The sequence below is a fragment of the Hibiscus syriacus genome, unplaced genomic scaffold (assembly GCF_006381635.1).
Source record: "Hibiscus syriacus cultivar Baekdansim isolate YM2019G1 unplaced genomic scaffold, ASM638163v2 tig00111402_pilon, whole genome shotgun sequence".
In the NCBI taxonomy this organism is placed as follows: domain Eukaryota; kingdom Viridiplantae; phylum Streptophyta; class Magnoliopsida; order Malvales; family Malvaceae; genus Hibiscus; species Hibiscus syriacus.
This window is the reverse complement of record NW_024063082.1, coordinates 2940793-3011421: the sequence shown is the minus strand read 5'-3', so window position 1 is coordinate 3011421 and position 70629 is coordinate 2940793. Positions and strand designations below refer to the sequence as shown.

Sequence of the window (70629 nt, the reverse complement as noted above, 5' to 3'; positions counted from 1 at the left end):
AGAGCGACTCTCCTAACCCAATTTGCTCCATTCGCAAACGCCAAAATTCGAACATCTACCTTTTCTTAAGGATATAGTGTCTCGTCACACTAGATCAATTGGAATTCAAACCCATGACTCTGCTTAAAGGATTCGAACCAATTTTTTCTCTTTGAAATTTAATATCTTAACTTTGCATGATTTTTTTAGTTCTTAAGTTTATTTTTAACTAAATTTAAATCATGTAATCCCCCAACACTATAAAATAATTATACAATTTCAATTAATATTATTAACAACAAATTTATACTTTTTGTAATTTAGTCATATTTAATTTAATTTGGTACTTTTATTGACTTGTTCTGTAATGTTTTATTCCCTCAATTCATTTTACTCCTTGTACTCCCATAAATAATTTGTCCTAAAAATATATCTTATTTAAAAATAACATTATAAATATATTTCATAATTTTAGATGTATTTGATTTATTAAATAACATTTCACATTATACTTACACGAGAAAAAGAATATAAAAAATTTATACATACATCTTATACGATTAGAGAAAATTTGTAACAACCCGGAATAAAATTTAGAGAAAAAAAAATTTTAATTAAGTAATTTGGCAAAAATTTGAGGATTAAATCGAAAGTTTTCAAAATTGTAGGCCATTTTAGAAGTTAAAGGAAATTCAGGGACCAAGCCCTGCATTACTCCTTTTAGTGTCGGCAGAAAATTTCATATAAACGTATGAATGGTTTTCTGTTTTCAAAACAGAAAACAATTGTGAAATTCTTCCTCACGCACACAACTTCCAAACTCGATTCCGACGCCGTCCGAATTCCGATCGTTGTTTTGAAACCACCGTTGTGTTCATCATCGAGCGAGGAGCAAAACCTTCAAATTAATTGAAGCGAAACGCGGCCAAACGTTGGGAATTTCCAGTCAAAGTAGCGACGGTTTTGTTAGCTCTATCGCCGAGAAAATCTTAAATTCACCGCTGATCGTTGCTCTGTTTACGACACCTCCCGCACCATCGTGTTCCTTGTGCCGTTCCGAGTTCACCGGTGTCAATCTTGTCCGCCGTAGACGGCGACGCGTGAGGAGGTGGTGCAGTCAAAGATTCGGCCGATTTGAAATCGAGCTCTCCGCCGTTCAAAAATTTGAACCGATCGTTGTAAGTATCTCGAAATCGCTCAAAATAATTTTTAGAAATTTTTTCGGGATTTTTAGGGCCCCGGAGGACGCCTCACGCGCCACACGCGCCGCCGCAGGGCGAGTGGCTGCTGGAAACCGGTTTAACCGGTTTTCAACCGGTTCTGACCGGTTTGACCGGTTTCAACCGGTTCGAACCGGTTTGACCGGTCTGACTCGGTTTGACCGGTCTGACCCGACCCGACCGTTGACCCGACCCGACCCGACCGTTGACCGTTGACCATTGACCGTTGACTTTCTTTGACCAAAACTTAAAATGGCTTTGACCGAGCATTAAACAACCGTTAATCTTTTCCGAGTATACCTATCCTGATAGTTTTCGACGTGCCGAATTCGTTTCCGTGGTCTGTTTTGTCAAATTCGAATCCGAATGTCTCCAAATCTACGGTCAAAGTGGTTGACTTTGACTTTGACCAAGAATCTGAATTTTCAAAAAGTCATACTTTATATTTTTCGACGTCCTGATTCCGATTCCGCAATTCGTTTGGCCAAATTCAGACTCGAAATACCCCAAAATGATAGTCAAACCCGAAAATGCTATACTTAAGAATTCTAGCTTTGAACAATTAAGTAAGATTTGGGCTGATTAATTATTATTGTTTGAAGGTACAAGAGACTCTCCGGATCGTTCGATAGCTCGACCTAACTCTTCTAGATCAGTTAAACCACGTATACCAGTATTCACTCGTAAGACTCGTAAATTTTATGATTTTAGAGATTTATTTATGTTACCCATTAGTAATATAGTGATATTATAAATTAGGTTCGAAAACTGTAGCAGAGCGTGGTGAAACCAGCAATCAGTAGATCCACGATTTGAACCTATTATCGAGGTGTGTTCCCTATTTATTACTGAACTGTTTATTTGTTTTAATATGTGGTACACTGAATTCTTTGGTTTCCGTATTGTTGATGCACCGATTTAATGTGAGATTATGGATTATGACTGTTATCTGATATTTGTTTTGAAATGGTATATGATTACCATGTTTATGGATTTATGGAATTTATAACACGGTGCAATTGAATTTTTGGAATACGAATTTATAAAGTACAGCTCTGATCAAGCTGGAAAATTTACAGACCTAATGTGACTCTTAGGTAGGCTCTGCGGCCCTGAGATCATTCTCGGGTAGGCCCTGCGGCCCTAAGATGTGTTCTTAGGTAGGCCCCACGGCCCCGAAATCTATCTTGGGTAGGCTCTCAGGCCCTAAGATGTTCCCTTAGGGTAACGCTTTGTAAGAGATTTACTGCAGTTAATTTTATGAGACTTAATGGACTATGATTTGTTTAGTGTACCTATTGAAATTTTATGGTAATGTTGGGACACACTGAGCCTAGCTCACTTTTCGAAAATGTTTTCCCCCTTTCAGATACTGTTGGTTATTTACCCTGATTGAGCACTTGGAGGATAACATTATCTCTTGAAGTATATTTGATTGTAATGTTTTTACCTTGCAAGTGTCTTTATTTTGTTAACATGGACCTTATTTTAAGTATGGGATTTTAATATGATGACATTTTTACTATTACTATTCGGTTTATCGTGATTGATTTTAAGATATGTTTAAATTAAATTATTACTTTTGGTATTATTTACAAGTTAGGTTTTGATAGTATGATTTATTATAACTTCATGTCATTTATAATGTGATTTACATTGATTGAATAACGGTTTCGGAAAAATGTCTTAAAGAATCATAATGTGAGCCACTAGACTTAGTCGAAACGCATAGGCTGAGTCTAGGGGGTTACATTTATTGGTATCAGAGCTTTTGGTTTTTAAACCTCGGACTGTGTATGAGTCCAAATTGAAAATACGATTTTGAAATATTACAAAAACGATTACTAAGGTCATGTCACAAAGTTATTAAATTTTAACTGTGTTCGAGACTCCAAGTGCTTATCTAACCCTAAGTTTTATCTTCTGTAGTAAACTTGAGATCCATCAAAATGAGTGCTAGACGTGGTCGTCGAACTAGCCGTGGACGAGGTCGAGTGGCTAGATTTGCAGATCCGATCGATGAGATACGAGTAGATCCCCACCTCCGATAGGTGATCCTGCTCCTACGACCCCAACGAATCTGCCTCCTACCGATGGTATTGGCATGACTACACCGATCATAGGAGCGACAGATATTGAGTCAGAATCTACCGGAGTTGCTTTGGATGAGACTTTTGGTAGACAATTTCTGCAGTTGATACAGGGAGTCAGAGCTATGGTGTTGTATCTGAGGTTCCTTTTCGCAGACTCTAATGCTAATGGGGTCAGGACTTTTGGAGGACAGCTTGGAGGAATTCCTACTGAAGCAGAAGATTGGCTACAGGATACAGAAAGACGCATGGATCAGTTGGGTTTGGACTCAGCAAAGAGATATTTGGGGGCAGTAGCGATGTTAGATGGAAATGCCCACACATGGTGGGAGTCAGTGACCAGTAGTGTTTCTACTGATCGTTTGACATGGGATTTCTTCAAGGAGCGCTTTCGGAGCCGATTCTTGGGTGAGCGCTACTTAGTCCAGAGACGACAGCAGTTTCAGGACTGGTTCAGGGTGACATGACTGTTTCAGAGTAGATATAGAGTTCTGAAATTGTTAAAGTATGGAATCAGTCTGGTGCCTACCGAAGAGATCGATGTCGTAAATTTGCCTTTGGACTCAGATACGAGCTACGTAGGCAGGTGGTAGCCCTTCAAGATAGATTTTTGATGTGCTGGTAAGCAAGCCAAGGATGCTGAGGAGATGGAGGCGTTAGCTTCTGTAGAGAGTGTGTGATCAGGAACGATCTAGGAAATCTTTGGCCCTACTGAATCATCCGCACATTCCGGTAAGGAGACTCGTACTTCAGCCCCTCAGAGGAGCAATACACGCTTCAGGTCTACTGTATCATCACTTCAGCTGTAGTAGAGGTGGTTCTTCGGTTCCGGTTCTAATGCCTCAGTGTGACTTTTGTGGGAAACGCACACGGAGAGAGAGTGTTATAGGAAGACCGGAGCATGTTTTCATTGTGGATAGTGGACATTTTCGGAGGGATTGTCCTCAGCTAGCTTCGTCTGAGCGGATCACTACCCAGACTCCTGTGCGTTCTCACTACAGTACATACTCCAATTAGAGATCGTAGCCAAGTAAAGGCTCGTGGTTCAGCGTCCAGGACAGACAGCAGAGCTCGACCTCAGCAAAATAGAGGGCCAACAGTTTCTGAGGCTAGACACCCAGCCTTGGTTATGCCACTAGACGTCGGGATGACAGAGATGAGCCTGAGGTTATTGCAGGTACATTTACTATTTATTCTATCCCATACTTTGCATTACTGGACATGGCTCCACTCAATCCTATGTATCGAGCTCAGTATCTCGAAACCTTCAGATTCCGATAGAGAACACTGAAAATACTGTTACAGTTACCGAGTCCAATAGGACAAGCGGTATTAGTGAAAGTATTTCGGCGTTGCCCTCTCGAGGTTCAGGGAGAATTTTTCTCGCTGATCTTATGGAGCTTCCTCTAGAGGAGTTCGATCTAATTCTTGGAATGGATTGGTTGAATAAACACAAGGTAAAGCTGGATTGCGATACAAGCGGCTACTCTGAAGACTTCAGATGGTCGGACTGTTGTGTTAATTGGTGAACGGCGTGGCTATCTCTCCAATATAGTTTCAGCGATGGAAATTGATCGTATGATCCGAAAGGGATATGAGACCTTCATTGCTTGTATTTGAACACCAAAGGTGCATTGTCCATGATCGAGGAGATTCGTACAGTTAGCGAGTTTCCTGAGTTTTTCCGGGGAGTTGCCTGGGTTACTCCTGATAGAGAGGTGAGTTCGAGATTGAGACTTATCCGGGATCTTCACCTATTTCTATGGCACCTTATCGTATGGCTCCAAAGGAACTTAAGAGTTGAAAGTCCATTGCAAGAATTATTCGATCGAGGATTTATCCGACATAGTACTTCACCATGGGGAGCTCCAGTTCTATTCGTGAAAAAGAAGGATGGTCGCTAAGATTATGTATTGACTATCGGAAATTGAACAAGATGACGGTCAAGAATAATACCCATTACCCGGATTGATGACTTATTTGATCAATTGCGAGGAGCTACTGTATTCTCTAAGATTGATCTTCGTTCGGGGTATTATCAATTGAAAGTTAAAGGATCTAATGTTGCAAAAACGGCCATTCGCACTAGATATGGTCATTATGTTTTTAGTGATGCCTTTTGGTTTGACGAACGCTCCGGCAGCTTTTATGGATTTGATGAATCGGTGTTCCGACCATATTTTATCAATTTGTGGTGGTCTTCATTGACGATATTCTGATTTATTCTCGTACTGAGGCAGAGCATGACGCATTTGAAGATCGTTCTGCGGACTTTGAGAGAGCATCGTCTATATGCCAAACTAAGGAAGTGTGTTTTGGCTTCAAGAAGTGTCATTTCTGGGGCATATTATTTCTGCGCGAGGTGTTCAGGTTGATCCCAGCAGATAGAGGCTATTATGAATTGGAAACGACCTAAGAACGTATCTGAATCCGCAGTTTCTTGGGCTTGGCTGGTTATTATCGACGTTTTGTTGAGGCTTCTCGTCATTGCTTCTCATTTGACAAAGTTGTTAAGGAAGAATGTGTTGTTTGACTGGGGCAGGCACAACAGGAGAGCTTTGAGAAATTAAAGGCGTTTTGACTCAAGCACCGGTGTTGATTCAACCGGAGTCCGGGAAGGATTTTACAGTGTATAGTGATGCTTCACATTCAGGACTTGGTTGTGTTTTAATGCAGGAAAGTAAGGTGGTGGCTTATGCATCCCGTCAGCTGCGGCCGCATGAGAGTAATTATCCTACTCACGATTTAGAGTTGGCAGCAGTAATTTTTTGCCTTGAAGATTTGGAGACACTATCTTTATGGAGAGAAGTGTTACATTTTCACAGATCATAAGAGCTTAAAGTATCTTCTGACCCAGAAGGAACTTAATTTGAGACAGCGTCGCTGGTTAGAGCTTCTAAAGATTATGATTGCGTGATTGATTACACCCTGGTAAAGCTAACATTGTAGCAGATGCTTTGAGTCGAAAGACGGTATCGAGTTGAGGTCTTTAATGGCCAAGATATTTATGACGATGTCACTTTGTTAGCAGAATTGCAGTTAAGCCGACCTTGGTTGATGAGATCAAAGCTAAGCAGCCCCTTGATAGCTCATTGCTTTCCATCTTTGAGCAAGTAGAGCAGGGACAAACACAGATTACGCAATTGATCAGGATGAGTTTTATGCTTTAAAGGTAGATATTGTGTGCCTGACGCTGAATTGAGGCAGACTATCCTTACTGAGGCTCATAGTAGTCCATATGCTATGCACCCCGGAGGAGAAGATGTATCGGAATTTGAGAGAGAGGTTGGACTGGTATGAAGAAAGACATATATGACTTTGTGGCTAGGTGTTTGACTGTCAGCAATTAAGGCAGAACATCAACATCCATCAGGTTTATTACAGCCTATCAAGATTCCTGAATGGAAATGGGAGCGTATTACTATGGATTTTGTTACTGGCTTGCCTATGACTCCTTGAAAAAAGATTCAGTTGGGTGATTGTTGACAGACTTACAAAGTCAGCTCACTTCATTCCTGTGCGAGTAAATTATACTTTGGATAAGCTGGCAAGATTGTATATTTCAGAGATTGTCAGATTGCATGGTGTTCCATTGTCTATTATTTCTGATCGAGATCCGAGATTACTTCGAGATTTTGGAAGGCGTTACATACGGCTTTGGGAACAAGATTGGATTATAGTACTCCTTTCATCCACAACTGATGGTCAATCTGAGAGTATTCAGATTCTGGAGGATATGTTGCGGGTTGCGTAATCGATTTTCATGGTAGTTGGGAGAACTTTTTGCCGTTGGCTGAATTTGCTTACATAACAGTTATCAGACCAGTATTCGTATGGCACCCTATGAAGCACCTATGGGCGAAAATGTCGCACTCCGATCTGTTGGACTGAGTTGCGTGATAGGAAAACGTTGGGACCTGAGTTAGTCCGAGAGACGGAGGACACAGTAATCCGTGACCGTCTGAAAGAGGCATTTGATAGGCAGAAATCTTATGCAGATCAAAGAAGGAAGGATATACAGTTTGAAGTGGGAGATCGGTCTTTTTGAAAGTTTCACCCTGGAAGAAAGTATTAAGATTCGGGCGTAAGGGTAAATTAAGTCCAAGATTTATTGGACCATTTCGTATCTTGAAGAGGGTAGGACCTATTGCATATCAGCTTGAGTTGCCTTCTGAGCTAAGTCGTATTCATGATGTCTTTCATGTATCAATGTTGAGGAGATACCGTCCAGATCCAGGTCACATTATTCAGGTTGAAGAAGTAGAGCTGAGACCTGATTTGTCATATGAAGAGGAGCCCATTCAGATCTTGGAGAGAGATGACGAGTTCTTCGGAATAGGCGAATTCCAATGGTCAAAGTTCATGGAGTAATCGAGGCCCTCAGAAGCTACTTGGGAGACATTGGAGTCAATGGAGGCTCAGTTTCCTCAACTATTCTCATAAGGTAAATTTCGAGGACAAATTCTTGTAGAGGGGAGAATTGTAACAACCCGGAATAAAATTTAGAGAAAAAAAAATTTTAATTAAGTAATTTGGCAAAATTTGAGGATTAAATCGAAAGTTTTCAAAATTGTAGGCCATTTTAGAAGTTAAAGGAAATTCAGGGACCAAGCCCTGCATTACTCCTTTTAGTGTCGGCAGAAAATTTCATATAAACGTATGAATGGTTTTCTGTTTTCAAAACAGAAAACAATTGTGAAATTCTTCCTCACGCACACAACTTCCAAACTCGATTCCGACGCCGTCCGAATTCCGATCGTTGTTTTGAAACCACCGTTGTGTTCATCATCGAGCGAGGAGCAAAACCTTCAAATTAATTGAAGCGAAACGCGGCCAAACGTCGGGAATTTCCAGTCAAAGTAGCGACGGTTTTGTTAGCTCTATCGCCGAGAAAATCTTAAATTCACCGCTGATCGTTGCTCTGTTTACGACACCTCCCGCACCATCGTGTTCCTTGTGCCGTTCCGAGTTCACCGGTGTCAATCTTGTCCGCCGTAGACGGCGGCGCGTGAGGAGGTGGTGCAGTCAAAGATTCGGCCGATTTGAAATCGAGCTCTCCGCCGTTCAAAAATTTGAACCGATCGTTGTAAGTATCTCAAAATCGCTCAAAATAATTTTTAGAAATTTTTTCGGGATTTTTAGGGCCCCGGAGGACGCCTCACGCGCCACACGCGCCGCCGCAGGGCGAGTGGCTGCTGGAAACCGGTTTAACCGGTTTTCAACCGGTTCTGACCGGTTTGACCGGTTTCAACCGGTTCGAACCGGTTTGACCGGTCTGACTCGGTTTGACCGGTCTGACCCGACCCGACCGTTGACCCGACCCGACCCGACCGTTGACCGACCCGACCCGACCGTTGACCGTTGACTGTTGACCGTTGACCGTTGACCGTTGACTTTCTTTGACCAAAACTTAAAATGGCTTTGACCGAGCATTAAACGACCGTTAATCTTTTCCGAGTATACCTATCCTGATAGTTTTCGACGTGCCGAATTCGTTTCCGTGGTCTGTTTTGTGAAATTCGAATCCGAAGGTCTCCAAATCTACGGTCAAAGTGGTTGACTTTGACTTTGACCAAGAATCTGAATTTTCAAAAAGTCATACTTTATATTTTTCGACGTCCTGATTCCGATTCCGCAATCCGTTTGGCCAAATTCAGACTCGAAATACCCCAAAATGATAGTCAAACCCGAAAAATGCTTATATACTTAAGAATTCTAGCTTTGAACAATTAAGTAAGATTTGGGGCTGATTAATTATTATTGTTTGAAGGTACAAGAGACTCTCCGGATCGTTCGATAGCTCGACCTAACTCTTCTAGATCAGTTAAACCACGTATACCAGTATTCACTCGTAAGACTCGTAAATTTTATGATTTTAGAGATTTATTTATGTTACCCATTAGTAATATAGTGATATTATAAATTAGGTTCGAAAACTGTAGCAGAGCGTGGTGAAACCAGCAATCAGTAGATCCACGATTTAAACCTATTATCGAGGTGTGTTCCCTATTTATTACTGAACTGTTTTATTTGTTTTAATATGTGGTACACTGAATTCTTTGGTTTCCGTATTGTTGATGCACCAATTTAATGTGATGATTTATGGATTATGACTGTTATCTGATATTTGTTTTGAAATGGTATATGATTACCATGTTTATGGATTTATGGAATTTATAACACGGTGCAATTGAATTTTTGGAATACGAATTTATAAAGTACAGCTCTGATCAAGCTGGAAAATTTTACAGACCTAATGTGACTCTTAGGTAGGCTCTGCGGCCCTGAGATCATTCTCGGGTAGGCCCTGCGGCCCTAAGATGTGTTCTTAGGTAGGCCCCACGGTCCCGAAATCTATCTTGGGTAGGCTCTCAGGCCCTAAGATGTTCCCTTAGGGTAACGCTTTGTAAAGAGATTTACTGCAGTATAATTTTATGAGACTTAATGGAATATGATTTGTTTAGTGTACCTATTGAATTTTTATGGTAATGTTGGGACACACTGAGACTAGCTCACTTTTCGAAAATGTTTTCCCCCTTTCAGATACTGTTGGTTAGTTACCCTGGATTGAGCACTTGGAGGATCAACATATCTCTTGAAGTATATTTGATTGTAATGTTTTTACCTTGCAAGTTGTCTTTATTTTGTTAACATGGACCTTATTTTAAAGTATGGGATTTTAATATGATGACATTTTTACTATTACTATTCGGTTTATCGTGATTTGATTTTTAAGATATGTTTTAAATTAAATTATTACTTATTGGTATTATATTTACAAGTTAGGTTTTGATAGTATGATTTATTATAACTTCATGTCATTTATAATGTGATTTTACATTGATTGAATAACGGTTTCGGAAAAATGTCTTAAAGAATCATAATGTGAGCCACTAGACTTAGTCGAAACGCATAGGCTGGGTCTAGGGGGTTACAAAATTGTTTAAATTAAAACCAATATGTATCATAATATTATTTAAAAATTTACAATTAAATTTAAATAACTTGAAATACTCGACTCAATTTTCATAAACGCGATTCGATCGGAAAAAAAAAATCAAATAAAGTTTAAATCATAAAATTTTCAAAGATTGTTGGATTTAGTAACTAGCTAAGTATAACTATTTGTAACTAGCAGTTGGACAAGAATAGAAATGCCATCAATCAAAAATGCTTCTGCACCTATAGCAGTAGAGAACTATAATCCCACATAGAAATGCAATCAAATCCAACTTAATTTGATCATAAAATATTGACAACCGCCCAATGACTGTAAATATCCAGAATACATGAATGAATCAATGAACAATGAGTCAGAGCTGAACTAAACAAACATGTGGTGAAATACATACATGTTATGTACTGGGAAAAAATAATATGAATTCCGTTGAAAGAAGGTAAATAGGGAGTAAAGCAACAGTTAAAGATCTTTCCACACATTAAAATCAGTATTCGAGCTATTAGTGTTCACCATACCATCTTGGCAACCCAAAAAGAATGTGCTGCGCAAAGCATCGACGTTTACAAGAGCATGGGCAGTTCCACTGGGGCTAGCTGCAACAACAACTTCGTCTTCCTCGATTGTCACTTCGGCATAACCTCTATCAACCATCTTATTTTCCGACTGCAATAGGTACAAGACAAAAATACACATCTGAATACATTACAACTATATAAGACATCTTTCTTTTTTCTTTTTTCTTTTTGAAGATGCATAAGGCATCTTTCAAATACTTGAATATGTGCAACTGCAAGAGAAAATAGAAAAAGATTCGGGTGAATTAAGAAATTGGTGATACTATGTAAAAAACAAAGTCTAGTAATAATAATGACAGCTAAAAGACCCGGAAGTCTATGCTACAACATAACATCAAAGACAGCAAAAAAGACAATTCTAGTATGAGCCTGAAGTGTGACACCAAAGAATTGAGAGCAAGAAAAGAAATAGAAAAACAAAAAAACACTGTCAAGGATTTCATATAATGATGTTGGATGAGAGATCTAGGGCAAAAGTTGAATGGTGAAGACAACAAATTCGCGGATAAAAGAAATTTCATAAACGCAACTTCACCAATAAAGAGAAACATAAGAAAAAATCTCATATATTGATAATGGAGAAACAAGCAAATGGAAAGTAGAAAGAAGCTTTTGTTACACTGAAATGTCAGAAAACAACAAAAGGGGTTACATTGGCATTGCAGCATTGGTAGTCATTGTCTAACTTGATGACTTGCAGTTGGATGAAACTAAAGCAATTAGATCCAAAGAAAACCTCTCCACAAATTAAACATAAAACGACTCTAAGAAAAAGGAATTTAAACAAATATACTGTGAAGCAGAGGCGGTATATATAAAAACACGAAATAGATAGAAGAGACGGGAGAAAAAAAGATAACAGGACGTAAAATGCTACATCAAAAACAGAAGATTCTAGTTAACACAGCAATTGATTCTTCAATTAGCGTCTTTTGCCTTTCCGATACATGAAGAAGAATCATAATACCATTTCATGAGAAAAGAGCATACCCTGAATTTTGTCCTTGCCCCCCAAATGACAAATGTTTCGTTACAAGCATAGTGTCGGTGATTTCCCCTCATACCACCATGTCCAATTTCACCAACGTGTACTTGTGAGCAAGACACTGCCCCCCCTGCAAGAAAATATGCTACGAAAAGATTAAATAAAAATGAAAGAGAGAATTATGAAACAATGAGGAAATAAAGAAGCTTAAAGCTCGTCTAGACATTACTCACATTAGTAATACAAAAGCAAAACCTTTTCTTTTACTAAATGGACATTGCTTTTTGCTCACACACAAACAAACGATTTCACACAGTTAAACCAAATATCACATTTTCTAGGAGTTAAAAAACAGGGTATGGTTAAACCATAACACATAAAAAGAATCCCTGCAGTCATTTCCAACAAATTTGTGTTTATGATTTGATTTTCAGTTGAACAATTGGGCAAACAAAGCCACCTAAAATTTTCATTTGATATACAGTCTAGATAAACTGATAGGTCAAGACATTGCTAAAAAAACATAGGATAGTCAATAGTTGATAAGTAAATAGACCTTTGACGCCAGACTGAAGCGCAAGGGGGAGACGGGATCGAGCAGCCAGCCGCGTTTGTCCTTGACAATAGGTGAGGGTAACCCAGATTTGAATCGGACAAGATTGGCCTTAGAATCCTCATCGCCAGGACCATCTAGGCCCAATTGGTCGCGCCGAACACCAGAAGAAGAAGAATACTGCAATCTGAGAGAGACCCATGTCAGGAAGAGCAGAAACAATAGAAGAAATGGGATTGCATGGGGCTTTTTCAACAAGTGTTTCAAAGATGAGAGTGAAGACGAGCTTTGGGTCTGAAACTGGAATGAATTGATGTCCGAGCTTTGGCTGGTTGAGTACGAATTTCGCCTAGGGTTTGCCATTCTTTACTTCCCTTTCTTTATACGCTCCGCACTGTCTCTGGTTCGAAATTTCAAATATATGATTTAGTTTAAAATTCAAATATGAAATGTGTTTTTTAATCCTAAAGCGTAATAAATTTGATAATTATTATTAGTTTTTGGGCTCATATCACTAATAAATTTGATAGTTATTATTATTAATTTTGGCGCTAATAAATTCGATAGATGTTATTATTAATTTTAGCTCATGTCGTAACGAAATTTAATTATAACATGAGCGCATGTTTAACATTTAATTTATTTTTTTTACATTGTTAGTTATCGTATTGTCACGTAAATTAACATTAGGGTATTAATAAAAAAACATTAAGGTCAATTATACGGGTGGTTTTTTTAATGATTTCGGTCTATTTAATAAAAAATATTTTTTGATTCTTACGTTATCGTTATCAGTAGGTTTGACTTTAGTTCCTCGATCGTTAATTCCTGTCATTTTATTAACAGAAGTTGGAAATAAAAAACTATCGGTGGGTTTGGCTTTAATTCCTGTCGCTAAAAAAATTATTGTTAGTTCCTTGATCGTTAATTCCTGTCGAAGTTGGCAATAAAAATAAAACAACAGCCATGTGTTTACTTCTTTTAATAATGGGTGCATGATGGGGAATTTCAAGCCGGCCGAGATGTGTAATACCCAAAAAGTTTGACAAGTATTTAAAATATAAATTTTGAAAGTTTAGTGGCCAAAGTAGAAACTTAGAAAAGTTAATGGACCAAAGAAGTAATTTTCCTAAAAAGAAATTTTATTCTACAAATAAATAGTTTATATTTAAGAGTAGATTCTTTATGGAATTCAAATTTCAATTTGGAATTGATGCAAAGAGCTATTAAGCGATAAAGTTTAGTAAAGTATTCGAATAATCGGATCGAATCAGAAATTTACAAAAAATTGAAGGATGGTAGCCTGGGGTTAGAAATATTATATTTATATTTTTAATCAATAGAAATCAACATGTAATAGTAGAATTAAGTGATTTTTTCATGTTAAAGTTGAATAGTAAAAAGTAAGTGACTAAATTAAATTTTTGGAAAAGTGCAAAGGCAAGATGGAAATCAATAAATATGATTTTTATATTGACATGATGATGTACATATGGTGATGAAAGCATGGCAAAATGGTAGATATTTTGATTCATTAAGGGTAGAAATGATTTTTGGACTAAAATGAATTTTAAATTTATTTTTAATAGAATTTATACAGGTGTACATGAGATATTTCTCATGAAAAATCTAGAAAAGATGTCTTTTTCCCTTTTTTTCTCTATATATTGCCGTGAGTTCACCCATTAAAAGGAGACAAGGTATTTTTTCTTTATTTTTCTTCATTTTAGTCTTTTTTCCCCTTTGATTCTTGGATTAAGTTATGAAATAGAAAAATGATCCATATTAAAGTCTCTATCATTTGATGATAATATTTCATTACTTCCATGCTTGAATTATTGGATTGTTGTTGATATGAAAATGATGTATTGGTGATGAATTTATTATTTGAACCAATTCAAAAAATTGTGAAAGTATAGGGACTTAATTGTATAAATTAAGGAATATGGAGATTAGTGTGAAATTTTCTAGTAACTGATGTATTAAATTGAAATTGAATGTTGGAGTGCTAAAATTGATATTTGGATCATGATTTGGGTCAAATTGAAAACTTGAGAAATTATAAGGACCTATTCAAAATTTATGGAAAATTTGGGGATTAAAGAGCAATTATTTAATAGATGATGTATTATGCTGGAACTAAAGAAGTTGGAATGTTGAATTTGATGTTAGAATGAGAAATTAGAATAATTTGGGAATTAAATCGTAAATTATGAAAAATATGGGGACTTTAGTGAAAATTTTGTAATTATTGAGGTGTTATATTTAATGCTGGAATTTTTAGTTGTGTTAATTGAACATGTTGGATTGTTCGAATTTGTTTTTTGATATTTGCATTTGGGATTAAATTGCTAAAGGACTATATTGAATAAACTATAGAATGGAAGAAAGTAGACGATTTAACTGATAATTGGGTAGTTATAAAATCTTTAATTACTATATTAGAATTGAATATTAAAATAACGATTTCATGTTAGAATGTTGATTTTGGGCTAGTTTGTAAATTTGTTAAAGTTTGGGAACCAAAATGTAAATTGCACAAATGGTGAATTTAAAAGTTATTGAATAAATATGAGCAGTAACGTGTTTGGACAATAAATAATAGAATGGTGATTTTGAGGTTAAATATTAAATTGGAATTGAATTAGAAATATGTATAAAATCAGTAACTAAATTGTAAATATAGGGAAACTTATGGGTTAAAATTGAAATTGTATATAAAAATAATATGTGAAGTATAAGTTAATTATAATAATAATTGATTATTAGAAGGGCTTGGGAGAATAAATTGTAATTTTGTAAAAGTTGTTAAGAACCTTTTATATTTCATGAGAATTTGAGGATTAATATGTAAAAGTTAGAAAGTTAGTGTGCTATGCTGAAATTTTATAATTAAATGATGAAATATTAAAATTGGATTAATATGAGAAGTTGACAAAGTTCGAAGTTAAATTCATGAGTTTTGGGAATGATGGTGATAAAATGGTAATTATTTAAAGTTAATGTATTAGATTGGAATTAATGTGAAAGTGATTAAATATGACGAATGCTATGGATTTAATTTGAATATTAAATAATTATTTTGGACATTTTTGAAATGTTAGGTTATATATATATTTTTTAAAAGTTTATTCGTAGTTAAATGTGAAACGTTGAAAAGATAAGTAAATTGTTGTGAGAACTAATTATTTAAGGGACTTGGATGGTTAAATTAATAAAACTTAAATTTGTTATAAATTTGGTGAAAGAAATCAATATTGAATATACCTTAATGATATTGTAAATATATTTATATGAATATTAACTTATTATGATAGTTAAATATACTAACATATGAATGAAACAATATATGAATGTGATAATTTTTCTATAAATATTATTATATATAAAAAAATATAAGATTTAAATAAAGCCCAGTGTATAATATTTTAGTGTCATGGGTACATGAGGTGAAGTGATTATGTATATGTTTTTGTTCTTTCGTGTACATTTGTCATGCACTATATGTGCATTCTGGCACTTTATGTGCAATATGTCACTATGTGTGCATTATTCGACACTATGCATTATGGGTTAACGATGTTTTAACGTTGTGAGATGTCATATCTGATTCTGATTTAGTATAGTGATGTTGTGTTATATAGTACATGTACTTATGTTTAGCACTAAAAGTGTTATCTCTTACCGTCTGTGTTTATATTGCATACAAGGCACAAAATGTGGCATACCATTACTGGGAGTGTTATACCATTACTGGCATTGTTATGTTGCATATAGGGCACCTATGGTATATACAAGACACTAAATGTGTTATACTAATCTGACAATTATATTACATACCATGCAGAACACTCGTTTTTTGATTCGTGTACCATGTATTCTCATGATATAGTATAGTAAAAGATACAATACAATGAAAAAAACAATACAGGAAAAGAGATAGTATATAAAAAGGGAGCAATACAATAAGAAAACACAACACAAGTTTAATTATTGTATTATAGTAAAGCTTTGTATGTAAAGTTTAATTTATACAAAATAATTTATAGATGAAAAGTTAAATTTTAAGTTACTCCTATATGAAATGATCTGATTAAATCTTATTGAATTGATTAAATGGTTTTATACCATATTTTGTACAAAAATGTATATATTAAATAATATTGTTATGAGATTTGAAAAGTATAAATTACATGGATTAAATCTGAAAATGTATATTTGTGTGAATAGATTAAGGGCAAACTATATGTACTTAACTTAAGAAAATTTATGTGCCTAATGTGGAACTATAATAATAGTCATTGTCAGTGGGTGGTTGTGTGTCGGTAGATAATAACTATAAAGTAGATATTTTAATAAATTTAATTGTAGATATTATAAATATTATATATATATATATGGTGATATAAAAGTATATGATAAGAGTTGTGTTTCAAATCGTAGAGTAATATAATAAGAGAAACCGTAGTAAAGAAAAGTGAAAATATGATAATTAACTAAGTATATATAAATATGAATCGTAATAAATTATATTATAAGGATTAATCGAAATTATTTTTGGCACTGTTAAATTATGATATGGAACAATATAGACCTGTCTAATCGTCACAACAAATCAAATGCGAATTGGAAATTAAATATTTCATTATGATTTTTTGTGTTTAAATAATTTAATAATAATTGGTAAATTTGGAAGTTTTGAAAGAAACAAAAATTTTCGTTGGCTTGAAGTATGAAATGTAGTATGAAATCAATGTGACATCCTTAACTTGTATTCGGATTTGAATGCAGGTTAAGGGTGTTACATGGTGAACAAGACTCGGAAGTTGGCGGTCGATTTCAAAGAAGCGACTAAGTTTACTAAACAGCGGAATCTGAACCTATGCAATTCTGACAGAGCATGGTGTAAATGATCGCCTGTTGGAGGGGTTAAGATTAATGTTGACGGTGCTCTCATTGAAAGCACGAACGAGGCAGTCTTGGGGATAGTCGTTCATGATTACCATGGAATGGTGCTTGGTGGCCACGCTCGCAAACTCGAAGCTCCTTAATCGCCTGAATCGATAGAAGCGTTAGCCTTTATTCACGGTATTAGATTTGCAATTGAGAAAAGGTGGGATCAAGCCACAATTGAAGGTGATGCAATTGGAATTGTTAATCGTTTAAACAAACGTCAAGAAGATATTTCAGTGGTTGGATTGCTACTTAACGGGGCTCATGAAGAATTGACTTCCCACCCGAAAATCAAAGTATTTTACACACCAATAGGGTGGCTCATTCTTTAGCATTGGGCCTTTTTTAAGACCAATCTCTTTTGTTTTATTTTGACGAACCTAATTATATTAAAAACAATGTATTCCTCGATGTTATTGACGCTTAAATGAATTTCAAGCTTTTCTAAAAAAATACTTCTTGTTGTTGTTGAACAAAAAGTTCTAAGTTCATTAGAAGTTGGTAAGTAAAAATAAATGAAAAGGATTGTTGTTGGTATCATTCTTATGGTCTAGACAACAAAGTTTCAACATGATGCTTTAATGTAGGTCACTTGATGTTCCGATATCAGAGGCAGAACAAAGATACTAAAGGTGCGGATTTTTTGGGGAATATGCAAAGAACAGATGAGCAGCTATCTTTAGGATCTCATTCATTTTCCAGAAGTTTAGAATAGGCTGAGCTTACCTCAAATTGAAGTGTCTTGCTCCACGGCCAGCTGGGTTGATCAGCATCATTATTGCTGTTAGGGGGCAGAATATTGACAATATGAGCAATTGCATTTTGATGAACACAAAGCGATAAAGCTGAGGTGTCCCAATGCCCATTGCTCTCCAGGAAATTCCGGAAAGAAAGGTGACCATCCATAATATGGGGATCTAGAACATAATCACGTAGGGGTCCAAGAGTTGGGGCCCAAACGTTATCCCAAAAGCGAATGTTAACGCCATTGCCTATCGACCATGCTATAAGGGAGAGTTCATCTCAAATTTCTGAGATCCCCCGCCAGAGAAGGGAGCTGTTTTGGCGCACTATATTACGCGGACAAGGTTCCGTGAATCTGTACTTTTATTTTAAAAGAGTAGTCCAGTAGGCTTCAGACGGTTTAAGGAGGGAGAAGCCCAATTTCATCATGAAAGCTTTATTTTACACCTGTGGACGGATGATACCAAGGCCTCCTCTGTCAGTTGGTTGGCACACGACATTCCAGCGAACAAGAGAGACTTTATTTGTGCCCGAGGAAGAACCCCAAATGAAACGTCTAACATGGCGTTCAATGTCCATGTAAGTTTCCTTGGGAAGAGGCATAACCTGCATAAAATAGACTGGGATGACTGATAACAGTGATTTGGCCAGAGTAACAAGACCTGCTAAGGAAAGGCATTTAGCAGCCCAACCACTAAGTTTTGCCTGGATTTTATCCAGGATAAAATTGTAGTTGCTTGATCTCATACGCCCCGAAAGTACAGGTACTCCAAGGTAATTACCAACTGCATCAACCACCTGGAAGCCTAGGGAAGAAGATATGGCACTCATCGTATCTGCATGTGTTTGGGGAGAAAAAGATTTGAGACTTTCTCTTGTTAACCTTGTGCCCAGAGTAGTAGCCGAATAAGTGAGTGTATTTTCAATGATTTTGGTATGAACATTGTCTGCTTTCGCATATAACATTAGGTCATCAGTGAAGAAGAGATGAGAAATTTTGGAACCTCTGCGGGCTAAAGTGAAACCTTTCCACAAGCCGTAATCAACATGGTGACGAATGTTGTGACCCAGTCGTTCCATAGCTAAAACAAAGAGATATGGGGATAAAAGATCCCCTTGGCGAACCCCTTTCAGGAAAGAAAGTGACCGAATTTTACCATTCCACTGAACTTGTAAGGATGAAGAAGTGAGGCAATGCATGATGATTGAGATGATGCTAGGGGAAAATCTGGCTTCCGTGAGAGTATCACAAATAAAGTCCCACCTTAGCCTATCAAACGCCTTTTCAAGGTCGATTTTAATCGACATCCAACCTTGCTTGCTTTTCAATTGACGCATAGAGTGAGTGACTTCTTGACTGATTAATCAATGAAGGATATGTTTCCCTCGCATGATTTTTAAAAATATTTTTAAATAAAAAGTTCTTTTTATGAAAATTAGAATTTTTCTGATGTTTTGTTGACTCTTACTGTATGAAAAATATATTAAATTATCAATACAATTTTATTATTTCAATTATTAATATTTTAAATAAACTTTTATACTATTTTTTAACATTAAATTCAAAATAAAATGGCAAATGCGTAACTCATGGCCCTATAGTAAACCCAATTTATCATTTTCACTGTTATTGTATTTTCGCATCAATTTAGCCTTCGAAATTGTCAAATTATATCATTCTATACCCTACCCCCAACTTAAAACACTCAATTTAGGATTTTAAGTTACGGTATAAGTTTTGAGGTTCATGGTTTAAAAGTTATGAGATTAGGGTTTAAGATGCAAAAATACGATAGAAACGAAAATAATAAACTAAGTCAACTATAAGGACAAAGATAATCTTTAAACCAAATAAAATTATTTACTACTGAGGAATTGTTAAATATTATTTTTATTAATTCCTAAAGCTATTAGAGTATTAATATCTTTATATTATAAAACATTTATTGCTAAATATTAATAAAATATAATATATACATTTATCTTTAAAATATTAATATGAAGCATTTGTCAACAAAATCTTAAGACCACTATTTAAAAATATTAGTAATGATAAATTCTATTATATTAAACATAATAATGTATATTAAAAACAAAATTTATTAAAATAATAAATTTATTGATAATAGTAATAATTTATCATTTGTCATTAAAATAAATTTGTAAAATCTTGGAATTCTTGCTTGAATCACTATTCTCTTATCGTTGGAGTATTGGTGAGATTTATAGTATACCAAGGAAATGAAATCTACAATAACAAACCTAAGATTTTATATTAGGAGTGAAATTTTAAAATATTAAGATATGATAAATTTATAAAATCCTAAGAAAAGTGAAAATAATTATCAATAAAAAGTACAAAGGAACTATTATGATAATTTGAAATTTTCGGGTAGTCATGGATCAAATATACCACAAGGAATGAATCATAACTGGTGCTAAATGAAAGATTCAGGACTCCAATCAATTGGATAATCAATGTTCACAAATGTAATGATTAAAATAATTATATTCCTCTACGAATAAGGATTCTGAAATTCAGTATAATTTTTTTAATAAAAACTTTTCTTCTATAGCAGATGCAGATTTCTTACTCACTGGCAGCCCACTGGTTTCGTAAACGATGCATCAAGTTATGAACTGTGAAGAACCATTTAGATGGCGTTTATTCTGTCCAGTAGCAAAAACTTGTATTTTTCTTTTTGTCCCACCTAAAAGAATGTATTTCCCCAACTGTTCCTGAAATCAAACCATTTACAAGAATTATTTAACAGATATATTGGTATTTTTCAATAGCGCAAAAAGAAATTATAAGTTTTTATTTTTAATAAATTTGGAGATGATACAAGATAGTATCTGTTCAAAGACTCTCTATCCTTTATCAATAAAGGCTCATACCCCTTGCACAGGCGACACTCGAACCCAGGACCTCAATAGATGGGAAAAATTCATTAACCACAAAGGTCGCTTGGTTCATGCAAGAAATGATAAGTTTTAGCGGTGAAAAAAAGCACAGAAAATTTAAACATTCTATTTATTGCAAGATCATTATCCATACCAATTATGTGGAACTTAAATGGGAAGAAGCGGTCTTTTTTCTTCCTCGTGAACACGATGACTAGCCTGGAGAAAATTAAAAATAAAAAAGCTTTAGATATAGTAAATGCGGGTAAAAGTTAAAGAGAAAAAAAGTCGGAATATTTTAATAGAAAACTGCCAGTGAAAGCTCTCACATCTTCATTTGCTCCAGCAGTCATATTTAGCAACGATGCATCCTTAGACCTGATAAGATAACGGGAAGCATCTTTTGTTTACAGTGGAGCAGAGAACTACAATATTGGGAAAACTGAGGGTAACAACAAGATGATGTCGAGTAATGAGAAGTACGAAAAGCGATATGCTTTCACTAAAAAATATAAAGGCAATGATCTTAAACTGGGGATGTCTCTTGTATTCTTTTTCTTTTCCCTCCTTATCTGGATATGTCCAAGCCCCCAACCCGGTATCTATAGATCATCATAATCATTCACAAACTTCTAAATAGTTGTTCCAACAATTGAACAGAAACACAGGACACTCCCAAAATAAGTTCTCTCAGAACAGAATCGTTAGATCCAATTATGATGATAACTTTGTTGACCCAATAGAAACCATGTTTTAGACACACAACGAAAGTTTATGTGATATGCTAACATCTCATTATTCCAAGACCTCTTAGATTCATCAGTATCTGCTTATTTACCCCCCCCCCCCTTCAACTAGTTAATGGTCAGGAACTAAAATAAACCACAGTCCTCACTTTTGAACAATAAAGGGGGGGGAAATGAACCTTTGGAGATAATAGATCCAGTTATAGCCATAATCAACAGCCAAGTATAGAACAGTTTCCTCGTGGTCCACAAAAATAGCATACAAGAAAAAGAGGTATACCTCTTGCTGTCTTCGCTATCCAACATCTCCAAACTACCACTTTGCTTTTCATTTTTAACCTTTGAAAGTGACGAAAAAAACTGAAACGAAGAAAATTTACATCGCAATTATAAGCAGTCACTCTCTATCATCACAATAATAGAGAAAAGCACAACAGGGTAGGAGTATCGAAAAATAAACAGGTGTAGGTTTCTGTGTGCCTCAGTGGCCAGCATAAGCATATAAGAACACCTATATATGCTAAAATTACCTGATGCATGGAGATAATCACAACTGATATTCCTAAAACAAAGTTTATGGTCAGTGTGTGACCAAACAAAATAGCAGATGCTATGCCAGTAAAAATTGTGGCAATAGTTGAGGAGTATTTTTTCAAGATTGTATCTGCAAGAAAAAGAAGCCATACTTGAGAAGACAAAATACAAACAATATGAGAAGCCTATAGACAGTGAAAGATAAATAAAATAAAATATAGTTCCACTAATAATGCGAGGGTCTAAAAAAGAAGTGACCAGTCAGCCAAACAAAAGAGAATTTTACTGCAATATACTGAAATATGGAAACTGGTATGACAAATTTTAGAAGGGTAGCTAGAGGCATTATGTTGTATCATAATGCTATGGGTATTAATTATACAGTTAGCGTAACATCATTCTCACATTAACTGATACTAGGGGAACTCGTGAGTGCAGTCATAAAAAGTGGTCCGGATGTTATACTTGACTGAACAAAAAACTTAATCTTTTACCATGAACATAAAAAATGATTCACCTAGTATTGTCTAAAGTTCCTTTTCATATACCAACGATTCTTTACAATCATGATCAGGATCAACTAAATCTTAATCAAACCATCATATGAAAGGCGGTATCATGCTTAATTTGCATAGTAGCTGAAATGTTTCCAGTTAAACTATATATTTTGCTACAGAATAGTTTAATATCTACCCAAAAATGTTTTTTTTCTTTGGCTTTTAGAAGATAAATTGCATAACAACAATTTCCAGGTGTTTTCTTTAGCCAGGAAAAATATGGATTTCCTTGTGGAGTTTAAAAAGATCTAGGTTCCCCAACGTCAACAGCTGGCTTTTGGAGTGTGGTTCTCCAAAGGTCCACATCAGGAACACCTCTCCATTCCTTCAACCCACAATATCTGGATGACCAAAGGAATCACTAACTTCCCTAAGAATTGTTTTGGTTGAAAGATTCATTTAGGAGATTAGCACCAGCTGTTCATATCCCTTTACACATTTCCATGGCATCTATGACAGACATAATTGATAGTAGTAGAATTTCCCACAGAATTCTCAAGCAATTATGACAGCAATTTAGGTCAAACTCCTTGCCGAGTGATTCCATAACCAGCTGCTGTAAGTACCTACTAAAAGGTAATAAGCTGTCCTTGTAAGGAAGGACAACCATATCCTAAGAGAATCCCACAAGAGAAAAATAGAAAACGAACCACTACAAAAAAAAAACGAGTGAGAAAACTAGTGAGAGAGCGATCGTGGAGCTTGGTTTGGGTTCTTCTGACAGAGGCGGAGCACTGCCTGGAGAAGGAGCATGGGTAGCTTTCATAGATAATCTTAGTAGGAGAGTGCATAGAAGCGTTTTATGGGAACGTTTTAGCTATTTTGGCAAGGTGATCAAAGTGTTTATTCCGTTCGTTAATAGGAGACCAAAGTACAAGGATTATACATTCTCTTTTGTGCATTTTGCTTGTAAGGAGGATCTGTTCAATGCAAAGGATAGGATGAATAATGTTGTGGTAGATGGAAGGAGGATATCGGTGTCGATTGCGAAATACCAGAAGAGAAGTTATCCGCGTGGCCGAGAGCGAGCTAAAGGAGTGGGGTGCGGAGTTGCCAGCGAAGTGGAGCCAAGAGGGAAGAGATCAATAGTCCAAGTTGAGGCGAGGAGGAGGGAGTTGCTAAGTAAATATCATGATGGAAGATCTTACAAGGATGCGGTAGTGGGAAGGGATAATACTGAGGGTCAGCAGAGGAATAGATGTGGAGATACGAGGGAGGTTAAGAAGCCTTTGGAAGTTCATATTCCAATGGAAGAAAGGACTGGGTTAAGATCATCTCTAACTGGTATATGCAAGCAGATTTTCGAAGTTGAGCTTGTGCAAAGAGGTTTAAGGACTGAGGGTTTTAATGTCAAGGTGATAAGGTGGGGTTTTGCGAGAAATGCATGTCTGATTGTATTTAAGTCTGTGGAGGAGAAAATTGCAGCGGTGGAGGACAAATGGGAGGCATTGTCTTCCTGGTTTGAAAGGCTGGAGCCTGTCATGGAGGAGAAGGGCGTTCCATTACCTTTCTGTGCAGTATCCTTGATGGGTGTTCCTTTAAATTGCTGGTCAGTTTCATTCTTTTCTAGTTTGGCTGCGAGATGGGGCAAGTTAGTAAAGATTCAGGATCAAACGGCTCAAAGAGTGGACTGCAGGGTGGCTCATTTGCTGTTAAGAGTGGAAAGCCCGTTCGATATTCCGCCCCAGGAAATCATTAATACTTATGGTAGATCTTTTATTATTAAGATTAAAGTGGAAGGCTGTGATGAGTTCTTTCCTGAGCTTGATGAGGGGGAGGTAGAAGAAGGCTCTGTGGAAGAACGAGTTGACCAGGGAGAGAAGACTTCATCGGAAGGGAGCAAAGGGGATGATAGAGAAGGTCAGCAAGGGCAGTTGAATTTCCAGAAGGTGTCAGATGCTCAGAATAGACAAGAAGCACGGGCTAAAGGTGCTTCTCATGGGGATGACACAATGACCGATGATAATTTGAATTTTAATGTGGAAGCCAATAATATTACAGGGGCTGACCATGGGGATGAGAGGACAGTAGTAGGTGAGGCGAAAAGTATGCAGAAAGTGTCAGGTGTTCCAGCTGTTGGAAGGAAAAAGGTGTTCAGTGTGGAAGGTGGCTCCTCGGGACAAGATAAAGTTGTCAAAGAATGTGGGATTAAGTATAAAACGGGTAGATCTGAGGTGTTTGGGCCTGAGCAGTATGGGTGTGTTTCACTAGCCCAGCGGTGTCCTGCGGACAATGAAAGCCATTTACAGGACCAAACACATTCTGAAACATATGAGGAGAACAGTACTATCATGGTAGAGGAAGAGAATGAAGGCATTCAGGAAGTTGAGGTTTTTGATATGGGTGACAAAGGAAGTAAGTCTAATAAGGTCAACAGAAATGCAAAGGTGAAGAGTTGTAGGAGATGGAGATTAGGATATCAGGTATCTAAAGGCCTGTCAATAAGTAAGACTTCCGAAGGATTGAGGGGTGGCGGACGTTTTGCGAAGGTCTACAGAAGGTCAAAAACAAGACGAGTTTGGTTATGTTCAGCAAATATTCATAAGCACAATCAGAACAGGCTGGTACTTCATAATTCTAAGCAATTTTCATCAGCTTCAGGGGTTAGGGGTCAGGATAAGGATACTACTGTTTCTGCCCATGGTCATAACAAGCCTATGGGCCCTATGAGTAGCAGCATTTCTCCAGTAAGTGGGATGGCAGATCAGGTTATTGCTTCTAGGAATCGGAGAAAATACAGAAAGAAGAGAAGAGGTTTAATCTCAGAAGCTCTGGCTAATGCAGATGTATCTACAGTCTACTCTTGTTCCTTCTCTAAAGTTCTTGAGGAAGCATTGAATACTTGGGAAATCTGTCAGAGTTTAGGCATTTCTTTCAAGGAAGGGAGGGAGGCTTTTATTGATAAAATTAGGAAGATGGAGGAAGGGGTAGGGGTGGCAAATGAAGCTGCTAAGTGAGTCAGTTACTTGCTTCCTCGAAGGTTTGGGCTTGAAGTGTATATGTTGGAATGTAATATTATTTCGTGGAATGTTAGGGACTTAGGAAGAAAGGAAAAAATTAAAGGGGTGTCGAGACTTGTAAATAAGAACAAACCGGTCATATTGCTTTTACATGAAACAAAACTGAGTAAAAACAAGAAGGGGCTTAGAAGGAAATTAGGATGAAAGCTGCTGATGGGAGAAAGTTTCCAGCCAGCGGATGGGTCAGCCGGTGGATTGTTGTGTTTGTGGAATGAAAATGCTTATGAGGTAAGCAAGGTGTATAATCAAAGTAGATTTCAGGTGTTAACAGGGAAGTTCAAGGTGTCTAAAGTAGAATGTGTTATTATTAATGTGTACGGTCCTTCTGTAGAGGAAGAAAAGGAGTTTTTCAGGCAACTGTTGAGTTATGTTCACTCTGTTAATATGCCAATTTGCATCGGGGGAGATTTTAATGCTTATCTCGACCAAGAGGAGAAGATTGGTGCCTCACAAAATTGGCATTCAATGGGTCTGCTAAGGAATTTCTTGCAACAATCAAATTTAATAGATCTTCCTTTGGCAGGTGGCACTTTCACTTGGGGTAATAATAGAGAAAGCACTACTTGGGTAAGGCTTGATCGGTTCTTATTGAGTAGCAGTTTCTTAAGCTGCTTCCCCAAGTCTGTTCAGAAATTACTTCCTAGATCTCTCTCTGATCACAATCCGATACTATTGGTTGAAGATGTGAAAAATTAGGGCCCTAAACCTTTTCGGTTCTTTAATTATATGCTGGAGGAAGATGGTTTTGTAGATATGGTTCAGAATGCAATGTCAGATCAGGTTGAAGATAGAGGAGGAAGAGGAATTTACAGTGTATTAAAAGGAACTAAGAAGCGTATCAAGGAATGGCCATTCAGAAATAAACAGGGGATATCTGAAGCTATTACAGGGTTGGAGAGCAAAATAAATGATTTGGAAATTAAGGCGCAAGGCAGTGGGCTTTCTACTTTTGACTGGGAACAACTTCTGTCATCCAGAAAAGAGCTCTGGAAATTGCATAGAATTGAAGAAAGTATTTGGTTTCAAATGTCGAGGGCGAAATGGATAAATGATGGGGATAGAAACACTAGGTTCTTCCACCTATGTGTTGTAAACAGAAACAGATTCAACACCATTTCGACATTGAAAGTGGATGGGGAGGTGATGATAGATCCAGTGTTGATCAAAGATTATGTCTCCCAGTTCTTTAAGAAAGCCTATAACTCTAAAGATTTTTTAGAGGTGGAGAACTTGAATTTAAAATTTGCTAAATTGAGAGGAGATCAAAGGAATAGCCTGGAGGTTATGTTTTCAGAGGAGGAAGTAAGGGAGGCTATTTTCTCTTCGGACAGTTCTAAAGCACCAGGTCCCGATGGGTTTACGATGGGTTTTTTCAAGAAATTCTGGCCAACTATGAAGGGGCAACTCATGAAGTTTATGGAGGATTTTTATTGCGGGAGAAAATGGGATCATGGGGTCAATCATGCGTTCATTTCTCTGATCCCAAAGAAAAACAATCCGGAAGTAATTGAAGATTATAGATCTATAAGTCTCGTTGGCAGTCTCTATAAAATCATTTCCAAAGTTTTAGCAAGGAGACTAGTTTCAGTGATTCAAGATATTGTGAGCCCTTCACAATTTGCATTTATTCCGGGGAGACAGCTTTTAGATTGTGCTTTTCTTGCAAACGAAGGCATAGACTATTGGAGGAAGCAAGGGCTGAAAGGGGTAGTTTTCAAAGCTGATTTTCAGAGGGTGTATGACACGGTTAAATGGCCAATTATCTTTAGGTTATTGAGAGTCATGGGCTTTGGGGAGAGATGGGTTTCTTGGATAAAATGTTGCCTCTCCACGGCGTCAATTTCGGTGTTAGTGAATGGCTCTCCTACAGAGGAGTTCTCGATGGGCAAAGGGTTGAGACAAGGATGCAGTTTGTCTCCTCTCTTGTTTAATTTAGTGGGGGAACTGTTAAATCGTATGTTAGTGAAAGCAGCGGATGTGGGACTTTTTCAGGGTTTTGCTTTTGGAAGATCGGTTTCCTTTAATTTAACCCATTTACAATTTGCTGACGACCTGATTTTGTTTTGCCGAGATTCACCTACCTATATTCTCAATATTAAGAGTCTTGAGGATTTTTAGCCTAATGACTGGACTCCGTTTGAATTTGTCGAAGAGTAATTTGTATGGAATTAATGTGGATGACGATGTATTAAATGAATGGGCTAAGGAGGCTGGTTGCGCAGTAGGTGTTCTGCCCACAGTATATTTAGGTTTACCATTAGGTGCAAAGAGAAATTCAGAGGCTGTTTGGGAGCCAGTCTTTCAGAGTTTCATCAAAAAGTTATCCGGATGGAAAGCTTCCACACTATCTATGGCGGGCAGATTGGTGTTGATAAAATCAGTTCTGTCCTCCTTGCCGATTTTCTACCTCTCTGTTTTCAGAATCTCGAGTAAGGTTTATAGGAAGTTAAATTCTCTTATGGCCAACTTTTTGTGGGGGGAAGGTTCTTCAAAAAGTCGAATTCACTGGGTGAATTGGAAAAGGGTTTGTCAACCCTTCGAGGAGGGAGGTTTGGGAATCTTGGATCTGAATTTCGCTAACAGAGTGCTGGGTAAATGGGTATGGAAGTTCGCAAATGAAAAAGACACTCTTTGGAAGAACATGATTTGCAGTAAACATAATGTGAGTAATCTGTCTTTAGACCTCAAAAAGGTAGTCTCTCCTTCGGATTCTTGGATATGGAAGGGTATTACAAGAAACTATTTGGCAGAGGATGCAATTGGTCATGGTTTGCAATCTCACTCGAAGATTCAAGTAGGCAATGGCAAGTCTATTGTATTCTGGCACGATGTTTGGCTAAATGAGGATTCTTTCAAGAATCAATTTCCAAGGATCTATGTTCTTTCCAATAACAAGTGGGGAAAAGTTTCTGAGTTTGGCAGTTTCTTGAGCAATAGATGGATTTGGAATATTCAAACGAGAAGGAATCTATGTGATTGGGAGCTGGATTACTGGATTCAATTGATGTCATTATTGGAAAATGTTGGTCAGTCTGAATCGGTGGATGATTTTCTGGCGTGGTCGGGGAAAGGAGATGGACTGTTCACCGCTAAAGCATGTAGGTTGACTCTTTCTACAAATTCAGGGGGTAGTTTCAAGTGGAAAAGGTTCTTTTGGTCAGGTTTGGCTCCCCCAAGAGTCGAAACTTTTCTGTGGCAGGTCTCTCATCAAAGATTGGCAGTTAGAACGGAGTTGACAAGGAGAGGTGTTTCATTGGAGGAGGTCTCTTGTCCGTTTTGTGCTCAACAGGAAGAAACAATTCAGCACTTGTTCATATCGTGTTTGGTAGCATGGGACCTATGGAGCAGTTTTTGGAGGTTATGGGAAGTCTCGTCAGTCTTACCTAAAGACCCAGTCTCTTTGCTGTGCTCTTGGTCGGACATGAGGCCAAATTCTCTAATATGGAGCTTTATACCGAGTGTAGTTCTATGGTCATTATGGAAGGCTAGAAACTCGGTGGTTTTCGATGATTGGAAACTGGACAGCCATACTCTTTTCTTCATTTGCAGATTTAGATTGGCTAAATGGTTCCTGGCTAAGCACCCGGACGTCTTTATTCAGGTAGACTCCCTTGTTGGGGACCCTACACTTGCAGACAAGCACCATACTAGGAACAGTAAAAGGATGAAGGTTCAGGGTTGGCTTCCTCCTCCACTTCATTTTTTCAAAGTTAACGTTGATGGGGCAGTCAGTGGGGACGGGCTGCTAGGGGGAATGAGGGGCATTTTAAGAGATTCAGAAACTAAAATTCTTGGGTCCTTCTTGCACGTTGTTGGACCAGGTCCTCCCCCACTTGCTGAGCTGAAAGCCATTGAGAAAGGCATTGACTTTTTTCTCTCGTCGGAATGGGCGAGGAAGGGAAGGTTAATTATAGAGAGTGGTTGTAAATCAGTAGTGGATTGGATTTTGCTGCCGACATCATCTCCTCATTTTTTTAGTTCGTTGGTTCAGAAAATTGCTTCCCTAATCTTGGAGAGGGAGATCATTGTTAGACATATCCCGAGGAGCTGCAATTGTGAGGCTGATACTTTAGCTAAACAGGGGATTGGATGATGAATGAAGGTTGCCTTAGAGGTTTTGCAGTAGGGTTGGTGGTCTATTGAGGTTGTTGGGGTTGAGTCAGTTTTGGTGTTGTTTAAGGGAGTTATGGTCGCATTGGGGTTTTGCTTTCTACGTTCTGTAATTTTTTAGGTTTTGTTATTTTGTCTTATGGCTGTATTTTATGTACTTTGTTTTTGATGAATAAAATCCTAAGGCACTCTTTTCCACCTTCCGCTGATTAAGGAGCTTTCCTAAAAGATCCATTAATCAAGGAGGTTTTTAATGAGGCCTGAAAATTTTATAAAAAAAAAAGTAGGAATTACTTTCTCTACAAACAAGCAGGAAACAAAAAGCAGTTCAAACTAGAGTACGATTTAGTTTGCTGCATGTGATCATAAAGGCATGAAGGATAGCGAAGCCTCAAACTTAATGTTGGTACCGCTTTTTTTTTTTTTTATAAAGATGTTGGTACCTCTTTTTCAACCTTTTAAAACCATTCAACTCATATAGATATGCACTAAGTCGAGTATTTTTTCCAAGGTCTTATCAACTTCAGTGTTTTCCGGTAATCCCTTCATTTTCTTTGCCTTTTTTTTTGCATCACTTTATAGTAATATACATTCGTACTCACTTCCGTATTAAATTTACCTGCATATTTGAAGAAGAAAGATGATAAGATCCCTTGGGCTGCATTGTTGCATATTAGAAGCATTGTAGCCTTTGAATGTCCCTGCAGGATATCCAAGCTACTGGGACCTAAAAGAAAAGGGCACTTAAAGCAATTTATATGCCTTCTAAACAACAAAAATATCAGTATAAATATACGTACTGAGAAAGAGCAAGCGAAGAGCGATCCAATTACAAAAGTGTATAACTAAATTAGACTACACTTGATATTTTAACAAAGCAACCACTTAATTTAGCAATATTATTCTACTTGACATTAACATAAAGTTCTGAATCAATCCAATATCAATATCTATTTAACAGTAGACAGTTTTGCACACTGAACAAATATTTTTCTCAATATGCATGATTTATGTGGATAGAACATGGAATACAACAGTTAGATTAAACAAATAAAAATCGAATGAAAAGTTACAAAAGTAAGTAAAGGTAATTGAATCTTACACTAATGCAAGTGAATCCAGAATCCCTCATATGTGTGTGCATAAATGCCTAAAGGAATTTGAGTGACAATGAAGAAATAGCACCCAAATGTGATCAATAAATATTAGTTGACAATCATCTCATAGTTTCCTCCAAATAACCAGAGTTTATTGGTGACTTCATGCCACCAGGCAGAAACAGTAAATTGCAAGCTTAAAAGTCTATTTCTTACCTTTAAAAAGTGCAGTTCCAAGAATGGCTAGGAAATTGAAAATTGCACCATATCCATAAAGAAATAAGTTCTGTGAAACACATAAAGCAACCACAAATAAATGGAGGATTCAAATTAATGGCCAAAGAACATTCTTTTTAAACTATTAGCCTAACCATCAGCAAATTACTTTAATTCTCACAATCCATGCCATGTAAGACTACATGAGTTTTTTTCCTAGTTGTTATCAAGAATCAAGTCTACAGCCTGGACAAAAAATTAAATCATTATAAACGCACCTGATGGTAAATGCTCGTCTCAAACTGGCTCTTTAAAGCATATTCATTAAAGACAGATGCCATGGATGGGACAGTAACCTGTATTAATGTCATAAAGTTAGGTTTCATTGTGTCATAGTCTCTAACATGATAGAAACATTAATCTTATACAAATAACTAAAGATTATTTAACAATGTCCTATAGCAGTGTCTTTGTAAGAGGGGCACAACTAGCAAAATAGTGCACCACTTTACCATTATTTTTGGCAGTTTGTGTGTTCCAAGTAATTTGGATCATATGAGGGTTTTCCTTCACCAGGTATTTCACCGTGCTGTAGCACTCTGTTTTTTCTTATTAACAGCCTTTGTCGAACTGATGTCTTTAATCGTTAATCAGTTTTTTGGTCCTGAATTCATATTATCTTAAACTACATCTATTGACTCTAAAATCCCAACCCACAAAAAATAACTCAATTACCAATTTATTCTGTTTCTATTATTTATTTATTTTCTATTGATAATTAACGTTATTAAGGAGCATTTTTTTTATAAGAAGTGGAGGCCTCGTTAAACCCCCCCTTCATGATTCCTAAAACACCCTAAGATGTTCCATAATCAGTGGAAGGAGGAAAAGAGTGCCTCAAATTTTATTACTAAAATAGTACAAAGTATGTGATTACAACCAAGCTTACCCCCCCCCCCAAAACAATATAAAACCCGAACACAAAAAGAAAAACAATCCAACCACAAACCCCCTATCTTAGCCAATTCCAGACTTTGCTAAAACATCTAAGAAACCATCATAGTATTAAAGCATGCTTAAAACTTGATTTGATCAATTTTAGCATCAAGATATTTACTAGATATAAATTCAGACAGTTGATTTTGCAAGTTTGCATAGTAAATTATGAGATTTATTTGTAAATATACTTGAGTTCAAAGCTAATAACTGGACTAATTATTGTATAACATCTAAGAGATAGTGATGTGGTAGTAAATTATGTTGTGAGTTGAATGATTTTTGGTCAAAGTAAATTATGTCATATTATGTTATAACTAAAGTTAAATTATTCTTTAGTTCACTTCTAACGTTAACTGCTTCAAAAACCAAAGGTCCAAATCCAACATTTAATACACATTGTTTTATAAGAATAGAATAATGGCTGTCCCTTTTTTCCCATATGTATGGGGTAAGGGGGAGGTAAGATAGTAGGCTGCCCCCAACACCAGGTTGAGAGCAGCTTCCGTAGGAGACCTCCAAATTATGAAATGCCCTCCGTGGGACTTGATCCCACGACCTCAAGGTTTAGAACCTTGTGCTCTACCAACTGAGCTGGATGGTCATTTCTTTTATAAGAATAGAATGCCTCATTAAAAACCCCATTCATGATTAATGGAACTTATAGAGAAGTTCCTTAATCAGCGGAAGGAGGAAAAGAGTGCCTTAGATTTCATTAATAATATTAAGGATACAAAGAGTTAAAAACATCAAGAATGACCCCCTTACAAAACAACCCAAAAACCAAAAACAAATACCCCTAACAAACACTCTACTTAGTCTATTCCAGCCTTAGCTAAGCCATCAGCCTCTATATTAGTTGTCCTAGCATCCCATCTAATTACACCCTCCGAATCTTTAAGCCTATCAGCTATGTCCTTGACAATTATTACATACACATCTGGACATTTTTCGACATTCTTAACCCATTCCATTACCACCTTACTATCACTTTCAATTATCAACCGACCCTTAATACACCCTTGAAAAGAATCAAAGAAAGATAATCCCTTTTGAACAACCTTTAGCTCCATCAAAGTAGGTGGACCTGGGCCAAAAGCCTCCTGGAAAGAACCTAAAATCGAACCTGCATCGTCTCTTAAAATAACACCAATTCCACTTCTCTTCTAATCACCGCTGGTCGCTGCATCCACATTCATTTTAATGAAACCCTTAGGAGGAGGGGACCAAGGAATCTTAGTGACAATCGATTTGTTAAAGGAAGAACATAAATCCCCTAGGGAAGGATCACTGATTAGAGAGTCCTTAGGAATAGAAATCTCTTTGAACTTGGCTAAGAACCAAGAAGCAAGCCTAAATCTTGCTAAGAAAAATAAGTCGGTCTGGTCAATCTTCCCCCTTCGAACACAATGGCATTCCTAAATTTCCAAATGGTCCAAAGAACAGCGCCTGGAATAAAGGGCCAAATAACATAATTAGACTTCAATTCATCCCAAGCTAAAAGAAAGCTCTGAACATTTTCATGAAAAACCGAATTGAGTCTCCAAAACTTCATGAATTTGTTCCATAATGTCCATGCAACAGAAAATGAAAAGAATAAATGAGAGGAAGATTCCTCAACCAACTTACAAAGTGGGCATAAAGCATCCTCAATTCCCAAAACCCCTCTTTTAACCAATTATGTCTTCACTGTCAGCTTATGAAGAACAACCTGCCACATAAAAGACTTAACTCTTGGAGGCACCAATCCCCTCCACATGATGTTCTTCCAAAAATGAACCTCCACCGAACCCGATGAACACACCTTAACACATGAACTAACAGAATAGACACCAACCCCATTACCTTTCCAAATCAGACTATCATTGGACACTATAGACAGGCTATATTTAGATATGATTGACATCAAATTTGACCATTGTTCAAATTCCCAATCAGTCAAATTTCTCCTCAACTGTACATTCCAAAACCAGCCCATTGATCGAAACTCGCCAAACTCTGTTAATTTGCGACTCTTATTTGAAGAAATGGAAATCAATCTAGGGAAGATAACCTTGAGCGGAGAGTCCATCGCCCAAAGGTCTTGCCAAAACCGAATGAGCTCTCCATTACCAACTTGGATTCTACACATGCTTCGGAACTTGGAACCAAATGAGTCTTCTTTAAAATGATTATTCACCACTGATTTCCAAATCCAAGAAGCTTGAGTTGGAACCTTGCTGTTAAGCAATAATAAGGACGAATCAAGATTGTATTTGCTGCATAACATCTTCCTCCAAACAGATTTTCTATCATTAGCAAACCTCCAAGACCATTTTCCTAAGAGAGCTCTGTTCATATTGTTTAGATCCAATACACTCAAACCTCCCTCATTCTTAGATTTACACACAGTGGTCCATTTAACCCAATGAATCTTGTTTTTTTCAGTTCTCCCTCCCCATAAAAACTTACATAACAAATCATAAAATACTCCTTACTCATCCTTTGTTTATTTTAATTTTGTCAACTAAGCCACTGGTGTAGTTACTAATGACTTGTGTTGATATCAAGTATTTGGTTGACACCTAGTCCTGGATACAAACCCTGGACAACCCCTCCCGTCCCTACTTATAAAAAAATAATTATATATATAATCTTTTAACTTGAATAAGTATTCGAAAATCCCTTTCCCAAACATATTATAACCTGCAGCAACATGCAGGCACCCAACTTCTAAATTGCAAAATAACTCCTTAAGCTGTGTTAAATTAAAGTGTAGTCTGTAAATAAACAATTTCTAGTTTTCTATATGTATGGAAAAAGGGAAAACATGCATCTAAAAAATCCCACTGCATGAATAAAATCATTGCAAGATATAATCCTTTAAAACAGACAGTTCAAAAAGTTGCCACATCAATTAAGTGAAGCCACTATGTTAACTTACAAAAATTAGAGTGTACATGTATGCGCCCGTTGCAACCGGAACACCAATTGACGTAGTACCCTCTGGTAAAGACCGCAACTGGTTTATGCTAATTCCAATAAGCAACAAAGCCAGAGCCTCCCACTGTTACAAATATGGATCAGCGCCACATATATGTAATAAGGATAAACTATAATCAATTAACAATTCCAAAAGTCAACATATTTGCTTTCAGTTTTAGGATAATTGATCACGATACGGTTAAATGAGAAAATTCTTTCTGTTCAGACTAACCTGAATAATAGAAAACCGTCGTTTCATGATCATCTTTAACAAGATAGCTATTACCAAAACCTGCATAAGTAGGACAGTACTGAAACAGATTCACTAAGAATTCTAACAGGAAAACCACAAGAAACAGCAGGGTCATGTGCATAGTACTTTAACATTTTCTATGGTGGACAGCAGCATAAAGTTAGGTTTCACCAATAAGTTAAACTTCTAGATAGAAAGAGAATCATACACAAATGGTATTTAGGATTCATCAAACCAATTGATTGTGTGGTAACAACTATGTGATGAAGTTTTAAAGCATAAACTAACCCAAAATGCATTTATTTAGAGCAAAAAGGAGATAGGTTAGAACCTATACGATTTAAATAATCATTAAACAAAATGTATTATTCACCTTTAGGTTGCTAAGCATCTTCACAGTAGCAGGATTGAAATAAAGCTGGCAGAGGAATAACAACATAATTATTAGAAAATAAGCCAAAGAATATTAAAAATAAATTTTAGCTGTGGATAAATAGTTTAACAGAAACATAGCACATAGTTAAGTAACTGAAACTATTCATGTGACGTAGAAGAAGCGGAAAGTTCAGTAAGAAAACATCACCTGCATGATGAACTTTAGGTAATTATTAATAGCGTAAAGTAGAGCCGGAACTGCAAGAAGCACATTATTTCGAGCAGCCTGTAAAATTTTAGAACAAAGAAAAAGGAACCTTGAGGTCAAAAATATGTTATCCATGAATTACTATGGTTCATACCATTTCAGAGAGGTAGATTCAGGACAAACAATAATGTGCAGATAAAAAGGTGAAAAATGAGCTAAAAGTTTCAAAAGGATTTCATGGCACATTAAGACGGATTTGCTAGACCAAAATTACACCACGTTAATATTTAATATTAATACAGATATTTTAGTTTACAGAATGCAATCCAAACACATTTTTATTAACCAAATAAGATATTTAATCGGCAGCATCATTTTCAGAAAACCCATTATATGAATGAAGAGTTAAATTATATCAACTATTCATAAAAACCAAAGGAAGAATAAAGAAAACTGCCACTCAAAAATAAAAAAAAATCCCAACAATGTATCTCCACTCTAAAAAAATAAAACAAAATCCATGCCTCTCATCTACCATTAGTCTCATTAAAGTTGCATAACACTGTGTTTGACCAAATTTACTGCACAAGACCAAAGAAACCAATAAAAAAGCCACATCTATGTGAAACTATAAACATTTCACTCACTTGCTGCATCTCTACTTTCAGCATGGCTTCTTATAACTGGAATTCTTCTAATTTCTCCCCCTCTATGACCCAAAATATCTTAAAAGTATCAATTAAGATCACAATGAATAACCATGTTGAAATGCCAATTGCTATTGTTTATCTACCGCAAAGCAGATATGGCTAAGTCAGCTTCTTGATCAGTCTCACAGTTTAGCACTCAATAGAAAATCATCCCATATCATTAGAAGGAACTTAATGAAACTAACATTCAAACCGATAATCAGTCCAATGGTTGATACATGGAATAGTATACAATTTTTTCATTCTTTGTCGAAAGCAATCGGGATGCATCATAAAACCATCAAATTTATTAATGGTACTAAGAATCAATATGCGAAATTAGCGATGCAAAAACTAATGATACAATTGCAATCAGAATCAAAGATTTGTGGAAGTAAATTTCTTACCTGCACTAATGATGAAATTGAGAGAAGAGATTTCTCCCCAACTTTCTTATTCCGAGCCTTGAGTGAGAGAGAGAATGAGAAATAAGAACAGTTACATCTAATGAAAGAATTCAATAAAAAAGAATCTGAAATAACATTTAGTGAGATAATCAATGGGCTAGGACTTCCATTAATCTTTGAAATGCAATTGTTCCCATTCTACATGAATACTAATAGCAAGCCTATTGAGCTTCTACAGGCTAGTCTTAGTAACTTTTCCTAACACTGTAGGTCAATAGCAAAAACAAACTTATTGGGTATACTCAGCTCTATATAAGGGCACCTTATATTGGGTACACTCGGCTCTATTTTCCCCAATTATTCTGATAAGTTGCACTAGAGAGACATTTAAGTTTCCTTTTGTCTATCTAACCTAGTATAAAAATCTAATTTAATTGTAAATTCAACAGGTATAATGATGACTTAATTGAGAATACAACTCCATGGGGACAAGAGAGTTCATGCACTGGACACCAATTTAGGTATATGTTATAGAAACCTGCCCATAGCTAAATGAACACATTTTTTTTATTAAATTCTTCAAAGTTTTTATAAAGAAGAAAAGGAAGCCAAGTCCAACACACCGCCATGTGGGCACCAAAAGTATTGTTTTGGGGCAAGGGATTGACAGACTCTCAAGCAAACACATATTGTCTCTTAAGCATACATAAGTTTTTGGTTTCATTCATTGTAGACATAGTTTGCTTCACCCGAAAAAGTTTTGAAAAAGGAAGAAACACTATTAATAATTACGAGATGGAGTCCCCTTTTGTTGAGTTCTTGAACTCCATTTTAGGTATATGGTATAATTCCCCCTCCTATTCTAGTTGAAAATTAATAAAATGCTAAAAGTACCTGGAACAAGAGCATAATAATGGCGAAAATAACTTTGGCCACCTCAGTAAGAAAGTTAACACTAAGGGGGCTAAACTTGAAACCCCCATCCACCTTTGACATATATACCAATATAGGCTGCAATGATTAATATAAATATATTGTGTTAGAATGCAAAGAAATCACGGATCGGAATTGGTAGCTAGGATTTGATGGTTAGAAGCAAAGAATTTACCTGAAAACCGACCAAAATGCAGTCCCCGGAGACCAAGAGAACGTTGAGGAGACGAGTTTTGGAGGATACATAGCTTCGGTGCGTATCATAAGCCCTCGAAACGGTTTTACTACCGGGCGATGCTATTTTTGAGTGGCAAGCACTGCATTCTATCATCCCCGCCAGCGCCTGCACCTAACTAATCAAACTAACAATAGATCAACTGCATAAAATCAATTTTAATTTTCTAAAAGAATAAAAAAACCTAGAAAAAGATTATTTAAGGCGGCAATCTGGGAATTGGTCAAACAAAAGGAGAAAAATTACCTGAGTGAAGTTACGAGGAAGCGAAAGGTTAGAGAGGCTGCAGATCTTGAGAGATCTCGAAGCCCTCGTTCAGATTTGGACAAAACAAAATAGAAATCTGAAAATTAAAGGGCCAAAATGTATGGAAAGAAAGAGTTGGAAGCTTGGAAATGGAAGGTGAGATGTAACGTCACTTGCTGGCTGTTCTGTCCTTTTAGTTTTGCTTATGTTTGAATAAAATATTAGGGAAACTACACTTCAGGTCACTCAATTATATATTTAATAAAAAATGGATCACTTTTTTAAAAAGGTTATAAATAAGTCACTCACGTAAAATATTATTACATCTTTAAAATTGAAATGAAATATGATGTGGTCTAATATGGCATGATATAATAATATTTTTATTCTCTAAAACTTATATATTCAACCAATTTTATCTTAATTTAAAATAATTCAATAAAATTAATCATTCATATTTAAAAAAATACATCAATTTAATCTTTTTTGTAATATTGTCAAACCAAATGAGTCTATCTAATCAAAGTAATAGTTGGATAATTATAGTGTCATAAAGCAATAATAAGTTCTGTTAAATCGTAATTATACCAAAAAATAATATAATATTTTTAAGAGAATAACAAATACTAAAAGGATTGAATTTTTAAATATAAATAATTAAATTTATTAAATTATTTTTAAATTATGACCAAATTAATAGATTATATAATTTTTTAGGACTAAAATTATTATTACACTAGATCATGTCACAGTTTTTATATACTATTCAATGACCGTTGGTTTATTTGTAGTAAATATTTTAATTGAGTTGGCATATCTATAATTTATAGGAAAAATTAATTATTTGTTATCAAACACATAAATTAATGATCTAGAGTGAAATTTTTCCTAAAATATTTTGAGTTTATTACCGAAAATTTACTGTTTTGAATAAAAGGAAATAATACAAAAGGAAGGTGGACTGCGTTTTTCGTATATTGTTTTTCTTTCCATTTATTGCATTTTTCTTTTTTAATTTATTTTAGTTTTGTCTGAGTTGGGAAATTGTTTATTAATGTATTTTTTTATATTAGAGGAACATTTGTTTGACGGAAAATAAATATTACCGTAATAATAAGTTTTTCAAAATATATAATTATTAAAATATATTAATAATTGATTTTATTATAATTCAAATATAATTATTTAGGATGCTTGAGAATATTTATTGATATAAGAGAACCAATTAATCTCTTTTTAAATTTTACTCTCAAACTATACAAATCCAAATACTTTCTTTTTTAAATGTGAGTATATAAATTTACATTTACATTTCCATTGTTAGTAATATGATAATTTTTTTAAGAAATTAATTTTTCCAAATCAATTATTATATCTGTTCTCTATTGATTAATTAATTTATATCAGATTTTTATAGAAGCTCACTATAGAAGTAATCCTTTCAATTCAATTTGTTCTATTCATAAATATTATGAATCGAACCTCTAACTTTACTTTAAGAATTTAATATTTTTTCTCACTAGACTAACCAATTATCGGTGGAATGCGATTCAAACATGAGCTTATAGGATCCTAAGGACCCAAGTCCAGCTTGAATAAAGATGAAATATTACTAACATTGTGAATTGAATAATGAAAACAAGGTTAAATACAATGTTGACACGACCTAACATTGTAAATTACTTGAATGATTATCATGGGGCTAATGTCAATATGACTATCATTTTTAAAATTTCATCAATATGATTACTTAATTATTTAATTAGTTTCACTATAGTCACTTACCATTAACATGTAACATAAGTGCTTACATGGAAATTAACAAAATTTGTATAATTAGGTGGTCATTCAAGTAGTTTACCTTTAAATATATTAAAATTATGATTTGTTTGATTGGTACAATTTTTTCACATAATACATAGTTTCTCTATCACATTATTTGCTTGGCACACCATCTCGCTTGCAAGCGTATCATTCGCAACAATCCATCATTCACAATTATTCGTTATGATATCCCTTTAAGGGTATTTTTAAAAAAAATACCCATTAAAGATATTTTGGTAATTTATGTCACATAAGGGTATTTTGGTCATTTATCACTCTCAAGAGTATTTCTAGTCCTTTAACAATTTTCGATATTGATCTCTAGTCTTTGGTATGGATACTAAACCTTTTAATATGAATACCAAATTTCAGAATGGATATCAAGCTTCCAGTATGGATACTAGCCTTCCAATATTGATACCAAGCATCTATTGTCGACATCAAGCCTCCGTTATCGATATTGTTACTCTTGGTATCAATACTAAGGGGCCAATATCGATACCGTGACCTAGAAAACTAATTTTCACCCAGAATATGAACTATATTGATACTACATGAACAATATATATACTACATCTCATAAAACTCATAATAAGGCTCGAGAACACTCGAGAATCCTCCTAAACACACTAGTTTGATCCCAAACCAAGCCTTAAAGCTTTGGAAAGTCATTTAGGGTCATTTAGCACCATAAAAGCACTAGTTTTACAATAAAAACATCATTTAGGACATAAATCAAATAAGAATCCAAACATGCTTAAACATTCAAATCTAAAAAAACATCATGTCTAGAAATACACTACTTAGATGTTATAATCATGAAATGAAGCTCATTTAGTTAGGTGTCACTCTCTTCTAGAACTTGGTTGCCTCTCTAGCCTTGAGCAAGGCGCTTGCTATGGAATAGAAAGAAAAATAAATAAAAAAGAGAGAAGCTGAGACAAAGATGAAAGGCGTCGACCTTTTTCCTCCAAAGTCAACACATAAACATATCATAAAATTCTAAATTATCAATATCTTTTTCTTCAATTATCTAATTACATTTTTGGTCCACCATATTTTACCTTATAGGCAAAAAATTCCTTTTTATGACGAATCGAACCCAAATTGCATCTAATTAAGCTCACATTTGACTTAATGACTTCAATTAAGAACTTTGCACGTTCCACATATCTCTTGAGTCAACCATCACACGTTGACTAAAAAAATCGGGATGTTACACTTTTGGTGTTTACTTCAATCATTAGGGATCATATTTTATTCGGGCATAATGATAAAATTACACTCCATCATTTGCACAAATGATCACTTTATTCTCTATTCTTTCTTTTAGCATTTTATCTCTCAACGTTTTAAATTTTGGTCAAGATAGATCATGTTGGATGGAAACCGTTGATTAACTAATAATCAATCTATATTAGTGACGTGTGTAACACCCCCAACCCGTATCCGACCAGGTTACGAGTCCGAAGTGTCACATTGACTTTTCAAAAATTTATTCGTATAAAATAGCGAGTAATTTAAAACTTTTATAACATTTAAATTATTCAAAACATTTACAAAATTATTCAGAGCTTATACAATATATTCTTTTGATTACATGGGAACTAGAACTTTATATACAATAATACATATTATTCACCTCTCTTCTGATCTGACATTCGGTAAGGAGAACTGACCTGTCTTGTTCCTCTTTACTTTTCTTTTCACTTTCCAAACCTACGAGTGAAACAATCACACGCTAAGTCGATGACTTAGTGAGGCATATAAAACATATAATATTTCATATAACATAAAGCATACATAAACATATACCATCATTATCATAATCTCTATCATTATCATTAAGAAACACACATAACATCATATGGTTCATGTAACACATTTCAAACCACTTACCTTTGATAACCATTTATAAACCCATCGTATACATATCACATTCAGTATGCTTGTTTAATCACTTTATTAGCCCATGTACACTAGTGAGAACTTAAGGTATGTGAGTACATTGAGGTTGTGTACACATATGTTGTCACTACAGCTCGATCAATATCCCGAAGGACCAGTCCATAGATTCCGAAGAACCTAGGTAATCAGTCCATATGTCCCGAAGAACATAGGTAAATAGTCCATATGTCCCGAAGAACATAGGTAAACAGTCCATATGTCCCGAAGAATATAGGTAAACCCTCGACCCTTGGCATGCCAACTATACCCTAGCTCTCATATCACATAACATGGGCATTATCATTTAACAGTTCACATTACTTGTCATTTCTCTTCTGTCACATACCATATGTATGTGTAACCATGTATTCCATATCATATCACATGTATCACGTATTGCCTATTCATATGTCATTTCATATAACATATATCATATGTGCATGTAATCACATAGATCGTATCATATAGCTTCATTCATATCACATATTCATATAAGCTCATAGCTTCTTTCACATATACATGTAATCACTTAGTCTATTTTCATGTAATTCTTTTCACTTCTCATATGATTTTATATTCATATCTCACATAGCTCATATCACCTTGCATTGTTTCATATAAACATAGATGTCATATCTTGTTCGCATATATTTTCTATATATCTCATAGTTATTTCACATAGCTCACTATCATATTTTCACATCATATATCTTATAATAGATTCTTATATCATCATTTGTTTCCTTTCTACCTATTCATAATCACATAACATATACAAAGCATATCATTATCTTTAGTCATGCATACATACAATCAATGTAATACAGATAATCACATATAATTATAACAACACATAATCATGTCCATGACTTCATGCATATTACTCTAGGAAATAGACTCATCGCAAGTCTTATTTCCATTAAACACTACATATCACTAGTATGCACTCACCTTGGCCTCACTAGTCAATTGCAATCTCTTATCTTTCCCTTGATCGATCTTACTTGCCAAATGTTCTGGAATTGCTTTACACACAGAATCTACATAAATGTACATTTCGAGGCAATCATTAGATACCTACACCTTGTAATTGGATACTAGCAACTTAAATGAACTTATTAAACCAATATTCACATTTTTCCTTTAGGGGGAATCGATTCCCTCATGTGGGGGAATCGGTTCCCCTATGAGATTCTGGAATTTCTGGTTCGCTTGAGGGGTATCGATTCCCCATTGAATGGGTACCGATTCCCTTGAATGGGTATCGATTCCCCTTGCCCAAAAATCATATTTTCAGCACGAAATTTACTTCATTTCATCTTAAACACTTCATATTTCAACCTCTCCTATATAGTAAACTCAAACACACATACTTAAGCCCATTTGTACTCATCTAATCCATCTTAATTCTCAAGATCCTCTCTTCTTAATGAAATTCAAGAATTGTACTCAATTTTTAACATGTTCTAAATTCCATTCTATCACTCCAAATCTCTTAATTCAACTATTGACAAGTCAAATTCAACTTAAAATTACACTTATTTCTATCTCTCCTATACATTTCATCTTGTTATTTTATAACCAATTAAGCTTTCCTTAAGCTTAATTATTATCCAATTAACAACACCCAACCTTTAGTTGAACAAATAATCAACTAATGAAGAAACTTACCTTTGCCCTTGAGCTCTTACGGGAGGAGAAAGAAGAAAGGAAGAAGAGATGAAATGTTTTCATCTTCCACGTTTCAATCTCCTATTAAAGGGGATAAAAATATCTTTATTGTCAAATGACTATTTTGCCCTTTATTACTGATGAGTTAATCGATTGACGGAATCGGCCAAGAGGGGGGTGAATTGGCAATTAAAATTTTTGTGGAAGTTTTTGCAGAAAATTGAAAGTAATTGCACAGCGATTTACAGTGGTTCGACTTTCTCAAACAAAGTCTACGTCCACTACCTTAGCTATCCACACTAAGGATTTTCCAACAAATTCACTAATTTGTTCTTTCTTTTGAGGCCAAAGAGATAACCTTACAATTCCCTCAAGAGTATACCCCAACTCTTGAGAACACTCTTTTTCCCAAAGAGAAGATTACAAATTTGCAAACTTACAAGAAAACCTCACAAGGTAAGATGTTTGCACAATTCTAGAACAAGAAAAGAACACTCAAAGAAAATTACAAATGAGCACAATAAGTGTTATTTGAAAGCAAAATGAATATTGAATGAAAATTGGCTTGAATTGCACAAACTTTGTGTTTGATGCTTTCTCTCTTGTTTCACTATAATTTCTTGTTGATCAAGGGCTTCAGAACTTGTTTAAATACACCTTCAATCACTTCTGAACGTTGGGGATAATTAATGAAGATAATATAGCCGTTTTAGTGTGAAAATAATTAATAAAACAGCTTGGAGCGTGGGGGGAATCGGTTCCTCCTCATAGGGAATCGGTTCCCTAAGTGTAAAATTCAAATATTTCGACCGTTGAACAGGGGGGAATCGGTACCCCCTATGGGGGAATCGGTTCCCTCCGAGCATTCTGGAAATCTCGGAGTCAAACTATTCAGGGGGAATCGGTACCCCCTATGGGGGGGAATCGGTTCCCTCTGAGCAATCTGGAAATTTTGGTTTTGAAATGGTTCGAAATACTTTTAAAGATTATTTTGAAATTGTTTTAAGATTAAAACTTAATTTTACACTTAAGTAAGGATTAAAAATGATTTTTGAAATATTTTGAGTAATGTTTTGATATTCGAATAATTATATCGAATATACTTAGAAAATCATTTTGGAAAATCTTAAAATTCATTTAACTTAATTTGTTATATCGAAATATCAAAATGTTTTCAACAATCTCCCCCTTTTTGATATAACAAAACATTTTAGTAATTTTAAGATTTTGAAATCAAGTTTTGAAATTACTCCCCCTTACTTTAACACTTCTCCCATATTTATCATTTTAAAAACACACACTTAAAACACATTCTCCCCCTTTTTGTTAAATCAAAAAGATTCAAATAAACGTGAAAAATATTAAGTCATTTGATTAGGTATATGTATGCATAAGCTGCTAAGATCACAATTAAGTGAAACGTTAGCCATTAGTTCCGTAATCAATATTCATAAACAATGTGATATGGCAAAATTGGTCATATTGCTAATAATGATGTAAATGATGCAATAACGAATAAAACACACCAAACATATAAGTTCACACCATCCATAAATCCAAAATCCAACAATCCACAAAATCAAACAATTCAAAATGTTGAAACAATATTCATTTTGTTCAAAGTTTTAAAGCTAAACACAAAATCAAGCATCCGGATCGGTAGGAGGAAAACGTGCTCGCATAGCAGCCATTTCATGAGTTAGTTCATTAATACGAGCATTGGTTGCTTCATTGTTTGCACGCATCTCCTGAAGAATCTGTAATTGTTGAGCTCCCATTGTGGATAAATGAGACTCTATAGAGGAAAAGCGCGAATCCATTGTCGTATAACGGAAATCAAATGTCTCCATAAAGGATTGAAAATATGGAGGCATTTGAGTCGATTGTTGTGCGTGCTCCTCGGGTTGTTCAGGTTCATCTTCAGCTTCATCAATATCCCTCATTAATTGTTCAAACTCGGGATCTTCGTCAGCTTCGGGTGGAGCTTGTGAAGAACTTGCTCCCGGAGTATTTGCAGAAGATCGAACCCATGCACCGGTTTCCTTATTTTTGACCCATCCCGCTCTTGTTAAAGAAAGTAGATTGATTTGTTTCTTAAGAGGAAAAGCGGCATCTAGACCAACTCGAAGCTCGGCTTTAGAAAAGAGATTACTAAGGATACAACCGTAAACTAGTGAAGAACAGAGTTTCTTATTTGGCACTAAGTTAACGGTTTCAACGATCTCAGCAAAGATAATCTCGGAAAGGTTTATTTTTATATTGTTTTCAAAACAATGCAACCACCAAAGGTCTAAAGCTCTAAGAGTAGAATAACGACCCCCGGATGGTCGAAACCACCAAGTGATCATAATATGAAGAAAACGCTCATGGAGATCTAAAACACTTGCACTATCATTCCGTTTATATCGTGAGCCTAAAACTTGTTTTTCGTTTGATAAACCTTAATTATCCAAGCCTAAGGCATTGGCTATGTAATCCGGATCAAGATGGAAATATTGACCTAGGAGGTAGGAACGCACTCCTATGGTTTTGGTTTTGTCACGATTTTTGATACAAACGGCATTACAGTAGAAGATACGAACAAGCTGATGATAGACAATGGGTTCAAGTTCGAAAAGTTTATCAAATTTCCATTCGTGCAAGATAGGGAGATATTTAAAGTTAATATCAACCATAGTTTGAAGAGATGGGATACGTTCTTCCCTAATCTTATACGAGTCAAAATATTGGTAAAACCAATAACGATAATCTTTAGGACCCGGTTGATTGAAACAAGAATTTTGGATTGTCAAGTTAGGATCAAGATTTGGAATAGGATTTTGAGGAATAGGAGGAGGATTTGGTTGACGACTAGAACGACTAGATGAAGACCTAGCACGTTTAGGATTGGACATGGTTTAGGAAATCGGAATAGAATTGATAACCTGCAATTTTAAAAACAAATGTATGCAATTCAATTAATCCTAAAACTCAATTGAGTCCTCAATATTTCAAGGTTCTCTAAATCAATCCTAATGGGCAAAGTTTTTGAAAAACTTTTGAAAAATATGGTTTTGAGAAACAATATATGTATAGTTTTCATAACAACAACATAATTTAATCAAAACACAATAATTTGAAAATTAACACATTTTTTTTATTTCGAAAATTTAAAAATTTGAAAAATTCTTGTGTTTTTGATGAAATTAGTTGTAACATCTAGTTTCTAATCACTAAATAATCAATGCCCGATCACTATTTCAACCTAGAACTAATTAAAACTAATCCTATGTTCAAAAAAAATGAAATAGAGAGTTTAGAAAAATTTACCTTGAAAGATGAAGATTGAGGAGATTTAGATGTTGTTTGCACGTTTTTAATGATTCCAACAGGTTTAGAAGATGAATTCCAATTAATATTGTTGATTTGAGGCAAAAATGGAGATTTGAGAGATTTAGAGGTGAAGAACGGCGGAAGAAGAAGAAAAATGAGGGTTTTGGGGTTTTTGGGGGTGTTCTGCCCGATTTAACAGAACCCCAGGGGGTATCGATTCCCCTGTGGGGGGAATCGGTTCCCCTTCAAAGGGGGAATCTGTAACACCCCCAACCCGTATCCGACCCGGATACGAGTCCGAAGTGTCACATTGACTTTTCAAACATTTATTCGTATAAAATAGTGAGTAATTTAAAAACTTTGATAACATTTAACTTATTCAAAACGTTTACAAAATATATCAGAGTTCATACAATTTATATCTTTAGACTACATGCCAACTACACTCTATAACCAGTACATATATTTTATGATCTGACATTTGGTAAGGAGAACTGACCTGTCTTGCTCTGCATTCCTCTTTACTCTTCTCGAAACCTACGTGTGAAACAATCACACGCTAAATCGAAGACTTAGTGAGGCATAACAACTTATAATGCACTTTATAACATATATCAATACATGCATGTTATGTTCTATCATGTTATACCAATTCCATGCATTCTTTGTATCATATAAAATCATATCAAATTAATTACAGTAAATACATACATACACATAATTCATCATTAACAGTTTATCATGTAATCACATACTTTTATGGTTAACCTTTTCAATCAAACACTATACACACACAACATCATAACATTTCTATAATATTTATCATACCACTAACATATATTTGTTCATATCTCTGGATTAGCCCATGTACATATGTGAGAACTATCGATATGTGAGTCTATAGAGGTTGTGCACTAATGCTGTCACCACATCTCATATAATTGCACCGAAGTGCCGCGTAAATTGCACCGTAGTGCCATATAATAATGTCCATAAGGACCACATATTATTCCTTAAGAATCATATACATATACTAGGGATCAAGTATGTGTCTTACAAGACTTCACACATGTTCCACAGAATATATATATATCCCGAAGGACCGCGTAGAATTGCACCGTAGTGCCATATAATAATGTCCCTAAGGACCACATATTATTCCTTAAGAATCATATACATATACTAAGGACCAAGTATGTGCCTCAAAGACCTCATAAATATTCCAAAGAATATACATATGTCCCGAAGGACCGCGTAGACCCTCGACTCTTGGCATGCCAACTATACCCCTAGCTCTCATGACACATAACATGGGCATTATCATTTATTTATTTCAAATATTCACATAAATATGTAATTCACTTTCACATATCACGTATCACATAGCTTCTTTTCATATTATCACATAGTCACATAGTTCACTTACACGTAGATCATTTCCATATAATTCACATGTCACATATCTCATGTTCTTGTATAATTTCTATCATTTCTCACCCAATCACATTTATTCATGTAAACATACTTATCATATCTTGTTCACATAAGATCATATACTTCATATAACATATAGAAACACCTAGAACACTTTCACGTAGTTTATAGTCATAGGTCTTATCTCATAACATATACTTGTAGTCACATTTCTTATAACTTAATCTTATACATTCTCTTAGACATATATATATATATATATATATTCACATGTTCAGGTAATCCACTATTTCATCACATAATTATGTATTCATATAACTCATTTCATTTCATATCTACCTATATATATATATATTCTCAAGATTTATCCTAATATAAATCATATAGCACTCTTATAATTCATATTCATATTCATCTATGTCAGACTTATAAACACATCTCACTTCTATTATTTCTTTATGTATATAATCTAATCTGTTTACTTAATTCAATTTCATATAACTCTTATAATCTTCTCATATAGCTTTATAAATTTCTATCATACAACCCTTGTGTTATAGTTTTATTTAAACATATGAATCTTTCCCATCTAGCTTATCTTATATGTTCATATTATCATTTATGTTCAAATCTCCTAGTTAGTGTACTATTCTCACATCATCCTATAGATCAATATTATCTAGCTTATTTCACTTATCATATAATAATATAATTATATTTTACTATGATCACATAGTTTATATCTCATATAATTCATAACCTTTCTTATGTAATCACTTATACTTTCTCACCTAACACATAAAAGAACAGATCAATCCATATAATCAAGCATACATACATGCATATTCAATTCATGCCTTTAATCATGCATTCATGTGTAACACTTTAGGAAATAGACTCATCGCAAGTCTTATTCCCATCGCACATCATATACTATTGAATATGCACTCACCTGGGCCTCATTGTTTGAATCAATCCTAATCCTTAGTTTGTTCCGGAACAAGCTTTCATTCTATATCTACATAATAATACATTAATACTTATCAATATACTGATTGATATATTCGAAACTATCACTCCTTAGTCTAAAAGAAAAGCCAATTTCATCTTTTAATGAAGGTATGCATCGATGCACTACACCATGCATCGATGCATAAATCCTATTCGATGTTTGTATTTAATGGGGATGCATCGATGCACTCCTTATGCATCGATGCATAAATCCTATTCGATGTTTTCTATTTAAATTCATGCATCGATGCACTGCATGTGCATCGATGCACCTTAAACAATTTCTGGTATTTATCACTGATGCATCGGTGCACAATGAATGTGCATCGATGCACATTGCCCAGAACTGACATTTTAGCACGTAAATCATCAACTCTTCCCTTAATTCTTCTATTCTAAGCCCCTATTTTGACATTAAACTCAATTACCATTACTTGAACCAACTTATATCCATGTAAATCATCTTTAACCTCAAAATCCTATCTTCTTTATGAGATTCAAGAATAATACCAAATTTTCTATATGTTCTAAATCCAATTCTATCACTCTAAATCTCTTAATTTAACCATTGACAAGTCAAATTTAACTTCCAATTTAATAAATGAACTCTACTTCAAGATTTCACTTTTCTACTTCCTTTCTTTAATTCTTCATCTACTCCTCATCTTATAGTTTTAAGATAATCTAAGCTTTCCTTAAGCTTAGTTATTATCTAAGGATCAATAAGCAACCTTAAATTCATCAAGAATTTGATCCACAAGAAAACTCACCTTTAGCTTGGCTCTCCCACGTATGAAGAAGAAGAAAGGAGAATAGAACTCTGGATGTTTCTCATTTCCCACGTTTATATTACCTTTTAAAAGAAAGATAAAAAACTTTCTGATCAAATGACCATTTAACCCTTAGCTTCTTTTAATAATTACAAAATAACCTTCATCATATATATTCAATAATCATTGAACTATTTCATTCTTATACTTTAGTCACCAAATTCTGAAACTTTACAATTTGGTCACTAACCCGGTATTGAGGATGTTACAGAATCGGTTCCCTCATGGGGGGATCGATTCCCTCTGCACAAAAATGCTAAAATCTGATTTTAAACATCCAAAATGCTAAATTAATCTTCTTTAGTGGTATTGGCAACCCATATATTGAAAAATAATTATGTTCAAACAATTAAATTAATTTTTAATCAATTTTTGAACATAAAATTAATTTTCACTAAGAATCATAAACTCCCCCTAACTAATAGCAAGAATGCAATCAAAAAATATTATTATAAGCATTTTTCAAGATTTATTAAAAATGCTAAAATTATTTTAAACACTAAGTGAAGATAGGTCAGTTAAACCTAATTCTCTCCTAAGTGTCCAAAATCTTTCCTTATCTAAGGGTTTTGTAAAGATATCCGCTAATTGGTGCAAAGTATCAACAAATTCTAGAACTACATCTTCCTTAGTGACATGGTCTCTAATGAAGTGATGTCTTATTTCAATGTGTTTAGTTCTAGAGTGTTGGATGGGATTTTTAGTGAGACAAATAGCACTAGTATTGTCACACTTGATAGGAATAGTACCTACTTCAATTCCATAATCAAAAAGTTGTTGTTTCATCCATAAAACTTGTGCATAACAACTACCAGCTGAAATGTATTCGGCTTCAGTGGTAGATAATGCAACACAATTTTGTTTATTTGAAAACCAAGAAATCAACATATTTCCAAAGAATTGGCAAGTACCGGAGGTGCTTTTCCTATCTAATTTGCATCCTCCATAATCCGCATCAGAAAAAGCATGCAAGCTAAAGCTAGAGTCTCTAGGATACCAAAGTCCTAAACTAGGAGTGTCCTTAAGGTATCTAAAGATTCTCTTAACAGCTAGTAAATGTGATTCTTTAGGACATGATTGAAACCTAGCACACAAGCAAACACTAAACATAATATCCGGTCTACTTGCAGTTAGATAAAGCAAAGAGCCAATCATTGACCTATATAATTTAACATCTACACATTTACCTCCTTCATCTAAGTCAAGCTTTGTTGAAGAGCTCATTGGAGTGTTATGAGGTTTCCCATTTTCCAGTACAAACTTCTTGAGCATATCTTTGACGTACTTAGCTTGATTAATGAAGATGCCATCTTTTCTTTGCTTGATTTGGAGTCCCAAGAAAAATGAGAGCTCCCCCATCATGCTCATCTCAAACTCACTTTGCATTAGCTTAGAAAATTCTTGGCAAAGAACATCATTAGTAGAACCAAATATTATATCATCAACATAAATTTGAACTACTAATAAATCTTTAACTTTTCTCTTTAAAAACAATGTAGTGTCAACCTTTCCTTTTAAAAAACCTTTTTCAATTAAAAAATTTGACAATCTTTCATACCAAGCTCTAGGAGCTTGTTTTAAACCATAAAGAGCTTTTGTCAATTTTAAAACATGATCCGGAAAATTTGAATCAAAACCTGGAGGTTGTTCCACGTACACTTCTTCTTTTATAAAACCATTTAAAAATGCACTTTTAACATCCATTTGATATAATTTAAATTCATTGAAACATGCAAATGCTAATAACATTATAATTGCTTCCATCCTAGCCACGGGAGCGTATGTTTCATCATAGTCTATGCCTTCTTCTTGAGTATAGCCTTGAGTAACAAGTCTAGCCTTGTTCCTCACTATAATACCACTTTCATCAAGTTTATTTCTAAAAACCCATCTAGTACCTACAGTAGATTTATTACTAGGCCTTTCAACTAATGTCCATACTTTACTTCTCTCAAATTGATTTAATTCTTCTTGCATAGCCATAATTCAATGTTCATCTTTTAATGCTTCTTTGATGTTCTTAGGCTCTATGCATGAAATAAATGCAACATAATTACAGATATTTCTAAGAGAAGATCGAGTAGTTACCCCTTTTGATGGATCACCTATAATTTCACCATCCTTGACATAGTTGTACTCTCTTGGAAAAGATACTTCCCTTTCTTCAATGGTTGGATTCTCGAGGGGATCATGAGTTTCCTCATCTTTTGTTTCTTCCTTTGATGATGATTCTCCAACGTCATGTCTAACGTCATTTGCTTGTACAATACCTACATCATCATTAACAGAAGAATCCTTCCTCGGAAGGGGATTATCATCGAAAACAACATGTATAGACTCTTCTACAACTAAAGTTCTTTTATTAAATACACGATAAGCTTTAGAATTTAAGGAATAACCCAGAAAAATTCCTTCATCACTTTTAGCATCAAATTTGCCAAGATTTTCTTTACCATTGTTTAAAACAAAACATTTACATCCAAAAGGATGAAAATAGCTAATGTTAGGCTTTTTATTTTTGAGAATTTCATATGGAGTTTTCTTTAAAATTGGCCTAATCATTACTCGATTTACAACATAACAAGCGGTATTTGTGGCTTCCGCCCAAAAATATTTTGGCAAATTATTTTCACAAAGCATGGTTCTAGCCATTTCTTCTAAAGTTCGATTTTTCCTCTCAACAACTCCATTTTGTTGAGGGGTTCTAGGTGCTGAAAAATTATGGCTAATACCATTAGAATTACAAAACTCAATGAATCCAAGATTTTCAAATTCAGTTCCATGATCACTTCTAACACTAGTGATAGAGTAACCTTTTTCATTTTGGATTATTTTTGAAAATGTGATGAAATTTTCTAATGCTTCATCTTTAGTACTTAAGAATAGAACCCAAGTGTATCTAGAATAGTCATCTACCAAGACAAATGCATATTGTTTTCCTCCCAAGCTAGTAGTTCTAGTTGGCCTAAAAAGATCTAAATGGATCAATTGTAATACTCTACTAGTTGATACATCATTAATAGATTTAAAAGAAACTCATTTTTGTTTTCCTTTAGCACAAGCATCACAGATTTTATCATTATCAAATTTAAGCTTAGGCAACCCTCTTACTAAGTCTCCTTGAATTAACCGTTGCAAAACACTCATACTAGCATGACCTAGTCTCCTATGCCATAACAAACTATCATTCTCATCCTTAGCAACTAGGCATAAATTAGTCATATCAATAGAATCTAAATGCACCATGTAAATGTTTCCTATTCTATTACCAATAAGCATAATCCGATTAGATGCAATGTCAATAACTTTACAACCATTAATTTCAAATAAGACATTGAATCATTTATCGCATAATTGACTAATACTCAAAAGATTATGCTTTAATCCATTCACATATAAAACATTCTTAATTTGTATGGAAGAGGTATTACCTATTGTACCAATACCTTCAATGTGACCTTTTGAATTGTCTCCAAAAGTCACTTCTCCTCCATTTTTGGCGTTAAGCTCAATGAACCGGCTTTTGTCTCCGGTCATATGTCTTGAGCATTCACTATCAAGGTACCATGAGTTTGAATTTGTTTCTCGTGCCTTGTAGCAATGCTCTTTTCCCTACAAACATAGATTAATTTTTGATTTTTGGTACCCAAATTCTTTTGGGTCCATATTCATTAGTTTCCAAAATCCTAGTCCCCTTAGGTATCCATTTGTGTAGGATATTTTTATCTTTAGTAGTAATGAGTTCTTTAGGAACCCACATACTTCTAATGATTTTTCCATTAGAGGTTCTTTGGGGACCTCTATGATTGTAGTTTCTAAAATTTTTTCTAACAAAGTTGGATTTTGAATTTCCACCTCTTTCAAAATGTTTTGTTCCAACTTTATCAAAAGAAGTTTTCAGATCATCAATTTTCTTTTGATGATCATCATTGATCTTTGAAAGTAAATTTTGCAAATCTAAATTTTTCTTTTCAAACTCTTCTAGTTTGATTTGCAAATCTTTGATTTTACTTTCAAGATCGTTGTTGGTTTTGGATATGAGTTTATTTTCATTTTTCAATTTTGAAACATCATTTTTATATTTTAAAAACAATTTCTCATAATCCGAAGACAACCCATTGTACTCCTCAAATAACTCATCATAAGATAAATCATCAAAATCGGATGAGTTAGAGGTTACCTTAGAATCTTCCCCGAATACCATCAAGCACAAGTTTGCTACTTCTTGTTCCTCTTCATCGGAACTTTCTTCATCGCTCCATGTAGCCACATGAGCCTTGTGCTTATTCTTTGATTGACCCTTTTTCTTCAATTGTGTGCAATCATATTTGACATGCCCCGGCTTTTTGTATTCATAGCAAATGATTGGGTCCTTCTCTTTTGGTTCATTTTTGAGGCCTTCGTTTCGTTTGAATTTTCTTCCTTGGTAAGGTCTCATCATTTTTCTGAACCGTTTGGCAAACAATGCCATTTCCTCATCATCATCATCATTATTAGAATCACTCTCATCTTTTGTGGATTTGAGAGCAACTCCAATATTTTTCTTCTTCTCATTTTCCTTTGGTGTCTCTTCAACTTTATCAAGGTCCACCTCATCTTCAAGCATCATCTCATGAGTGAGGAGTGAACCGATAAGTTCTTCAAGAGTTAAGGACGATAGGTCCTTAGACTCGATGATTGCCGTCTTCTTTGATTGCCATGATTTTGGGAGGGAGTAGACTAACTTCCTCACAAACTTTTCATTTGAGATGATCTCTCCATATGATTTGAGACCATTGACAATCGTTGAAAATCTATCCGTCATAGCTTTGATGTCTTCATTTGGTTTCATCCTGAAATTTTCATAGCTATGCGTTAGAATACTAATTTTTGATTTCTTTACCTCATCTGTACCTTCATGTGTGACTTGAAGTTTGTCCCATATTTCTTTGGCGGTTGTACACGATGAAACTCTTCCGTATTCATCTGGTCCAAGAGCACAAAAAATAATATGGATGGCTTTGGAGTTGAGCTGGAACATTCTTGTCTCTCCTTCACTCCACAACCTTGGATGAGTGAGAGGTTTGATGTATCCTTCTTCTACAGCATTCCATGCTCCCATGTCACTTGCTTGAATGAAGTACATCATTCTATTCTTCCAATAGGCATAGTTAGCTCCATTGAAGAAAGGAGGCTTGTTGACGGGCATCGAATCGAGACCGGAGTCGAAGTTTGAAGCGGAGGCCATTGATGACTTTAACAATCGATGTAACTCTTCCCGAATCGACTCAAGAGGCGATTAAACCTTCAAATGAGTTAGGCTCTGATACCAATTGATGAGTTAATCGATTGACGGAATCGGCCAAGAGGGGGTGAATTGGTAATTAAAATTTTTGTGGAAGCTTTTGCAGAAAATTGAAAGTAGTTGCACAGCGATTTACAGTGGTTCGACTTTCTCAAACAAAGTCTACGTCCACTACCTTAGCTATCCACACTAAGGATTTTCCAACAAATTCACTAATTTGTTCTTTCTTTTGAGGCCAAAGAGATAACCTTACAATTCCCTCAAGAGTATACCCCAACTCTTGAGAACACTCTTTTTCCCAAAGAGAAGATTACAAATTTGCAAACTTACAAGAAAACCTCACAAGGTAAGATGTTTGCACAATTCTAGAACAAGAAAAGAACACTCAAAGAAAATTACAAATGAGCACAATAAGTGTTCTTTGAAAGCAAAATGAATATTGAATGAAAATTGGCTTGAATTGCACAAACTTTGTGTTTGATACTTTCTCTCTTGTTTCTCTATAATTTCTTGTTGATCAAGGGCTTCAGAACTTGTTTAAATATACCTTCAATCACTTCTGAACGTTGAGGATAATTAATGAAGATAATATAGCTGTTTTAGTGTGAAAACAATTAATAAAACAGCTTGGAGCGTGGGGGAATCCGTTCCTCCTCATAGGGAATCGGTTCCCTAAGTGTAAAATTCAAATATTTCGACCGTTGAACAGGGGGAATCGGTACCCCCTATGGGGGAATCGGTTCCCTCCGAGCATTCTGGAAATCTCGGAGTCAAACCATTCAGGGGGGAATCGGTACCCCCTATGGGGGGGAATCGGTTCCCTCTGAGCAATCTGGAAATTTTGGTTTTGAAATGGTTCGAAATACTTTGAAAGATTATTTTGAAATTGTTTTAAGATTAAAACATAATTTTACACTTAAGTAAGGATTAAAAATGATTTTTGAAATATTTTGAGTAATGTTTTGATATTCGAATAATTATATCGAATATACTTAGAAAATCATTTTGGAAAATCTTAAAATTCATTTAACTTAATTTGTTATATCGAAATATCAAAATGTTTTCAACAATTACTTTGGATAATTACTAAAAATTTCCAGGGATTATCTCCACATAAATCATTGAACTTTTCAACTTTTCCACTTTAATCACCAAATTCTGAAATTTTACAATTTAGTCACTAATCTATAATTTGGGATGTTACAAATCTCCCCTCCTTTAAAGAAAATTCGTCCTCGAATTTTCACTGCACACCTTGATAAGAACATGTTTGTTAATGTTCTCATGTTGTTTCCTTTACTTAATATTTCTTTCCCTTAGTTCTTCAACTACCCTCTTTTTTTCCTTTTTTTTTACATCCTTATCATGTCACTTATCATATAACCAATAGCATCAGTTCTTATCACTCAAAATCATTAATCAATCAAACTCCTTATCAATCTTTAATTACCTTGCAGTAATAACCATCCTTTATTCCATCATCACTTAATTACTTCTAACACTTTCTTAATACATATAAATTATTCTTTATTCCTCTGACTAAATCTGCTTGACCAAGAAACATAACCTTTATTTATTCAAAATCAAAATCTCGTTATACATAAATCATATATTTTCTTTCATGCTCACATACTCTTTTCCTCTCACTTGTACTCATCTCTGATTACTAATCTTTATCATCTCTTCATCACTTTGATAATCAACACTCCTTGCACATACCTTATTCTTCGTAAAGTCCTTATTCAAATCATAATACATATATACTTGACTTCCTTCAAACATATTAATCCTTTACTCTTTCTGGTCGAAACTAACTCAGGATTAATTTATTTGACTCATTCAACTCATATTCTTACTTATTCACAATGCAATTTTCCTGGGTTCAAACTCAGGCATTACAATTTCCTTTATCTTATAAATCAATCATCAATGCACCTATTCTTAAACCCTTGCAAAACAGTACCTATATCACTTGATCCTTTTAAAATAATTTTGCTTTACCTATTTTCTAGCATACCTTTTAATCCAATCCATTACTTTCCCTTCTAACTTAACTTCATATTCATTCTTAACTCCTTATTTAATCTTCCAGTACCAGACTCTACTATTCAAGCGTATATGTCTTTCATCAAGTTTTGATCCTTTGCTATGGAATACAACTAATTCAAATCAAGTCTGTAATTGACAATCATAATCTATGTCTCTCTTCGATAATATCGATTTTTATGAGATACGAATTCTCTTAATTCTTCTGAGATCTCTCTAGATCTTTAATACAATTCATCACTTCTTGAAAAGAACAATTTTTTTTAACATCAATAATATTCTTTTCGTCTAGGCACAAACCCTCCATACCTCACTTACATACATCATTTTTCCTTCAAATAACTTAACAACAATTTCTTCAACTTATCAAACTATATTCATATCCCTACACGTTACGATTCCTCTGTTTTCAAAATCAAGCATTCTAACTTTATCTGTCTTATAAACTGATTGTTGATATATTGATTCTTAAACTTTTCTATTACTTTATAACTTTCCTTAACCATATGAATCCTTATCTCCTTCACTACATCACATTTACATGGTCGAGATACACAACTATATTCATATCCGTTTCATATTCGGATAACTTATCCTAATAATATCTTCAAATCCTTTAATTTCAATACACTTTTTGTCACATAAACTAGTTAGCCAGCGCTAACTCTTTTCATCTAGAATGCAAACCCTTATAATATCCACATTTTGCTTATACCCAGTATTATCTCTTTATTTCAAATTCATCACATTAATTGCATTTATCTTATAAACTGGTCACTGATTCACTTATTCTTGAACTCTTCTACAATTCTAGCCACATCATTAGATCTTTTAACTTTCTTATGGTGACACTTTCATTCACCATATTTTATCTTATCTACGTAGTAACGAAAGAGAAATGAACACCTTCTAGCATTATCTTCATATCATTTATCCAAAGGTCTGTAACAACAGAACCTTTCTCAAATTCACCCTTGAACTCGGGTGCACTTAACTCCATTCGATACATTCATTCTATGAGTTAACAAAGTATACAATTTAAAACACATCGGAATATCATTCAACATCATGAATCATTCTCTAATCTTATACATGCATTCCCTGAGGTTTTCGCTCTTCTCCCTGCCTGGCCAGGGCAGGTGAATGCTATTACCTTTAGGTCTATCGCCTTGTGCTTTACTTTAGAAGCTCTCATATATTCATGTGCTCATATCCTTACTTCTATCACACATCACGTGTGCATATGATCATCCAATTCATATCATATAACACATGTCATATTATATAACATAACAATTTAACTCTATTAACAAGACAACACACTCTTTACCCTATCAGATCAGAAAATTTTTCACTTTGTGTTGGCATGTACACTTTTTAAAACACTTTCGACTTCGTTTTTAGCCTAGAATCGGCTAAACCGTAGCTCTGATACCATTAAATATAACACCCCCAACCCGTATCCGACCAGGATACGAGTCCGATGTGTCACATTGACTTTTCAAAAATTTATTCGTATAAAATAGTGAGTAATTTAAAAACTTTTATAACATTTTAATTATTCAAAATATTTACAAAATTATTCAGAGCTTATACAATATATTCTTTTGATTACATGCCAACTAGAACTTTATATACAAAAATACATATTATTCACCTCTCTTCTGATCTGACATTCGGTAAGGAGAACTGACATGTCTTGTTCCTCTTTACTTTTCTTTTCGCTTTCCAAACCTACGAGTGAAACAATCACACGCTAAGTCGTTGACTTAGTGAGGCATATAAAACATATAATATTTCATATAACATAAAGCATACATAAACATATACCATCATTATCATAATCTCTATCATTATCATTCAGAAACACACATAACATCATATGGTTCATGTAACACATTTCAAACCACTTACCTTTGATAACCATTTATAAACCCATCGTATACATATCATATTCAGTATGCTTGTTTAATCACTTTATTCGTCCATGTACATTAGTGAGAACTTAAGGTATGTGAGTACATTGAGGTTGTGCACACATATGCTGTCACCACAGCTCGATCAATGTCCCGAAGGACCAGTCCATAGATTCCGAAGAACCTAGGTAATCAGTCCATATGTCCGAAGAACATAGGTAAACAGTCCATATGTCCCGAAGAACATAGGTAAATAGTCCATATGTCCCGAAGAACATAGGTAAACAGTCCATATGTCCCAAAGAACATAGGTAAACCCTCGACCCTTGGCATGCCAGCTATACCCTAGCTCTCATATCACATAACATGGGCATTATCATTTAACAGTTCACATTACTTGTCATTTCTCTTCTGTCACATACCATATGTATGTGTAACCATGTATTCCATATCATATCACATGTATCACGTATTGCCTATTCATATGTCATTTCATATAACATATATCATATATGCATGTAATCACATAGATCGTATCATATAGCTTCGTTCATATCACATATTTATATAAGCTCATAGCTTCTTTCACATATACATGTAATCACTTAGTCTATTTTCATGTAATTCTTTTCACTTCTCATATGATTTTATATTCATATCTCACATAGCTCATATCACCTTGCATTGTTTCATATAAACATAGATGTCATATCTTGTTCGCATATATTTTCTATATAACTCATATATCTCATAGTTCTTTCACATAGCTCACTATCATATTTTCACATCATATATCTTATAATAGATTCTTATATCATCATTTGTTTCCTTTCTACCTATTCATAATCACATAACATATACAAAGCATATCATTATCTTTAGTCATGCATACATACAATCAATGTAATACAGATAATCACATATAATTATAACAACACATAATCATGTCCATGACTTCATGCATATTACTCTAGGAAATAGACTCATCGCAAGTCTTATTTCCATTAAACACTACATATCACTACTATGCACTCATCTTGGCCTCACTAGTCAATTCCAATCTCTTATCTTTCCCTTGATCGATCTTACTTGCCAAATGTTCCGGAATTGCTTTACGTGCAGAATCTACATAAATGTACATTTTGAGGCAATCATTAGATACCTACACCTTGTAATTGGATACTAGCAACTTAAACGAACTTATTAAACCAATATTCACATTTTTCCTTTAGGGGGAATCGATTCCCTCCTGTGGGGGAATCGGTTCCCCTATGAGATTCTGTAATTTCTGGTTCACTTGAGGGGTATCGATTCCCCATTGAATGGGTACCGATTCCCTTGAATGGGTACCGATTCCCCTTACCCAGAAATCATATTTTCAGCACGAAATTTACTTCATTTCATCTTAAACACTTCATATTTCAACCTCTCCTATATACTAAACTCAAACACACATACTTAAGCCCATTTGTACTCATTTAATCCATCTTAATTCTCAAAATCCTCTTTTCTTAATGAAATTCAAGAATTATACTCAATTTTCAACATGTTCTAAATTCCTTTCTATTACTCCAAATCTCTTAATTCAACTATTGACAAGTCAAATTCAACTTAAAATTTAACTTATCAACTTTATTTCAAGATTTCATTCAAAAACTCAAAATCTTTAATCTCTCTTATACCTTTCATCTTGTTGTTTTATAACCAATTAAGCTTTCCTTAAGCTTAATTACTATCCAATGAACAACACCCAACCTTTAGTTGAACAAATAATCAACTAATGAAGAAACTTACCTTTGCCCTTGAGCTCTTACGGGAGGAGAAAGAAGAAAGGAAGAAGAGATGAAATGTTTTCATCTTCCACGTTTCAATCTCCTATTAAAGGGGATAAAAATATATTTATTGTCAAATGACCATTTTGCCCTTTACTACTTTGGATAATTACTAAAAACTTTCAGGGATTATCTCTACATAAATCATTGAACTTTTCAATTTTTCCACTTTAATCACCAAATTCTGAAATTTTACAATTTAGTCACTAACCTATAATTTGGGATGTTACAACGTGACATTTTCATACGTGCTCAATTGATGATGTGATACATGTTCATGATACAATTTAGATAACCACCTTGTACTATTCCCTGAGTTTGCACCTGCGGTTAATACTTGGGTATCAATATTTTATTTATCAACCTATATGAATTACAGTGCCTTTTGACATAGCTGGGACGTTTATAAAGAAATGCTATTGGAGTGAGCGTCACTAACATTGTTAACCTGATTCACTTGATGTACAAGTAAAACCCCATGATAGTTCTGCAAACTTAATGCATAAGTGCCATAGGATGTTGAAAAAGAAATATTATTATTATTCTTAGTAAATAAAACTAAAACATTCAATGTTATTAAACTAATGATAAATTTTAAGATGAAATAAATAAATGAAGAAAAATACTATTTGTGTTAATTAGAAATCAAACATAAATGAAATAATGGGCTAAATAAAACGATGAACGTGGAAAAGTATTAATTTTCCAATAATTCAGAAGGTAAAGTGAGAATGCAAAAGAATCTCATTAAGCTTTACTGCATATTAGCTCTTTTTTTTTGTTGTTGTATTTTCGGTTCTAAGGTTTCGTCTTGACTAATGTGGATCGATTCGTATAGTATATCTGATTTTGGTGGGTGAGTCTCTCAGTAGAGATTTTCTACATACACAAGGACTTGAATTCAAAATCTTGTTTAAGCGATATCAAGTTGCTTGCCACTTGAATTTTGTTTAAAAAAACTTTGATTAATAGTTTTGTCCGAAAACTCCAACGAGCATGAGCTAAAAGTTTTGGAACTTTAAGAGCCCAAAACATTTCTTCTTCTTTTGTTGCAGAAAAGCTCATTCATGAACTGAACCAAATACATAAAACTAGGCACTGCTGTTCCTCTCTCCGTTTTAACCCTTTGGGATGTACGATATTATGTTACGGAAACAAATTTTTAAATTTTTAAGAGAAGTGAGTTTATAAAATATTAACAAACGAAAAATATATTATTAATTAAAAATATAAAATATATATTAATTTAAAAATTTCGAGAGGCGACTATCCCATCCACCCACTTCGGTTTATCCCTAACTAGGGCACCTGATAAACAATTTTATTAGCTTTGGTTTTGAAACTTTTATTTCGGTGTCCTTAAACTTTATATTGAATTTTGACATTTGTATGTGAGTTTGAAATTCACGTGTTAATATCGATACTCTTGGTTTCCAACAATCAAATTTTAATATCCCAAGTGTAGATGAACATTTAATACGAAGATTTAATGTTTTTAACACTAAAAACTCCCCGCTGACTAAAACTAAATTAGATGATATAAAAGTGAGTATATCAACAGAAAAATATCAAGAAATTCTTTAATGAGCTTAAATTCATTCATCTTTCTATGAAATTCGAGAAAATAATTAAAGTATTCATTGAGTGATCTCAATGGTTAAAGGGAGTATTATTCTCCCTTAATGTACTAGGTTCGAGTAGTTGGTATGTAGGATGTGCATTGTTAATGGCTAAGAATTTTTTTTGAATAAATACTACCTTGTAATCACAATAGAGTATTTAAAAAAATAAATAAAATTAACCAAATTAATTAGAATGCAAGAAACTAAATGACTGGTGTGTGGTTCAACCACGAAGCGAAAATCGTTTTCTCTACTTTACTCAAAAGTAAACATGGACTTTGCAATATTCCACCCTTTTCAATCAACTACATTGGTCTTTTCTGATCATCTTTTCCAATCTCCCAAAATATGAACACCAAAACCAAAGGGTTAAAATGAATGGAATCACATTCGTCCTCGCATTATTTTTAGCATGTGGGAATTCCCAAGGTATCCAACACATTAAAGTTTGTCAACAAATATCATTTTCAAACCACAAAAACAAATGTCACTTCTAGCAAATAATTCAAGGGGAGTATTGTTAAACTCGATTTGATTCGAAAAATTCAAAATTCGACCCGAAAACTCACTTCGACTCATTAGGAACTCAAGACCATTCAATTCGAATGTTGATCGAATTGATCTCAAATAACTTGCAATATATCTCATTTCATTTACATCATACAAGGGAGAATCATCATATCATCTTCATGTCCTTCAAGTTATACCTAAAGCTCATTATCCCAGCAAAGGCAATAAATACAAGGGAGAATCATCAAATGTATTATTCTGAAAACAAAAATAGATGGAGAGCAGCTGGATGTACAAAATATTCCATTTCTACCCACACGAGAGAAAATGACAAATTCCCGGACTCACTAATACAGCCGGGCTCATTTCTACATCAATCATTGTTCTGTAGAAAAAGAAAGCAATACCACAGAAGCAAAACCCAAAATTTAGGTACTAAGACCTTCTCATTCCCCATCCTCCTTTCCAGGAACAAACCTTGGCAGATTCAAAACTGTATCCACACGAGACACTCCATCGGGGGCAGACCAATCTATTCCCAATTCCGAATTCGTCTCCTGCTGCTTTGCCTTTGACGAGTCTTCATTCTCTTCAGGGACTACTTTTCCGGCTCGCACTGTCCCAGACCGGTCGAGACTATCGTCTTTCTTGCTCTCGTTGTTGACCTGGTCCATTGAACTTGGCTGCACTTTTGCCTTGGCACTGGAAGCATAAGTTAAATTGCTCGAGTTGGAATCAAGGAAGAGGCAGACGGCAGCACAATCATCAACTTTCGAAGTCGGGTATTTGTATCTCCAAGCTTGAACTGCTGAGTGAACCAAGGCTCGAGCAGCAGAGGAACGTGCTGGGGCAGATGCCACAATATCTACAACTTCTTTGTTTGAAAGAACATCCCAAATCTGCAAGATATTGAGGAAAACCTTAGATCTCAAGATAAGCGATCAAATGCCAGTATTTTGAATAAGAATTCATGTTGGCTGCTTTACCCCGTCCGTGGCCAACACCACAAATTCGTCCTCCTCTGATAGGCGCCGATAAGATATCTCAGGCACAGAGATCAGGCCAAAATCCTTGAGACAAAAGTCTCCAAAAGCCCGTGCCATGGCCAGGCCAGGTGCATCATTGTTAGGCAGCCAAACTCTGGAAACTGTAGGTTCATCATGAAGAGCAAAGACACGACCCTTACACCTTCGAATTCTCTCCTCTTCCGCTGTAGAGGGGAAAAAAAGAGTATTTAGCATGATGTCAGCTGTTGAAATCCTCTCTCAATTGCATCCACTAATGAAGACCGTATCTAGAATGTGCAGAAAACACAAAGAAAACCAAGGAAATTAAACGACACACAAAATGTCAGACAAGCAAACCGCATACAGAATAAAAGGGGACCTCTGGATGCAGTCCTGATAAAGTAGACACAAGAAGTGCTATTTGAAGGCTCAAAACAAATATTATATTTGCTGATAAGCACAAGATGAACGTTACAAAATATTATATTTTGTAAACAATTATAATGTTCATAAAGGCGGATGCTAAGACGAAAAAAGAATCGACTGTTTGAGTATTCCACCAAATTGCCTGAGAAAACTGAGAGTCAGAGTGGCCTATATATGTTATGGAAAACCCATCCATATTGAATTGTGAATATAGAAATGATAAAATATTTTCTGATTGGACCAAATAAAAATAAATATGGGTCTCCGATAGAGACGAAAGAAGATAAACAAACAAGAACAGAAATAAAATAGGTAAAGACCCTTGGCCTTTTTCTGGCCAATTCGTAGGTCTTCTAGTCGGGAGTGTAGCCCCATTTGAGACAAACTGGGACCAGAACTGATCTATATCATACTTAGTGCCTAGGGGTACCTTTGTTAATATAGACTAAGGGATAGGAAGAGAGATTTCCGGTCTCATTCCAGATGTTTCCTCTAATCTTAACAAAACACAATGGAAAAATATGGGTAGTATACTCAGGACAGTATACACAGGGGATCATAAACGATACAGGCGACAAAACTTAGCATACATCAAAAGTTCCAAGCAGATCTGGAAGATTTGGTCTGAAAATCCTTGGGGATCATAAACGTATGCATGCAGTTATGATTGACTAAAAGCAGATAAACAGACCTGGAAGATTTGGTTTAAGATCAATAGTCAACTGAATTGCAGTAAGTGAATTGTCTTTGTCCCATGTTGCCAACACAGCTCTGGAGTCCCCAACATTTCCAATGACAAGATATGGACCCTAAACAACAAGAAAACATAATTACAATCAACTACGAAACAAACCATACCATGTTCTTCAAATAAAGCTTTTAAAAGTCGAAGATGCATACTTGTTTGACCAAAGTTACAGCAGTTGTTCCGCTACAGAAGCAATCAATATTGGTACGCGATCTAAGTTCCCTGTCCATAACCTTAAATGCCTTCAGAAAAGACTCTTTAAGAGTCTTAAAGATCTCTGGGAGCTTTTCTGTTTCATCGAGGTCTACAGAGGCCCTAAACTCCTCATCAGCAGATATAAGAGCAGTTTCTTCAGAGTTCATGCTTCCTGCGGTGTTCAAACTGATCTCTCTGAGAACATCCTCACCAGATATATTAACTTCCCAGTGAGCACTCAGTTTTAGGGGAAGATGATCCCTCACTTTCTTTGCTACCATATGACCATAGGGACCATGGCCATCAAAAACACCACAAAAAACTGTATCTGTTCTGGAACAAAAATTCTGGGAAACAACAGCCATAGATGGTGAGAAATGAAAAATGATAATGCAGAAGATCAATATTAGTAACCATGATAACAATATCTAATACAAGGAGAAAATGGTGATTTGTATCACAAATCTGTTATTACTATAACCTTTTACCATTTCCTTTGTATGCAAAAAATAGGATACTTGTTCCAGGGAATAAAAAGTCAAATGTTTTTAAAGTCGCCACCGTGGAAGTATCACAGCATGTAGAAACTAAATCATTAGGTAATACCCTGAATGAAAGGGAAGAAGTTGCAGTCAATTAATACGGCGTTATTGCTTTCCCTCCAATTAGACAGCTATGAGGATATGTTCACAAATAACCTAAAAGTTACATAAACAACTCGAAGGCAATACAAAGCAACCACAAATATGGGAGAGTTCCTTCATCCAATAAATTTAATGCTCCTAAATAATATAAGATCATTTGCTTGTTTCCAAAACTACAAAGGAAACATGACACACAAAGGAAAATATATTAAACAACAATTGGTTGACCACTTTGATAGAAACAGGATTCATGTGAAAATGGAATAAAAGAAGCTAACCTCCCAAACAATCATGGCATCCTGGTTGGTTCCTTTCTTGCCTTGTTGAGTATAGAGTGAAGCAACATCAGTAGAGCCATTCAAGAACAACCTCCCTGGAATCCTATGCAATGTTTCCCCCTTTCTGTAGTCGGAAGACCCTGGTTTCTTCTTCAAATACCCCTTCTTCCAGTAGTCGAGAGCCGGATGAGGGGACAGAGGTGATCCAGGGAGAGGACTCTTGCTTTCAGCAGAAAAGCAGGACCCCATTTGGAGGGCCCTGATGATGCTTAATATGCACTCCAGACCAGCTAGACAATCACAACCCTATTCTATTTCTCAGTGGATGGATCCGTCAGAACTAGTTGGGTTAAATCCTTGAAGAAACTCACCTCTACTTTCTAGATAGCTAATGTTGCAGATTAATCCACCAAATGAACTTTAATTGTACAATCCTTTTTCACCAAATCTAAACAATCCCTTACGAATTCAGAGACAAATCCTATTCACCAATTCATAATACTTGATTGGTTCTTCAATCTCTTAAAAATACCATCTTAAAAATAATTATTCCTTTGCGTTTCTTCTCAAATCACTTGAATAATTACCTTAAACAAGAAATAGCCCAACACCCTTTTCCACTTCCAATCCAATGATCTAACCACTCCACGAATTCGATCTCTTAAACTGCTTCCAACAAAAAAGAACAACACTCAGAATAAAAAAGATAGAGCAAATTCTGGGTTTCTAACTCATACAGGGAATCAGAAAGGATATAATAAAAAAAGGGCTGTAAAGGCATATGTGTTGGGAGAAAAAAAAAGGAGATCTACAGATGCAAATCCACAGGAAAAAAGAACAAGCATATGGGAATAATTAATTATATATTTAATGAATCCAGCAGAAAAAAGAAAGACCCTTTTCAAAGAACAAGGCCAAAAGTTGTTCAGAGGCGTATAATTCAAACAAGAAACCACCCCAAAAAGAGCAAACCTTTCTTGTCAGCAGAAGATATGAGCAAAAACTAAAAACAAGGCCATGAATGTGAAAGGAGACGGTTTCAGGCAGAGCAAGGCGTGGGTTAGTGACAATGGATTGAACACAAAAAGCGAAAGAGGATACCTGAACAAAGTTGTTTAGAGAATATTTATAGATAAAAAAAAACTGCAATTTTTCTCATTATTCTTTTGAGATTTATTTTCTGAAAGACCAGAATTGAAGATGACTCAAATGGTTTTTTCTCTTTAGAAATATTTATATTCTTTTAATAACAATTTATTGTATGTATTTAATTAGTAAAATTAAGTTTTATTAAAATAATTTTTTTAACTAAATTGATAAGTTCATAATGACGTGGCATATACATCTTTCATTATTATTTTAATTAACAAACAGATGGGTAGATGCTCGACTCTTCTGTTTGAACGGGTTGTCTTTTGCTTTTGCATCATTCATGGATTTATTTATTTAAAATTTCTACTTTCTGTTTTAAATAAATTATTAATAAATTTATATTTTTGTTATTAAATTATAAAATATATAAATCTATTAAACTTTAATCCGAATTATTTTACGTTGAGGGTAAAACATAGTTAAAGTAAAATTATTATTATATAATTTTTTATAATTAAATAATTATCGCTATAAATAGATATTAAAAATTAAGGTTATAAGTTAAGTCAGCTCTTGAAAATTCTTTTGTATTCTTCTTTTTCAACATTAGTCAAAATTTTCATCTTTTGTTCATGATCTTTTTCTAAAGATTTTTCACTTAAAATCTGTCTGTTTTATTTGTACGGTCATTACGTATATCGTTATCTTTTAACGAAAAAAATAGAACACGCGTAAAAGACGATATTTAACATGATTCGAGTTTGTTTACCTTCACGAATGACAAATAAAATAATCTATTATAAATGTAAAGATTACGAATAGTACAAATACATGTTATACTATTTATATGAAAATATTATATCTCAAATCACTCTTTTAATATCCTTACACAATTTATTTGTTCAACATAAACCATAAAAAATGTAAAAATTACAAAATAATTACACTTCTCCAAAAAAATAATTATCTCTCATAATTATAAAGCTGAATATGTGGTCATCAAATATCCTTATTCAATAATGATACTTACTAAATAAATTTAATCACCAAATAATCAATCAATAAAATTATAATAAAATCTAATTTAATTTTTAATTATAATTTAAATCAATATCTAACGAAATTAATTAATAATGTTATTATTTATAAACTTTTAGCTTTTTTAAATAGAAGTAACTAATTTTATTAAAAAATAGATAATATCAAAATTTACAATAAATATTCTACCAAGAAACTAACCACTAAAGATTATATTAGGACTATACAAAGAGAATATGGAAATCTCATCTAAAAAAACTCGAACACAAAAATAGATACAAATTTGACTGCTATGGTAAATGAACCACAACAATGGATTAAACTACTAAAAGACTACCGATAAAATACAAATCAGATTCAAACAACGTGAGATAACTATCTACAATCTCAGGTTCCGTATCCAAATTTAATTCGAGGGTCTAAAGAATGGAAGATCAACGAGATAACAAATGGACGTCATCTTGATCAGTCGTGGCGACACCAAATCCAACCCTGAGAAAAATAAACAAAAAACGGTTGGAAAAGAAAATAAAAAAAAACATGTTATACAAGTAATGAAAATCGTGTCTTAAAGACAAAATTATTAGAAAACAAACAAGAAATAAAGATGCGAGACAATTATAACACTAAAATTTAATTTTACGTTTAATTATATTATTATGCGGTTAAGTACAACATTATGACTAATAATTTTACATTCATTGATTGAGTTCAATTAAATCATTAACATAGGAGGAAGATTTTAACAATTACATTGAAATTCATCCTAAATAATTTCCGAACAACAACATTGTATTATGCAATATTTCTTTGTATTATGCAATATTTCCTTACTTTCTTATTACATTTTTTTTATTAATATGGGATAAGTACAAGATAATATGTTTTTAAAGATAATTCACTTTCATTTGACATTGAACGCTCATACATTTAACATTCCTGATGCTTTAACTATAGAAGAAACTATCATATTTAATTCAATCCTCAAGCATGTTTTACTATGATCTTACAGGGTTTTTATTATTAATATGAGATAAGTAAAAGGTAATATATTTTTAAAGATAACTCACTACCATTTGACGTTGAACGCTCACAGTTTTAGCATTCCTAATGTTTTAATCTAAAACTTTAAAAAATAATAACAATTCTTTTACCACCGATGTCGTTAGTTTCGTGGTGATCTTACAACTTAGATGCGTAGAATTGGTAAGGGGAGTCCACGAGGAAGCACATGCTTTAGTGTTTCCTTTCCCATGAAAAAGTGACAATCATTCATAAGCATCGGAAAATGAAGGTGAAAATGGTGACAATCATTCACATGCATTGGAAATTCAAGATGAAAAAAAGGGACTTCTCCAAACTGCCACTAACCTAACAAAGCTTATCCCTTCTTTTCTTCTTTTTTAGTAATA

The 70629-nt window shown here is 34.6% G+C and overlaps 3 protein-coding genes across 6 annotated transcripts; all 3 read right to left on the bottom strand.

The window, feature by feature from the left end:
* Nucleotides 1–10609: 10609 nt before the first annotated feature.
* On the bottom strand, nt 10610–12770 carry LOC120161756. Its single transcript, XM_039171967.1, has 3 exons — nt 12381–12770; nt 11816–11955; nt 10610–10913 (listed from the first exon to the last, which is right to left on the bottom strand). The coding sequence occupies exons 1-3, from the start codon at nt 12724–12726 to the stop codon at nt 10710–10712; spliced, it is 690 nt and encodes a 229-aa protein (XP_039027898.1). The 5' UTR covers nt 12727–12770; the 3' UTR covers nt 10610–10709.
* Nucleotides 12771–20493: 7723 nt separating this feature from the next.
* On the bottom strand, nt 20494–38767 carry LOC120161561 (CMP-sialic acid transporter 3-like). Of its 3 annotated transcripts, none has more exons than XM_039171785.1 (16): nt 38551–38767; nt 38245–38431; nt 38031–38147; nt 37137–37193; nt 36041–36118; nt 35831–35875; nt 35437–35496; nt 35164–35286; nt 31523–31600; nt 31245–31314; nt 30551–30658; nt 22241–22374; nt 21991–22070; nt 21294–21342; nt 21119–21183; nt 20494–20799 (listed from the first exon to the last, which is right to left on the bottom strand). In XM_039171785.1, the coding sequence occupies exons 2-15, from the start codon at nt 38398–38400 to the stop codon at nt 21133–21135; spliced, it is 1206 nt and encodes a 401-aa protein (XP_039027716.1). In that variant the 5' UTR covers nt 38401–38431; nt 38551–38767; the 3' UTR covers nt 20494–20799; nt 21119–21132. The 3 variants fall into 3 exon arrangements, with proteins under 3 accessions (XP_039027716.1, XP_039027718.1, XP_039027719.1); XM_039171787.1 differs by having other exon boundaries at nt 38245–38422; XM_039171788.1 differs by having other exon boundaries at nt 38245–38418.
* Nucleotides 38768–64127: 25360 nt separating this feature from the next.
* Nucleotides 64128–67585, bottom strand: LOC120162179 (probable protein phosphatase 2C 33). 2 transcript variants are annotated; one of them, XM_039172355.1, is made up of 6 exons: nt 67088–67584; nt 66123–66512; nt 65914–66031; nt 64776–64999; nt 64417–64688; nt 64128–64365 (listed from the first exon to the last, which is right to left on the bottom strand). In XM_039172355.1, the coding sequence occupies exons 1-6, from the start codon at nt 67334–67336 to the stop codon at nt 64236–64238; spliced, it is 1383 nt and encodes a 460-aa protein (XP_039028286.1). In that variant the 5' UTR covers nt 67337–67584; the 3' UTR covers nt 64128–64235. The 2 variants fall into 2 exon arrangements, with proteins under 2 accessions (XP_039028286.1, XP_039028285.1); XM_039172354.1 differs by having other exon boundaries at nt 64128–64688; nt 67088–67585.
* Between the last annotated feature and the right edge of the window lie 3044 nt (nt 67586–70629).

What these genes read in the sequence shown, in the direction of transcription:
- LOC120162179 (XM_039172354.1), bottom strand. Translation starts at nt 67,336, where the DNA reads ATGGGGTCCTGCTTTTCTGCTGAAAGCAAGAGTCCTCTCCCTGGATCA. An exon ending in TCTTAAACCAAATCTTCCAG is followed by an intron (nt 65,000 to 65,913) that starts GTCTGTTTATCT and finishes TCCCCTCTACAG; the next exon opens with CGGAAGAGGAGAGAATTCGA. An exon ending in TGGTGTTGGCCACGGACGGG is followed by an intron (nt 64,689 to 64,775) that starts GTAAAGCAGCCA and finishes AATATCTTGCAG; the next exon opens with ATTTGGGATGTTCTTTCAAA.
- LOC120161756 (XM_039171967.1), bottom strand. Translation starts at nt 12,726, where the DNA reads ATGGCAAACCCTAGGCGAAATTCGTACTCAACCAGCCAAAGCTCGGAC. An exon ending in CGTCTCCCCCTTGCGCTTCA is followed by an intron (nt 11,956 to 12,380) that starts GTCTGGCGTCAA and finishes ATCTTTTCGTAG; the next exon opens with CATATTTTCTTGCAGGGGGG. An exon ending in GGGCAAGGACAAAATTCAGG is followed by an intron (nt 10,914 to 11,815) that starts GTATGCTCTTTT and finishes TACCTATTGCAG; the next exon opens with TCGGAAAATAAGATGGTTGA.
- LOC120161561 (XM_039171785.1), bottom strand. Translation starts at nt 38,400, where the DNA reads ATGATAGAATGCAGTGCTTGCCACTCAAAAATAGCATCGCCCGGTAGT. An exon ending in ACCTAAAGTTCATCATGCAG is followed by an intron (nt 35,876 to 36,040) that starts GTGATGTTTTCT and finishes TTCCTCTGCCAG; the next exon opens with CTTTATTTCAATCCTGCTAC. An exon ending in CTGCTGGAGCAAATGAAGAT is followed by an intron (nt 21,184 to 21,293) that starts GTGAGAGCTTTC and finishes AATTTTCTCCAG; the next exon opens with GCTAGTCATCGTGTTCACGA.